This window comes from Papaver somniferum, chromosome 7 (genome assembly GCF_003573695.1).
Source record: "Papaver somniferum cultivar HN1 chromosome 7, ASM357369v1, whole genome shotgun sequence".
NCBI classification, from domain to species: domain Eukaryota; kingdom Viridiplantae; phylum Streptophyta; class Magnoliopsida; order Ranunculales; family Papaveraceae; genus Papaver; species Papaver somniferum.
In genome coordinates, this window is record NC_039364.1 from 162,980,204 (window position 1) to 163,052,292 (window position 72,089).

The window sequence follows — 72,089 nt, forward strand, 5'->3', positions numbered from 1 at the left end:
ATATGATGAGAATGATCCTGAACCAGATGATAGTAGCATTGTACCAAATATGTCATTCAAAGATGTATTTCAAGCGATGTTCACCAGGAAAAAATTACTTGCTACAACATGAGCAAAATATTCCAGAAACTATGCAAGCATTACATAAAATTAAGGATGCGGTGCATTTTGGTTTGAATGGAAGAAAAAAATATCAACCGTAGATGAAGAATTAACTTCACATTTTAGTTTATTTCTACATATATTTTTATGTAAAATTTACTAATTATGTATATTGTTTTATTCTCATATATATATTTTTTATATGAAATTTAGTGATTATTCGTTTATATTTGTATAGGGCCTTTAAGGATTCAATTTTTTTTATTCGTTAATGCATTAAGCGAGGTTATTCATTTATCGCCTTGGTCCTAGTCGGGACCGGAAAAAGTTATTCATTTGGCGAGGTTATTCATTTATTCAACATTCGTTTATCGAGGTTCAACTGTATAGTGGGTTTGGCGGTGTTGGGTCCGGCAATAGGGCCAGCCCAACTGGCTAAGTTCGGGTAGAGGTCTGGGTCCGGCTTTCACGTTTCAAAAGAAAAAAATGTTTGTGTTTAAATTAGTTGTATCATGGGGTTTGGCGGGGTTGGGTCTTGTAGTGGGGCAGTCCAACTGGCTGGATTTGGTTAGGGGTCTGGGTCCGGCTTTAGCCTAGCAAACAAAAAAGAAAATGAAAAACATTTGTAGTAATTTACGTTAAGTTTTCCCTATTTCCCGTCTCTTATTTCCCAACCCACTTAATTCCTATCTTAAGTGCCACTTATGTAAAAGATTTTTGTTAGAGGGAGAGCAAAATGTAATATGAGGAGTGCAAAAAATCGTAGTTAATTCGCTAACTAGGTTCAACCCTACGTTTTTTTCTAACTCGGTCAAAATTATCCTTACTAACCGCACACGTTTTCTCACACATGTCCAAAAAAAATAAATTAAAACACCCTTTGCTGTCTTCTTCTTCCATAACGAGTGATGAACCCTAAAAAAAAATCTCGTTTGTACTTCGTACTAACCAAATAGAGTAACAGACACGAAGAGGGGAAAATGAAATTATGTTATTCTATGTTAAATTAATTTACAAAAGTTTGGTTACAGACTGACCATGCACCATGCTTTGCAGATTAAGTTTCATATTCCAATTTTAAATAATAAAGGATTCCTTTATAATATGTTATTCTAAAATCAAAGCTCATAGATGTTGTCACTTTCCAATTAAACATTTCCAAAGTATAACGATCTTGAGCCAGTTCCCACGCACATATGTCCACGAACTTAACAATACATGAAAGAAGTATAATCAGGGAAGAACTAAAACGTCCTTTTGCTCAGATAATGTCCGTATTAAGCTTGCTCCAAATTAAGCGTAACTTAGAGCAAGGGCTATGAGATAGACTTTATCCCATAGCCCTATCAAAATGAAAGAGAGCCTAGATGAAGGAGTGGAAAATCAACCATGGGATAGAGAGGCAGGAGTCTATTGGGCAAACAATTGCCCGTTTGAAATCCGTTTGAAAAAAAAAAAAAAAGTGAGAATATACATACGGCTATAGGGTACATGCCTATCTGGGGTACATGCCTATCTGGCAATATCTTATTGGTCAATTAGGGTACATGCCTATCTGGCAATATCTTATTGGTCAATTAAAACGAATGTAAAGAAAGTAAAACAAATTTGGCTGTTTTTTAGCCGTTAAAATTTCACATGAGAATACGACCGATGAAAATCCGTTAGAAGGAAAAAACAATTTGGACGGCAAACTGTTTGTCGTATTTCCAATGGTTATTTCAAACGGCAAATTATTAGCCGTGTAGGGAAGACTTTCATACACTCTTTCAATTGAAAGAGAAGGTGATGGAATTTGGGGTGAAAGGGGTAGAATTTGATCAACTGTTTCATTTTGAAGGAGACTCTCAACCCCCATAGCCCTTGCTCTTATAAACCTTCGAAAAGTTCTTCAAGCGTCATAAAAAACCAACTACAATCGATTAAGTTGGGAATTTTTTTCTCAGAAGAAGACGACGATAAGCAAAAGAAATTTTCTTTAACATGTGCCGATGATTTGTGTGATTAAATAGGATATTTTAGACCAAGTTAGAAAAATTTATTGAGTTGACCCTAGTTACTGAATCGACTACGATTATTGCGCTCGTCGGATCCCATTTTGCTCTTCCTTTAACAAAAATCATGTAAAATTTCATACTTCCTAAATACTATCTCTTGACTTTTTATTTACACCCAATCATAAAACCACCCTATAATAAACCTAGGTTTAATCACGTTTCCAGATCCACCGTTACTGAACACTACCTATTCTGCTCTATCATCACCGATGAATACGGAGTGGAGAAAGTTTGGGATATTATGTACGTTAGATATTACTCCCTCCGTTTCTAAATAATAGGTTTGTTTGTGTGTAAATTTGTACACAAACCTGCCTATTTTTTAGAAACAGAGGGAGTAATAATGGTGGACAAGCCGGAATAGGCCATCATTTAACTTGAAATGAACTGGAGGATAAGTTGATTTAATGTTTATACAGTGTACTAGTTGGATCATCCACTAGTCTTTTGGTTAGGTAGGGAAAACCAGAATTGGAAATGAAATTGATTTTAGAAATTGTGGAGAGGATAGGAAATAGGAAAAGTAGGGATGGGAATTTGGAAAAACTTTTACGTTATTCCATGTGAAATTGTCAGGAATGAATTTACAATAATCAGAGGAGACGGAAAATCTCTAGTTAAGGGGCCACACTGAGCTTTGGTGCTTGTCTGCATGGAGAATTTACTACAACTTGATGTAATCTTGATCCAAATTAACTAAGATAATATACAGAGGTTGATGGATATACAGAGCAACTTTTACACATACGAAAACAAGGAAAAGCAAAAGCTACACAATAGACACCCTATCCAAAAAAGAAAAAAAAACTGACAATTTCAGCAAACATGCACCAGATAGTTTTTGGCTGGACCCTGAAATCGTCTAAGATCAGCAAGGTTTGAGTTCTATTCCGATACTCAGAAGAGTTCTAGCTGATTCCAGAACCATATCACCTCCAATTTCTGATGCGCGTGTTAAGATTCCTTTCCCTCCCTCCACCATGTCCACTGACCAAGTTTTTTGGTTCGCCGTCCCATCCGACTTACTTAATTCTGTTTGTGTGCAGCAAGAGTGATACTAGGAGGACCATGACGCTTCTTTGGAACCGGCATGTCATGGTCATGTTTCCCTTCATACGTAATTATTATGGTAGATGCATCTTCTGAGGCTCTTTCAACGTGCTTACGCACAGGGCTTCTGCAGATGTGCATTTGTAATAACTCCTGGAATTTTAGAATGGTGAATATTAAGACGGCTGAAAATATATCTTGATCAGATTAGCTCAAGTTCCATATCACTTCGGAATTTTTAGATATTCAAGATGTGTTAACAACTCAAAACTGTGACTGGAGGAATTAGAGGGTTTCTTCAAGGTTGATACATGAATAACTAACAGATATGCTTTCCTAGCGCCAGGGCCATAATTTTGACCGAATGACCAGTTTGTTTCCAAAATGTTATACTGCTTGTTGTGCCTTTATGGTAATATCAGCCTATTAACCTTATTGAGCCTCAACTTTAAGTGTGGAACTAAAAACAGAACAATAAACAAAGGTTTCACCTTGGGTTAGGACTTCCCTTCACCATCTTCTGACCATACTTGCGTCACCTGTAGCCATCACTTGAGATCCCTAGATCCCCAGCTGCTTGGACGACAACTTTAGGTTCCTTAACTGTTTTAATTGGAGTTATGGAAAATACCACATTCCTTTCCCTTTTCCTGATTATGAACCGTAACAATATTTTTTTCTTAAAAACAATATTCTTTGCTTAAGAAAACAAAGACTGACAGTAAGAGCAAAAGCTATATCATGATAAGTCAAATAAGAAAATAAAAACTTCGAGAAAACAAACCGGTGTTAAACAGTTCATTATACCTTTGCTTTTCAATTGTTTCATGACCTAGCGCCTCCTTAGCCTTAAACTTTACATTTTCGTTCAAATTATGCAATTGCTGCTTTGGCATAACATTTCTAGTTTCTTTCTTTAACTTAAATGAATCTGACTTCACAGGTTTTTGCACTGATCGATCTAGGGTAGCAGTGGCTCCGCCTGACTCGGCAGAGGATATAAGCTTCCTTCCCTTAAACGATCTAACCTTTCGAGGTGGATCATGGTTGTGCCGACCTTTATAAATAATTTCAACCAAGCGACTAGAATGATCGCAACGCTCAACCTTCTTTTTTGCATGACAGCTTATATAAGTGCATCTGTAATAGCTTCTATTACTCTCAGAACTCTTCACCTGCTTTTGACCATACTTACGCCAGTTGTATCCATCAGGAGTTGGTGCCTTAAAGACAACCTGAGTAGCTTTCATGTCAGGGCCCAAGGTTTTCTGCTCGCCCATTTCAGGCTTAGAGAGAGAATTAACTTCTGGAACTAGTTCTGGCGATTTTTGTGGCGATACAGATGGCATGGCTTGTACGACGGAAGCAGGAATTAAGTCTACGAAGGAAATAGGACAGTCACCAAGTGATTGCTGTGATGGGACCGGACGTGATACAGATAGAATGGACTGTGAAACAGAATCTGCAGTCAAATCCACTGAAGATATTGGACACTCATCATGAGCTGCTACAGTTTCCACAACATCTTGATGGGACATCAAATACTGGATCTGAGAAAGTAAATCAGAGATCCGGAGGCATCAAGATATTACAGAATTGAAATTCCAGAAAATCTAAAACCTGTTTTCCCTTTATCAACTTCAGACATTAGTAGAGTACTAGTAAATAGCCATGCTAGTGCATGTAAGATAGCAAACACAAGGGATGTTTAAACACAAAAGCCATAAGAAAACAAGTGAAAAAAAATAATTCTAACAAATATAAAACAAAATGAAAAAACAATCACAAAATTTAATTAGGAGACACCGGAGGTTACACAGATTGAAGGACCTAATGTAATGGCAACTGCAAGATGAAACTTAGCTTATATAAAGACAACTCTCTTTATTGATGTTTAGAAAATCTCTCAAAACTAAACACAAGTTCTGATCTTGCTCATATGATCAACCACAACTTTGGTGAGCATATATATATAGAACTATGAATTTCTTTTCCTAGTCTTATTACCTTATTACATGTCTTTCCTTTTCTTAGAACTAGATGACTTCTAATTCCCTTAGGATTACATCAATTTCCTAATCTTGTCCTAACCAGCTTGTTAGTGACTTCTATGTTGAAGTTTAACCATCTCCCCGTTAAGCTTCAACCTTACCCGCGACATATCTTGTACTCCAATCAGTTGTCCCATTTCTTCAAACTTGATCCGAGCTAATGCCTTTGTCAATATATCTGCCTTCTGCTCAGTTCCAGGTATGTGTTCTACGTTAATGACCTCCTTCTCGATGCATTCTCGTATGAAATGATACCTTTTGTGAATGTGTTTCGTCTTCCCATGAAACACTGTATTTTTAGTGAGTGCAATTGCAGATTTATTATCAATCTTGATGAGAACTTTTTCAGGTTCTCTTCCTTTGATTTCACCCAACAGTTCTTGAAGCCATATTGATTGTTTAGCTGCTTTTGTTGCAGCCATAAACTCAGCTTCACAGGATGAGAGGGCTACAGTGTCTTGCTTCTGTGAACACCATGTAATAGGTGCTTCTCCTAGATAAAATGTATGACCAGTTGTACTTTTTCCATCATCTTGGTAAATATTATGACTGCTGTCACTATACCCAACAATTCCTTTTGATCCTCCTCGACCATACTTCAATCCACAGCTGATTGTTCCTCTTAGATATCTCAATATCTGCTTTATTACATCACCATGAGACTTGCGTGGACTCTGCATATAACGGCTTGCTACTCCCACAGAGAAAGTCAAGTCTGGTCTTGTGTGTAACAAGTATCTAAGGCATCCAACATTTCTTCTATAACTCGTTGAATCAATCTCTGCTTCTTCTTGTGCCTTTGAAACTTTAAGTCCAAACTCCATTGGTATCTTAGTTGGATTACAAGTTTCAAGTCCTGCTTCTTTCAGAATTCTCCTTGCATAAGCTTCTTGTTTAATCTGAATCCCATCTACTCCTTGATGGACTTCTATGCCAAGGTAATAAGTGAGTTTTCCGAGGTCTGACATCTCAAACTTTGATGACATTTATCTCTTGAACTCATTGATCACCTTAAGGGAGTTGCCAGTCAAAAATAAATCATCTACATAGACTGCAATCACAAGAAGCGTTCCCTTTTCTTCTCTTCTGTATACTGATGTTTCTTTAGAGCACTTAACAAATCTGATTTCTCTTAAGATTTGATCTAACTTTGTATTCCAGGCTCGAGGAGCTTGTCTTAGACCATATAGAGCTTTTGATAACTTATAAACCTTATGCTCTTGTCCTTTTACTTCAAAACCTTCTGGTTGTTCAACATACACATCTTCTCCCAATTCACCATGTAAGAATGCTGTCTTAACGTCTAAGTGGTGAATTTCCCATGAGTTTGATGTTGCTTCTGCTATTAAGAGACGAATTGTCTCTAGTCTAGCAACTGGTGCGAGAACTTCATCAAAGTCTATGCCTGATTCTTGAACGTATCCCTTGGCTACAAGTCTTGCCTTATATTTGTTGACAGTACCATCAGCATTCCGTTTTATTTTGAAGATCCACTTAAGACCAATCACTTTTACCCCACCTGGCTTATTAACTAGAAACCAAGTCTTGTTTCTGTTGATTGAAATAATTTCTTCTCTACATGCTTGTGTCCATTTCGTCGAGACCTTTGCTTCCTGAAAATTCCTTGGTTCATCATTAACAGAAAGTAGCATAATCTCACATTCTTCTGCAGCTTGAAGAACATAATCCTCCAGGTACTGTGGCTTTTTTATCTGTCTTGTTGATTTTCGCAGTGGAATGGGTTGAGTTATTTCATCGATCTCTTCTTCTTCTTCTTCTTCTTATTCTTCTTCTACTTCTTCGTTATTCTCAGTGTTTTCATTATTCTCTTCTTCTTCTTGATTAACATCATTGTTTCCATTGGTATTGATGATTATGGGTCCTTCGCCTTCATCAATTACTTGACCCCATCTCATGTGAAACATTCTTGGATCCCTATTTGGTCCATCATTAGTTTCTTTCCAGTTCCAGTTTTCTTTTTCATCGAATACCACATCTCGACTCACTATCACTCTTTTCGTTATTGGATTGAATAATCTGTAAGCTTTGGATACAGGATCAATTCCTAGATTCACAAGAGTTTGAGATCGATCATCCAGTTTCTTAAGAGTTGCAGAATCAACTTTTGCGTATGCTTTGCAACCAAACACTCTTAAATGATCTATGTTTGGTTCTCTCTTTCGCAAACTTTCACATGGAGTCATGTCTTTCAGAGATTTCGTAGGTATCATATTTATTAGGTATGTGGAGTGTCGTACAGCTTCTCCCCATAGATAATTAGGTACTTGCATAGCCTTTAAAGAACTTCTTGTCATCTCCATTCGAGTCCTGTTTCTCCTCTCCACCACTCTGTTTTGTTGTGGTGTATATGGTGCTGTGAGTTGCCTTTTGATTCCATTTGACTCACAGAACTTGTTGAACTCTAAGGAAGTGAACTCTCCTCCTCTATCAGTTCTAAGCATTTGGACCTCCTCTTTTAACTCTTTTTCTATCAGATTTCTGAAAGCTTTGAATCTGTCAAATGCTTCACTCTTTTCTTTCATAAGAATAGACCACATATATCTTGAGAAGTCATCTATAATAACAAATATGTATTTTTTATTTGCAAGGGTTTGTTGTGTAATAGGACCACATAAATCAGCATGAAGAAGCTCCAATGGCTTTGAGGCTCTGAATGTTGTTGCTTTTGGGAAACCTTGACGAGTTTGTTTCCCAGCTAAACATGATTCACAGATTTTTGCGTCATCATTTATCTGTGGTAGTCCTCGAACCATATTGTTCTGAGACATTGCCTTTAAAGTTCTAAAGCTTATGTGTCCTAACCTTGCCTGCCACTTCCATGTCTGATCTTCCAGTCTCATATTCAGACACAATGACCTTCCAATCATGAGACTTATCTTGTAGAGTCTATTATGTGAGCGTGGGACTCTAACTAAAAGTGTTCCACTTGGGTCATGAACTGTTAGATAATCTTGTCGCATTCTAACATCACATCCAACTTCTGTAGCTTGTCCTAAACTTAGAATGTTGCTTTGTAAGTTTGGGATGAAGTAGATGTTTGTGACAAGCTTCTGTTCTCCGGTCTTTCTCTGAAATAGAATTGATCCTTTCCCTTCAATTTATACAGAGGATCCGTCACCAAACTTCACTTGTCCTTTGATTTTCTCATTGAGTTCAGAAAAGTAGTGTCTCTTACCAGTCATGTGATTGCTGGCTCCATTATCTAAATACCAGATTCATTCTTCTCCATCCTTTGATTCGTAGTTCTTTGGTATTAGTTTCCCTTCGTTTAAGAATACAACTTCGTGCATGAAAAGAGATGTATCTGCTTCCCTTGTTTCATTCTTGTTTGTTTCTTCCATCTTTTGTATTCTTTCAGGGCATACAGATGAGAAGTGTCCTGGTTTATCACATCTGTAACAAATAATGTTTGATCTATCCTTCTTTTCTTTCCCTTGGTTTTGATCATTCTGACTTGTTATTCTATCTTCTGAGTTAAACCTTCCTCCCCTTCCTCGGCCTCTGTTTCCTCTACCACCTCTTCCACGTCCTCTTCCTCTTGTCGCAGAGTTTTGTTGGTAAGAGTTTGTGTACAAGAGTTTTCCTTGAGTTTCTCCATTGTTTTCTTGATCAAGGATTCTTTCTTCATATGCTTTCAATCTTCCAATTATATCTTCATAGCTAGTCTTCTTTAAATCTAAGACTTGTTCGAGAGAAGCTATGATATGAATATACTTGGATCTTGGTAAACTATTGAGAAACTTCTTTACCAGTTTATCTTCATCAATGGATTGTCCAAGTGACGCAGCTTTTGAGGCTATCTCTGATAGCTTTCCTGCAAAGCTATCAATAGTATCAGTGTCTTTCATCTTCACTCTTTCAAATTCAGACATTAAGGTTTGCAGACGGGCTTCTTTAACTCGATCAGCTCTGAGATTAGTGCCTTTATTGCATCCCAAATTTTCTTTGAAGTTTCCTGTTCACCAACTTGTAGAACAAGACATTCTGGTATTGCTTGAAAGAGTAATCCAATGGCAACATTGTTTTTGTCTGGGTCCAATGTACCAGGATCAATTGTTTCCCAAACTTTGTAGATTTTCATCAGTACCTTCATTCTCATGGCCCATACTGTGTAGTTTGTGGCGTTGAGGATTGGAACTTGTTTGATGGTGGCGTGAACTGTTTTGCACCCACAATGGTGGTTTCGTTTTCCATGGCTCAGAAACAAGCTCTGATACCAATAATGGCAACTGCAAGATGAAACTTAGCTTATATAAAGAAAACTCTCTTTATTGATGTTTAGAAAATCTCTCAAAACTAAACACAAGCTCTGATCTTTCTCATATGATCAACCACAACTTTGGTGAGCATATATATATAGAACTATGAATTCCTTTTCCTAGTCCTATTACCTTATTACATGTCTTTCCTTTTCTTAGAACTAGATGACTTCTAATTCCCTTAGGATTACATCAATTTCCTAATCTTGTCCTAACCAGCTTGTTAGTGACTTCTATGTTGAAGTTTAACCAACATAATGTTGGTGTTTCCAGCCCATGGCAGTTTTTCCCCAATTAAAGTCCAAGCGGATCCTAATTCCATGTTTTGGTTTTTTTCATTTAGTTCATTATCATTAAGATGCAGGAATGTTAGTCTTCCATATTTCCAGTTAACATTAGTATAATCACATTCTGTAATCAGTTCTGAAATTTAAAAGAAGTTTTTTTTCATTTTTGACACGAAAATTAGTATAATCACATTAAAAGAAGTTTCTATAGTTAGTTTTGTATCCTTTCAAGCCATAGCTATATTTTAAATTGATTCGTTGAGAGAATTCTAAAAGTATTTTTCTAAGTGGCTTCTTGTTACTTTACACCAACCTCCAAAACTAATAAACTTAACAATATGAAACAAAGAAGACAAACCTTATCAAGTGAGTCTGGCACAGTAGTAGTAGTAGTAGGAACTGTTAGTTTTCCACCAACAGATAAAATCTCCATTGAATCAAGTGATGTACAAATCACAACAGAGTTAAGTAACTGAGAGAAAGAGGGAATTTCAGAATCGACTAGGGTTTCTTCTAACTGAGAATTTTGATCATTAAATACAGATGAAAAATCTAGTGACAGATTTGAAGAGCAAGAAAAAGGGTTTTGAATATTACAAAAATGATTTTCCACTCCCACTCTTCCTCTCCTACTACTTTAAATTGTTCTAGTGTTTTTTCTTCTTCTTCCTTGCTAGAACCTTCTCGCTGCGTCTGATTTTCCGCCATGAAAGCTATTTACTAGGAAGGGAAGAAAACATTTTTTTTGAGGACCCGGAACAGAAGTCAGGTGGATGAAAACCGGTTTGTTATCTCTCTGTCTGTTTATCTACCTGAGTCTGAGGAGGAGGAGAAGAAGAAAAATCTTGCGGCTATTTGGACTCAAATTTGACTTTACTAGCTGTTGCGCCCGTGCGTTGCACGGGCTTAGACTGGTTGTCCCAAGTTTTAGATTATTTCTTTTTCCGATACAATAGTTTGCCATCATATTTTTTCATTGAAATATTTGCCTGATAATTAAAGAGAAATTACTGATATGAGTTGCTAGTTCTTTCTGAGACGGTAGTTCCTAGAGGGACAATACGTGTTGGCGTATGAATGGTGTTTGGTCTACGGTGTTGGTTGGCCTCCGTTTCACGCGACGACAACTAGATAGACTACCTCTTCATCTTTCTTCTCTCGGTTATCCGGGAGAAAGAATAGTTTGGTTCCCTGTGCTTAGCGGTCGAAAAGTTATCGACTATTGTCCCTTGCAACAGTGAACATGTGAAACCATCCTAGCCTATGTGAAAGGAGGGACTCTCTCCAGTGACTATGCAAGGAAGCAGGATCGCGAAAGGGGGGACTCCTCCCTGTAGCCCTGCTTGCTCTGGACAAGGATAAAGTGGGCATGCTATTTTAATGGTCGCGAATGCGTAAACCCTACTAAAATGGTGTGACCACTCTTGTTCCACCCGCGACACGGAAGGTGCCAAGAACTTACTACTGTCTCCGACAGGTTGCCCAGGCAGGTGAGACGGTCTAGAAACTTAACCATATCTTGGAGGTAAGATATTTACGAGAGATTATCTCTGTCCAACCCGGTACATGCTACTGGAAAATGGACTTTGGATATTGGATATTAAATTAAAGAGAAATTACGTCATAATGTGTTTAGGAGTACATATCAAAAATCAGACTTATATTGAGGAATATCTTATATCGATACTAATGCTCTGTGCTTTGTTCCAAAATTATATTAAGGAATATCTTATAGAATAATTTAGGCCAGGCACCTGAATTGCAGGTAAGAAAAGTGATCAAATGTGGCATGTGGCTTAAACAATTTGCATCACTCACTGGTTAACATTAATTAGATTCAAATTCCACGTGCACCCAATAACTTAGAACATGACTACACTTTATGCTTTTATTAAGTTGGATATACAGATAAATAGAGAATTTCCAACTTGCAATTGAACAACACAGATGAATAACAATTATAATTTTGATGATACATATTGAGAATACAAACATTCTTATCTTGGTAGTTTAGAGAAAAATGGTTTCATCAATCTGCAGCCTTGTACAAATGGAGATAGCTTTAGTGCACTGGAAAAGGCTTGGTAGCCTGTAAAAGTATTTTTTAACTGTGAAACGCTTATTATTTAGTACCTTATAGACATTGCAGGGAGATCATATGACTGAATCGTTTGACCATTCAAATTGGTATTGTCGAATGCTATCGTCACGAATACATTTGGCCTTAATGACACTGTCACGAATCAGCAAGACCCCATCCATCCCACATCTGAAGCAACATTTCCTGAACATTAAATTTGTTTAACTTCATTAGTTCAATGTATCCCTGAAAAAGCATAGGTCACGGCATGTAAACTAGACAGTAAGAAATTCATGGCTACAAACACCTTCTTATGCAATGATCTCATAACATTGCATGTCACTGCTAATCTTTTTATTCAGTAGAAAGGTTGTAGGCCTGTCAGTATTTGTCCGATATCCAGAATCCGTTTCCGATTATTCGAGATCCTATAGGATTTTATCCGTTTTATCGGATATAGGATATAGGATATAATATGTTATCAGATATTTCTTCCTTAACATATCGGAATCGGATTAGACTATATCCGTTTGTTTAGATATCCGATATGTTAATGACGTAATTGTAATTTTCCCATACCCTTATTTGCCTCCACTAGTCGAGGACTCGAGAAGTCATTTCGTTTTTTTCATTTTTTCTTCTCTTCTCAGTTCTCACCGCCTCTCGGCCAACAATCTTTATCTTCTCTATTTTTCGTTTTAGCAGCAGGAGTTAGTCATCTTCGATTCTTATGCTACGTCAATTTGTTAAACTTGGCGTGAAATATTGAGGGTGTGATGGATTAAGCTATACCCTAAATTACGCTGGTACCAATCTTTCTCTTCTCTCTGTGTAGATAGTTATGTTGTATTGCGGTTCTGTTTGTTTGTTGATAAAATTTGATGATGTAGAGTGTTGAATTTGTATGAGTTTCTATGAAATTAGAATTTATTAGCGTTTTGAAATCATAAATTGCAAATTAGGGTTTCTATTGTTGTTTCAAAATTTGGGTTTTCTTCTCAATCATAGGATAAACTTGTTGAGTTTACTTGTACAACGACAGATTATTTGTTTCATGGGTTATATTTGTTTGATTTTGGGTATAATCGGCTAATTATTAGGATAATATGATCATAATATAAGCTCATTTGCTTTTGTACTTGTTTGATGGTGAAAACGGTTTCTGCTGATTTTGGTAATTTCGGATGTGTGGGTGAGAAACGAATTTAAACCCTAAACAATGTACTGCAAGGGAGTACTTTAGATTCGAGAGATCAATCTGTACAAATCCAGTCTAAACCAAGAAATGGCCGTTCCAGACTTGCTTCGGTCACAAAGTGAAGGAGAACGATTGGTTTTGGGGAGGCAAGCGAAGAAAGTGTTGAGACCAGAATAGTTGATTCTGGAAGAGTAGTTATTTTCTACGACTTGTATTAGAAAGTGGGAATCTAACAGATGGAAATCTAGCAAATGTTTTCTGAGTGTTGTATGCTCCTGACCTGAACTTGTCGTGCGGTGTAAATAGGTAATGCCTATTTATACAAGTCGAAGTGAAACGTACTCTGGTCTCATTAAGAAATGGAAAACGGGTGAGTAAATGGGAGGAGGTGGTAACCGGTAACGCCTGGAATTGATGTTCCATAAAATAAAGCGTTTCACCATTACTCCCTGTATTTACTAACCGCCTCATCCTTATGATACTTTCTTATAACGGGCGTAGTGTACGCCGCACGCTGTAAACCGCCAAATCAATACCCAATGAGCATCCCCCAGTTTGTGACATGCGTTGATGTCTCGAGTATTTTCATGGAAAACATGTAGCATGTTGTTGTCGTCTGGAAAGTCGAGCTTGGGAGATTTGTCGGCTCGGTAACCTTCGACCCTTCGTTTGATAGCCAGTGGCATGAAAGCATGCTCGGTATGGCTTTAATATGGCCTGGTTTAGGCGCGGCCAAAAGTTAGGGTTTTGGCTTTGTTTAGGCGCGACCAAACTAAGGCCAAAAGTTTCCATGCGTTAGCTGGTAACCTTGGACGACCAAGATCTGCATCTTAGAAAAGGTGGTCGTTGATCGTTGCAGGCCTTCGTTTTGGCATCCGCATAGGAAAGGCTGGTATGGCGTGGTGCAGCAATGTGGTTGGCATGACATTGGCACATGTGGCATGGCATGCCTTGGCACGATTTGGCGTGGCCAAAACTAGGGTTTGGGTCCAAAGGTTACCGTGCGTTGTTTGGCAACCTTGGACGGCTAGGATTTGCATCTAGGATTGAAGCGTGGTCGTTGATCGTCGCGCGCCTTCATTTTGGTAGCCGCATAGGGAAGGTTGGCATGGTATGGCGCGACAAGGTGGTTGGCATGCCATTGTCACATGTGGCATGGCATGCCTTGGAGCGGTTTGGCGTGGCCAAAACTAGGGTTTTGGGCCAAAGGTTACCATGCATTGTCTGGCGACCTTGGACGGCTAGGATTTGCATCTAGGATTGAAGGGTGGTCGTTGATCGTCGCACGCCTTCGTCTTGGTAGCCGCATAGGGAAGGCCGGCATGGTATGGCGCGGCAAGGTGGTTGGCATGCCATTGGCACATGTGGCATGTCATGCCTTGGCGCGGTTTGGCGTGGCCAAAACTAGGGTTTTGGGCTAAAGGTTACTATGCGTTGTCTGGCGACCTTGGATGGCTAGGATTTGCATCTAGGATTGAAGGGTGGTCGTTGATCGTCGCACGCCTTCGTTTTGGTAGCCGCATAGGGAAGGCCAGCATAGTATGGCGCGACAAGGTGGTTGGCATGCCATTGGCACATGTGGCATGGCATTCCTTGGCGCAGTTTGCGTGGCCAAAACTAGGGTTTTGGGCCAAAGGTTACCATGCGTTGTCTGGCGACCTCGGACGACTAGGATTTGCATCTAGGATTGAAGGGTGGTCGTTGATCGTCGCACGCCTTCATTTTGGTAGCCGCATAGGGAAGGCCGGCATGGTAGGGCCAAGGCAAATGGCGTGGACATCTTGGCATACTGGGGCCAAGGGTTTGGACGGCTTGGCATGGTGGTCCCAAGGCATAATGGTGCGAACGGATTGGCATAGTGGGGCCAAGGCAGAATGGTGCGGACGGCGTGGCATAGTGGGGCCAAGGCAGAATGGTGCGGATGGCTTGGCACAGTGGGGCCAAGGGTTTGGACGGCTTGGCATGGTGGGGCCAAGGGTTTGGATGGCTTGGCATGGTAGGGCCAATGGTTTTGACGGCTTGGCATGGTAGGGCCAATGGTTTGGCATGCCATTGGCGCATGGTGCGGCCAGCATGGCTAGGGCCAAGGGTTTGGCATGCCATTGGCGCATGGTGCGGCCAGCATGGCTAGAGCCAAGGGTTTGGCATGCCATTGGCGCATGGTGCGGCCAGCATGGCTGGCATGCCTTGGCGCGGTAAACGTGGCTGGCATGGTTTTCCATTGGCACAGTGGTGCGGCTGGCATGGTTGGCATGCCTTGGCGCGAAGATGTGGCTGGCATGGTTTGCCATTGGCACAGTGGTGCGGCTGGCATGGTTGGCATGCCTTAGCGCGAAGATGTGGATGGCATGGTTTTCCATTGGTACAGTGGTGCGGCTGGCATGGTTGGCATGCCTTGGCGTGGTAGCATGAGAATTGGGGTTTGACATGGATGATGTTAGTCAATATTAAGGGTTTTGTCGTGGAACATGACCCATGTAAAAAAAGGTACCCCGGTAATTCTTACGTAGGCATGCTGATTGATTCAATAAATGTGCTAATGGTCATAGTGACGTCATGTTGGATGTACAGTTTTACGATTTTAACCCTAAGCTAAAAACCACCATCAACATTAAGTCCCCTGCTTAGCTCGGAACAGGAGCATTGTTGCGAGGTAAGCGTAAGATGGTGACAGGCTAGGACAAAAAATCGAAACAACAAGTTGTGATAAGATGGTCAGGAAAGTCCGACTAACCTTTTTCGAAAGGTAAAGAGAGTTTGTACTTCCCGTGTTGGCGGCCTTGCATAAATTGTACTGGTGGTGCAGACCGTGGAGTGGTGAGATGAAAATTGCCCGCTTAGTCTGGCCATGCATCACCTTGGTTGGGTTAGGGAAAATCGTGATGCTGGCTTGGCGAGTTTGTTGGTGTTGGTGCGGCAAGTCATGGCGCGGCACGATGGCGTAAGGCATGACACGGTTTGGTGAGGAAAAGCATGCGCGGACGATGGTGCAAGGCATGACACGGTTTGGTGAGGAAAAGCATGTGCGGTTTGGCGTGCGGGTCCAAGGCAATGGCGTGGGCGCTCTTGGCATGGTGATTTGTCTTCGCGGGCCCGGTTGCCTCTTTTCCTTACTTGACTCAAATAGGAAGTCCTTTCCTTATTCAAACTCCCAAGTATCACGCCTATAAAAGGAGGGTCGGGCTCTCCTTTTATTTCACACCTATATTTTTTTTATTCTGGCCGCGTGGTAACAGTAAAGCGGACGAGCGAATTCCAGGTATGTCTCCGGGCTTCATCAGTTAAGTTGTAAATCTCTGCAAGCACAGACAACTAAAAAGAGGCGAAAATGACACATCAATATAAGAGCAGAGGCAATAAAAGAATACATACCGATCAACTAATTATTCCTCTCACGGAGTTCAATGATATTATTAGAATAAGTAGAGACATCAGCTTTGAGTTTAAGGTTCTCAGCATCAAGAGAACGAAGCCTTCTCTGAAGATCTGAAGTGACGGCATGAGACATACGGGCACTCTGCGTCAACATGAAATGGGAGTTAAAATAAACACAAAGCATAAAAGTATCATAATAGTGGGCGCGACAGTATAGAAATTACCGAAGATCCAAGCGCGAACTGAAAGCTTGGTCTTAACGCAGAGGCAACTCCTCTTAAAGACTCATGACCCAAAGAAGGAGCATCACAAATCTTAGACACCTCCTCACATATATGAGTCAATGCTTCGCCATTGATGGCTAATAAAGAGTCGGAAAAGATACTCGACAACTGCCCCATAGAAGATGTGGACTCAGAATTATCAGTAGGAAGCCGAGCATCATTATCAGAATGAGAGTCTAAAGGAACTGGAGAAGATGTCTTCCGCTTCTTAGAGGGATTCCGAGAAGTGGACTTAGAGACAGTCTTCTTACTCGTGAATCCTCAGTGTCTTCAGCCTCCACCTAGGCGCATAATGAGAGATAAGAAACAGAGGCAACAATATTGTTAAAATTCAAATAAGAGTATTTCTTACTTCATTATTACGCGAATCTGACGCCTGAGACGAATTTTTGTTAGCCTTCATTTTCTGCTTCGCAATCTGAAACCAAAAGAGATAATGAGGGAAACGAAAAATAAAAGAAAGGAAATAAACAGAAGGATGAAGTTAAAAGCAGCATACCACATCTTTTTCCTCGGTCCATACAAATTCCCAAGGTTTGTAAGCAGCAAACTTCTCAGGAAGAGGAAGAACTGGCCCATCATCACCCTTACCCGAAATATAAGGGACCTCTAGGATAACATGATACTCCACCCAACGAGTATCCTTTGAACGACGCGCAGAGTCATTATCCGGATTGTGAAAATCAACGTCCCGTATGATCCTCTTGTTCTCTGCGATACCATCCGCTCTCATCAAACGGATTCCCCAGCGGTATTGATCATTTTTTACGATGACGACAGCGTAGTGAGCAAAGAAGTTCTCCATTGTATATTCTTCCTTGTTGAAAGGTTTCATCCACTTGGGATAGGAAGATTCTAATCCATCCGCACGACGAGAGTACTCAACCATTATTCTAATACAATCGCCGCTCAATTGGAATACACCAGGCGAAAACCTCGCATCAGACAGAAGCTCATAAAAGACAGGAATTTGAGGGTCATAAAGGGGAATGGGAAGACTAGCAGAAAGTTGGCCGAGCGAAATAATGATTTTATGATCACCCCATTAATCAAGCGAAAACCATTCAGGTCTGAGCACAAAAGTGGGTTTCAAATCCAGGAGGAACTGATAATGTGAAACCCCTATGCTCAAATTCGTCTTTCAATCTATCGAATTCCTTAACATTTTTCCAGCCGGGTTTAAGATCCATTATTAGAATGGGAATAGAAGATGAGAATTTAATCAATATGATCAAATCAATCAAGAAGATGATGATCAATCAAAAAGATGTAAGGAAAAAACAGAGTTCAAAAGTAAGAAAAAACGAGAAGAAAATAAAAGGAACAATGGAAAGAGAATGTGAAGTAGAAAGTGAGGAAGAACGATCAAAGAATAGACAGAAGTAGATGAACATCAGCAGAAGATGAAGGTTGCAGAGAAAGAGAAAATATGAAGACAGAAGGTAAAAGGAGAGAAAAGAAAACATGTCACAGTAAATAAAGGATTTTATCCCAACTCCCGATATATTTCTTTCCATCAGTGCATTAATTAAGAACGGATGGATATGAAGAGGCGGTTATCAGGGACGTGTCAGATAGCAAGTGGCAGAGTTAACATGTGTAAGTTGTCATGTCGAGATTCCGGAAAAAGTGTCAACCAAAAGGAATACGAAAAGATGAACTGGTGCGGCGAAATAACAAACTAAGGTTTCTCATACCGCGCTTTCTCTCGAAAGAACGATATGAGAAGAGCAAAAAAATGGATACAAAATACCGCACACTCATTTGGTATGCGAAATAATCCCGTTAGTAGCAAGCGAATACGAACGCGTACAATATGTCCAAGATGACGAACCAGATGATGTCACCAAATCACGACAGAAGTGTGAAGAACCACGCGGCAGTAAAGAATTCGTGCGGCAATATTAAAGTACAAGCGATAGTGACGCGCTCCAGATCCGAAAATAGGGGCTTTATTAGTTGTCCTCCACTATGTAAACTCCTATAAAAGGAGTCAAAAGACTTTGTAGAAGAGAGATCTTTTTGGTGAGCGGAGATAAGATATTTAGGAGAGAGAAAGTTATTTGTTTTCCAAGTTATGGTTTTCTCATAACATCTTTGTATTTGTTCTAAGTTTTAATAAAATATCTTGAGTATTTCATCATGGTTTCTTAGATTACTTCATAGATTATCATTAGGGTGTAGTTGTGGGATTTCCTGCAACTACATTTCCAACTAACGACATTTCCAACTAACGACAACTTGCCCCAATGCTCTGGTTTATGGAGAAATGTCACTAACTTGGTCCCTGAAGTGCAACAACATATCACTTTCAAGCTGAGAAATGGTAGAAGAATTAGATTTTGATTCGATAAATGGCTTGACAGGGGCTGTTTGAAGGATCTTTTCTCTACAATTTTCAAAGTGGTAAAAGAAAAACAAATGGTGGTGGATGATGCAGTAAAAGAGGGTAGGTGGTTCTGTGATTTTAGGAAGAAGAATCTGAACGCAAACGAGCGATTGGAGTGAGACTTGTTAAAGAGAAATTTGGGCATCGTACCAGAACTCGAAGATGAGGACGACGAAGTAGAGGTTTTATAAGTTTTCAGCACTAAAAAGTGCTATCAAATACGGTCAGGTGAAGACCCTGCGTGTAGCTTTGCGAGATTTTTAGGAAGAAGAATCTGAACGCAAACGAGCGATTGGAGTGAGACTTGTTAAAGAGAAATTTGGGCATCGTACCAGAACTCGAAGATGAGGACGACGAAGTAGAGGTTTTATAAGTTTTCAGCACTAAAAAGTGCTATCAAATACGGTCAGGTGAAGACCCTGCGTGTAGCTTTGCGAGATTTTTACGTCAAAAAGAAGTTCCTAATAAGATTCATGTTATGCTCTGGGCTACGTTCCACAACTCGCTGCCTACAAGATCAATGTTGAACCAAAGAGGTATTAATCTTGAGAATATCAAATGTCCCATATGCAATACAGAGGTGGAGACTGCTGACCATTTACTACTTTATTGTTCTTACTCCTTTAATTTGTGGGATTATGTCATCAAGGCGTTCCATAATTCATGGCCTTTACCGGAAACAATTCTGCAGTTCTTTCAAGCCTGGGATAATAACGTTTTAGCAGGCAGATGTAAGAGGGTATTGGACATCTTAAGTTATGTAGTGGTCTGGAATGCTTGGTTGGAACGGAACAATAGAGTTTTTGGTAGCAGGCCAAAGAGTTCTGACGAGCTTAAAATTTTAGTTAAGGAAAGCATAGTGCTAGCTATGGAGTACGAAACAGATACTTTTAGGTTCTTAACCTCTAATCAAATTCTCCATAACTGGGAGATGATTTTGCATCGGGGTGCACAGGAACCGAGCCGGACCGACGGACCGAACCGGAACCGATGGAACCGTACCTGATTTTGGACCGAACCGAGGTACAAGGTACAAGTACCGGTACCAAAAATAGGAACCGAGCTCTGGGGGTACAGGTACACGGTCCAACACATGAACCGTCCCGGATTAATAGGGGGTATATAAGCTCACTGTGAGAAGGAGAAGAAATTCTTAGGGTTTCAGTTCCCTTAATTTTTTCTCGCCTCTTCTCAGTACTTCTCTCTGAGAAGGAGAAGAAATTCTCCCCTTCTTCTGATCTTCATCTTCTCTGTTAACCTTCAATCAAACGATTAAAAGTTCAAACCGTAATACTTCGTCTTTCTCTTCGTTTTTAATTCCGGTGTGAAGAAAATTAGAAGAACAATTCCGGTGGTAAGTAATTTTTAATTTTTTGATTTTAATTTTTTGATTTTAATTTTCTGTGAATCTGTGATTGAGATTAACGGATTTTTGTTTTCTCTAGCGAGTAGCGGCTTAAAGGATTTTCTTCATCTCCCACCAAACCTTCATAGCGAGTAGCGGCTTAAAGGATTCACTGCAATCACCGTAAGATCTTTTTCTTCTTCATATGGATGTTGTTTCTTTTACACTTCTGAAACTAAATCTAGGCTTTTAGTGTTCTGTCACATTTTTGGATGATTTTTTTTGCTTTTATATCTTTGATTCATGAGCAGTAGTTTAGCCGTGAAGATGGAAATGCTATTCTAAAGCTAGGATTACCTAAAAATTTCTGTAATAGACTAATAGTTGTTTTTTAGTTTTGTGAATGCTGATAAAATGTTAACATGGGTGTTGAATTTGACTCTGAGTATTTAGTTTACCATTCTTTTGATTGAGTTAGTTTAAAGGCTATTGATGAATGTTTTTGAACAGTTATTATGAATCATACTTGAAATAGAAAGCTAAATTGTTCACTTCCAGAGGTATTTGTATGGATTTTCACAAGTAATTAGATAACCAGTTCACAGAACCTTGTGTAGCCCACTCTTACCTCTGTAAGTATTCTTGCCTTTTGTTTCCGTGTCTCTATTTTGGGTTTGTTGAATTCCTGTCTAATTGTGTTTCATTAGCTTTTAATTTTAATTCTGGGAAATCGAAGTAGAACAGGCATTTTATCATACAATTTCAATGCATCTTTTTATAATTTTGAGCTTAACCACCAAATTTAGTGTTCCTATACAAGTTTTTAATTGACTGTATAAGATTGGGTCAGTCATTGTTAAGAGTGGCAATTTATAAGCAATGAGTTGCCAGATTTTGCTGATCATAAGCTACATTACCCCACTCTACAGGCCAAAGATTGAGACCAATTGAGAGCAATTGCCTGACAAGTAAAATCAAGGTACATTATCAAAGGCAGGAGCCGCAGGACTGCATCAATTGCACAAGGTAGAAAAATCCTGAACTTTACAATTTCATAACAATAGAACATTTTTATCTTCTTCTATAGAATGGGAATCATTGTCTAAAGAATTTTATGGAACGCATTGTACATAGCCTCTTTCTGATTACTGAACTTTATGTTCTTTCTTAACTGCATGTCACACAAGTACTAGAAGCACATGTTAAACAGATTTCACAAATTACTAAACTTTAAATGTTCACATGTACTAGTTCACAGTAAATGATTGAAGCACTATAAATGATTGTCCACTGTTTACTAGATTACATGTTTTCTTCTTCTTATTCATGTACTAGTCCACTTTAAGGATTGAAGATAGTTAAATTTCATGTACTAGTTCACTGTTCACATGTATTATGTCTTATTCACTGAGCTCACATACAGGAAGTGCCAACTTTGTCAGTGATGGAAATATGGCGTCATTTCACTCGGAGAAATGTTGAAGAACCCTCTTGCAATTACTGTGGAAGGACTTATAGGGCTAACATGTCCAGAAATGGAACTTCTGCCTTGTGGAATGCTTAGAAGTTGCAATAATGCTTAGAAGTTGTAACTTATGCAGTTATGCTTATGCTTAATGAAATTATGCTTAGAAGTTAGAACTTATGCAGTTATGCACTTATGCTTATGCAGTTATGCTTAGAACAATGTTTTTAATATTTATGAACTTTTATATGTATGAAGTATGATACAATGTCTTTATTTCCTTTGAGGTCTTCATTTTATGCAGTTATGCTTTATGCATTTATGCTTCAGTTGAGTTCTTATTTCATTTCTTGTTTCATTTCATTTCATTTCTTGCAATTACTGTGGAAGGACTTATAGGGCTAACATGTCCAGAAATGGAACTTCTGCCTTGTGGAATGCTTAGAAGTTGTAACTTATGCAGTTATGCTTATGCTTAATGAAATTATGCTTAGAACTTATGCACTTATGCACTTATGCTTATGCACTTATGCTTAGAACAATGTTTTTAATATTCATGAACTTTTATATGTATGATACAATGTCTTTATTTCCTTTAAGGTCTTCATTTTGTGCAGTTATGCTTTATGAATTTATGCTTCAGTTGAGTTCTTATTTCATTTCTTGTTTCATTTCATTTCATTTCTTGTTTCATTTCAGTCATAAGCTGGCATGGATGCATCAAGTCAAGCTCATGAAACAGCTACTCCTACACCTACAACTGCTACACCTACCACTGCCACAGATACAGTTGTTGGATCCTCAATGCAACCAACAAATGAAGCAGCACAGCCAGAGACAGCAGCAGTATATGTAGAAGCTACTTCTACTCAAACGGGTGGTAGTAAGATAACTTCTAACGTTTGGAATTATTTCAAGAGGTTAAATGTTCAAGATGCTGCATGCAATTACTGCAAGAAGGTGATAAAGGATCATACTGGAAAGAATGGTACAAGTGGAATGTGGAAGCACTTCAACAGATGCAAGCAGAATCCTAACAAGCCAAAGCCAAAAGGACAACAAACTCTGACATTAAATCCTGCAGCACTGGGTGAGGATGAAGGTCAGTTAGTCTGTACTAATTTCAGTCAGGATAAATGTAAAATGGCAGTTGTTGAATTTATTATAATTGATGAGATGTCATTTAGAGCAGTTGAGGGTGAAGGTTTTAGGAGAATGATGCATGTCTTAGAGCCTAGATTTGTTGTGCCAAGTAGAATGACTATTTATAGATGTTTATTAGACATGTATGTATTAGAGAAAGAAAAGTTGAAAAATTACTTCAAGTCAACCAAGCAGAGGGTTAGTTTGACAACAGACACATGGACTTCACCAAACAATTTCAACTACATCTGTGTAACAGTTCACTTTATTGATCAGCAGTGGAAGTATCAAAAGAGAATTATTATGTTTTGTGAGGTTAGTGGTCACAAAGGAATTGACATTGGTGAGATGTTAGAGAAGTGTTTGTCAGATTGGGAGCTTAAAGATGTGTTTACTTTCACTTTGGATAATGTGAGTGCCAACAAGGTAGCAATGGATTATTTGAAGACTAGTATTGTTTCAAAGACAGGGGCAGAAGAGAGAGCTAAGTACTTGCATGTAAGTATATGTATATGAATATGAGTCATATGACTTATTTATTTATTTTACTTTCTACTTATTTATTAAAATATCTAATACTTGTTTGAATTCACCTTTTCAGGTAAGGTGTGCAGCTCATGTACTTGCACTTGTGGTAAAAGATGCTGTGAGGATCTACAACAAATCAATTGCAAGAATCAGGTCAGTTGTCAAGTATATAAAAGGTTCTCCATCTAGGTTGGCTAAGCTTAAGCGTTGTGCAAAATTAGTTGGAATAGAGTCTAAGGTAACATTGATATTAGATATTAAGACTAGGTGGAACAGCACATTCTTGATGCTACAGGCTGCAGAAATGTTTGAAAAAGCATTTATTAGGTTAGAAAGGTATGACAAGGAATATCGGCAGTTGTTTTATTACCCAAAACAGAGTGAGAAAGATCTACCTGATGCTAATGATTTTGATATTGATGTTAATGTTGGTGAAGAATAAGAAGAATTTAGTGAAGAAGAACAAGAAGAAGTTGAGGTGACAGGGAAGAAGAAGGCACAAAAGAAGAAGAAGAAGGTAGTAGTGAGGAAACCTGCTCCATGTGAAGAGGACTGGATCTTTGCCAGAGGCCTTGTCAAATGTTTGAAAGTATTCTTTGATGCCACTGTTGCATTTTCAGCCTCGACTAAGGTAACAACAAACACTTTCTTATGGCAATTAGTTATCATATATGAGCAACTAGTTGAGTTTAGAGATAATGTAGATGAAGATCCTTTTATTGCTACTATGGCTGGAAAAATGTTTAAGAAGTATAACAAATATTGGGGTGATTATGCAAAGATGAACCCTACAATCGTTTTTGCCATGTTGTTAGATCCTAGAGAGAAAGAAAAAGGACTACAATTTGCTCTTGATCTCTTGTATGGGAAGAGTTCTTCTAAGGTTGAATCTGTTATGAAGCTTGTTAAGTTGGATTTTAAGATTCTATTTGAAGAATATAAGGATGTTTATTCAGTTCATGAGGAGTCAAGTAGTTCTATCCAGGGACAAGCCAAAGCAGTGGTAAGTAAACCAGTGACAGGGCCAAGTCGTATGAAAGAGTTGATGTCAAGGAGTAAGAGGTTCAAGAAAGGCCCAAATGATGATGAGGGAAAAACAGAGTTGGATAAATATTACATTGACGAGTATGAACAAGGTGAAGGAGAAGATGATGAGGAGGAGTTTGACTTATTGGGTTGGTGGAAGACCAACAGTACAAAGTATAAGATACTTGGACATATGGCTAAGGACATATTAGCCATTCATGTGTCTTCTGTTGCCTCTGAGTCTGCTTTTAGCACAGGAAAGCGAGTCTTAAGTCCTTGTAGAAGCTCTTTATCTACAAGGACAGTTGAGGCATTGCTTTGCACACAAAGCTGGCTAAGGAAGCCAATACAACTTGATCTTCTATCTGATTACATACCAGATGATGATGTTGAAATTGAAGAAGGTAACATATTACATTATTACTTGTGTTTGGCAGTAATAGATATAGTCTAATGGTTACTAACTGCTATTATTATTTTTTTGCAGCGTTACTTGGTCCTATCAACAATGATGACACCACAAGTGTTGCTGACATGGATTAGAAGATCAATATTCAAGGCTACTGCAGCACTGCTAGACTGCTAGTTGTTCTTTTATCAGATTTTCTCATTTTCAAGACTTAGTGTGTGTCTGTGACTACTGCTACTTCTTTTTTAAGATTTTCAAGACATTGTTTGTTTGGTTTGCTATTAATATTGCTACTTATTAGTTGTTGCTTTGAGATATTGAAAAATAGGTAAAAAAACAGGTAAAAAAGTAAAAAACAGGGCAGTAGGTTTCTGTTTTTTTTTTCCCCTTGAAATGGAACCGGTACCGACCGGAACCGGCCGGTCCAGAATGGAACCGGAACCGAGGTACTCGGTACCGGGACCGGTCCATTTTTTTGGAACCGAAGGGTGTAAGGTACAGGTATTCGGTCTCGTCAAGAACTGAGCCGAACCGTACCGTGTGCACCCTTAATTTTGCACCTGTAGAATCAGTCTATGTACTTTGGGCTTCGTCCCATCTTTTCCTCTTAATATAAACTTTCTTATTTCGAAAAAAAAAAAAAAATCTTGTTTTGTAGATCTTTACGAGTCCATTCCAAAAATGTAAATCTAATTAAAATCTAACATATATTTTAGAAGTTATGACTTATTTCCTGGTTAATTTTAAATTAGAGAGGGAAGAAATAAATTAGAGAAAAAAATTTATAAAAGAAAAAATAAAGGTAAAAGTTAGGCCATATTTGTAGGATGGCCATTTGTCGCACCGAAACCCATTTCCGTGTGTACTCCCCTGTTTCGGTAGGGTTTTACCCGTATAAATGGAGATGGGATCGGGTATGGGTAATAAAGAACGCGCGATTGGGGGATATTGAAACTAATTGATGATATAAATTACTTCCTCCAACCCATAGTATCTGCTAAGGGGTGATTTTGGAGGGCAAAAATACTAAAATACCCTTCCCTCAAAATAAAAATCTAAAAACAAAATCATATCCCCCATTTCTATCTTCACTTCTTATTAATCTCTTTTAGGCTTAGGGCTTTGAAACTTAAATATTCCCTACTCCCTTTCAAATTCTAAATTTTCTCCACTCCCTTTCAAATTCTCTTCTCCTTCTCTGTCGGCTCCTCACTTTGAAAACGATTTTTTTTTTACATTTGGAAGTAATGAAGACCATGCCGGTAGTAATGAAGACCATACCGGAAGTGATAAAAGACCATGCCGGAAATGATGAAGACCATGCCGGAAGTGATGAAGACATGCCGAAAGTGATGAAGACAATGCCGGTATAGATGAAGACCATGCCGGTAGTGATGAAGACCATGCCGGAAGTGATGATGACCATGCCGATAGTGATGAAGACCATGTCGGATTTTTTTTCTTACATCGCCGGAAGTGATGAAGACCATGCCGCTAGTGATGAAGACCATGTCAAAAATTTTAATTTTTACACAAAATTGGTTAAAAAGACCAAAATCAACAATTCCTGGGTGAAAAAGACATCTACATTTTGGTACTGTTTAAATGGACAAAAATGTAAAAATATCCAGGATGTAAACAGTTTCATCCTACCCATTTTCAAATACTTTTTCTTATTTTTAATTTACATCAGGATGCATCCAGTTTCATCCTCGTTATTTTTTAAGTTTAAGTCAGGATGAATCCAGTTTCATCCTTGCTATTTTTTTGGTGTCCATTTCACTCATACTAATTTTTACTCGTCCATTAGAACCATGTTTTAAAAATATTTGAGCAAATGACCCATTTTCCGTAATTTTTACATCGCCGGAAGTGATGAAGACCATGCCGGAAATGATGAAGATCATGCCGGAAAACGGTGCCGACATGCTTGGTAACTAACATTCAAAGCCGTAACTAAATGCCGAGACTGTCTCGCACTCTGCTAGGGGGCGCTGTCCCTAGACCCCCGCGGTCAGGTCGAACACAGCCGGGAGGGGCTACGCCCCCGGACCCCCTGGATTGTTTTGTACCGGCGTAGTCTTTTGGTTGAATACCATGCCGGATATCGAGTGGCCGGCATGGACGTAGTATGAATACCATGCCGGTATGGATGCTTCCGGCATTGTATTCATAACACTTCTATGCCGGCACCGAGCTTTTTCAGCTGCAAAAATGGTGGATTCAAACAAAAAAAAATCAAATTTTCAACCTCTTAGCAACAATTCTCTCTTCACAATCATCTTCCATTTTCACCAAAAAAAGTTCTCTCTCAAATATTTTTCCCTCCTTCTACTCTCACCCCACTCACCCAAATTCAAATACACACTAATCTTTTAACAAATACTTAAGATTTTTTCTAATTATAATTAAACACTAATCCTGATTAGTGAGGGGTAGATTAGGAATTAGGTAAAATACTTAGATAAGGGGTGACCCTGATTTGTTATTTGGATCTAGTTTTTGTCCTTTTCCTCTATCCCCCGATTAGTTTTGATATCCCCCAATCGCGCGTTCGTAATATACCTAAGCTACGGGGATGGGATGGGATTCAAGATCTCCGCCCCATACTCGCCCCGTAGCTGTCATATTATAAGAGGTTTCGACTTTTATGCATGAATTTGTATTGATTTTTTATACTTCTACCACTTAGTCGAGCTTTCATTCATTTATTATATTCTTGATTGTTCTTGTATATTCATCACTTTCGCTTCTTTGTTGTGATCATACACATTCTCTAAAACTTAAATAGAGAAAATGATGTAGATAATAAAATGGTTAACGTGGAAAAAATGATACAGATAATGAAATGGTTAACGTGGACAAAGATACAATGAAAAAGGAAAAAGTAGAAAAACTAATAAGTCATTTAAAGATTCTTCTGTTCACTTTTAAAATGAATTTCTAAATTTAAAATTTTAGAATGCATTATTCTTACGTTATTGTTTTGTTTGAATCATATTTAAGTTTTGATTATAAACAAATTTACGTATTAACTCAGTGTTACGGCGGGTAACTCATGGAAAACCGTCTCATATAAATTCCCCATACCCGTCCCGCCACAGTTCATATGAATAACGGGACAAATACGGGTATTTTTCTTACAAACGAGGCAGTGACTGGGATTGGCATACCCGCCCGATGGCCATCACTGCATATTTGATTGGATTTGTTAACGTTCATTTGACCCTATTCAAAGTTCTACATTTTTTTTTTTGAACCAATTCAAAGTTCTACAGGTCCCTTTACAACCACAATTTAGTGCTTTATGGGTTTAGAAGTTGATTACGGCACTAGAGAATCTCAACGATTAACAGGCAGTAGCTCAATTACGACATGGTACATAACGAAGGATTGTTGCTTTTATCAGTGTACTGTACAAATAAATTTGTCGAATTAGTAATATTTTCACTCGTTATCTTCGAATTAGAAAACGTCAAAAAAGAAAAACTCTATTATTATCGTTGATGAAGACATACCAATTAATTAGACAAATTCAGCTTGCAAACGAGGTTTTATCTGCTTTAAAGATGTAATTATTAAAAGAAAAAAGAAACCTACTAAAAAAAGGCGGTTTCTAGATCAAGCTGGGATTAATTATTAATGATGGGAACCAACCAGTCAATGATATGGTATGGAGAATCATTTGTTAATCATCATAATATTAACAAGTAAATCAACGACTTCAAATAATCCAAGTTGAATGATGATCTCTTAACTGTCAATCATAAATTCAAAAACAGTACTTTAAAGATATTAGCCGACCATTCTCTGACTCGGTTGACAGAATTCGAACCCAATAACTCTGAAAAGTGTTGTTAAAATGCCATGTGCATAAAAAGCCTCGCTTGATTTGGGTATATATTAATTGGGGTATGCCCAATTTTAAGTGGACTCTTTTTAAAAGATTTTAGGGGAAGTCCTAATGGGTAAGTTATAAAAATATCCTTATCCTTTATAATCCTATTACCCTAAATTAGTTTTATTATTTTCATTTCATCTTCCTTCTTTTCTTCTTCTTCTCCTCCATAACCATACCGGTTCTCTTCTTCTTCTCCATCAAAACTCGAAACTCGTCGATTAATTCATCGAAATCGTCGATTCGAAAACTCCGATTAATCTTTAACAATGAATCCGCCAAGACGTAAAGCTACTCGTATGAAATACGCTAATCGAAAACCCAATGAGTATAACCCTGGAATTGCAAGTTTGGTTCAAAAGAAAGTGAAAAAAACGGCTGAAGAAGAAGAATTCGTAGCCGCTGAAACACGAGAAATGGTGCGGGATTCCGATTGTTGACGATTTTCAACAGACGAGATCAGATCATGGAATAATGGTTAATTTAATAGTTGAAAAAAATAAGTAAAGTATACTAGCGCCTGTAGAAGAGATTAAGAAGGTAAGGGCCTACTTAAACTCACTCCAGTACTTCAATTTCATGTTTGCATGTTAAATTAGGTCAAAAATATCAAATTTGTGAATCTGCAGTTATATCGTTGGCAGGGTATTATGTTATCGATCATGTCAACATTTCATATTTAGGGTTGGCCGGCAAGTTATTAGGTTGAAGATCTTGCCGGCTGTTTAATATCTGTAACTGCTACTTGCAGGGTCGGCAAGGTATTCAACCTAGGACCCTGCCGGCGTCAGTTTCTTTTTAGCCGGGTTGGTTATATATTTTTACCTTGCCGGCTATATTTCGTTTTTTTTGTGTCTCCTGATGCCTTGAATTTTAAAAGTCGGAATGGTATTTGGATAAAACTGTGTCGGCTGTGTGTTAGCCGGCAATGTGTGGGTAATGGACCTTGCCGACTGGTTTTGTGGAAAATCCTTGTATCCTTTGTGTTTGCATAGGTTTGTTATTAGCCGGAAGGTTATGTGAATATTATGCCGACCTCTGTTTAGTGTAGGTTTTGTGGATACATCTCTATGTAAACCCTCGCGAGACTATAACTCGTCCACTAGGGTCGCCTAGGGGTTCAAAGGCTTGATGCACATGCTAAGTGCATTCGTTTTCCATCGACAATGAGTTGTATTTTATGTTTCAATCAATGTAGCTGTGACGCCCCAACCTAATCACCTGCTTAGCTATAAACATTACAACCTAATTGAAGCATCAAATCTAGATTAATGATCTTAAGAATCTCAATTACATAAGCTAATCCCAAAGGCAAACCCATACACTGATATTATATAAATGAAGATCTCTCGAGTGATATGAACATAATAATGTGTTGTTTTACAGATTAACAAAAATATACATATACAAAAGCTACGCAACATCTCTAATACGATAAAAGCTTTAAGCTACGAAACGGTTATCTTCGAGCGCACCTTTTTTTCTGATTACTGAAAACTGAAGTGGGAACGAGTGAGCACATCATCCCAAAGGGGTGCCCAATAGAAACAAATAACTTTCAAGCAATCACTAATATGCTTCACAGTGCTAAGAAGAAGTAATTTAAAACATTTCATCGTGCATAACATGTGTAAGAGTAATTTCCCCAAATACCTCGATATACTATTTCCTCATCTGGGTCATTAACGACATAAATTAGGTTATAAAATAAAAAGTAATACTATTTCGCTTTACTCGCTAGATAGATATTATATGCACTTCCCGTGCTATGTATTGCCTCATCTGGGCTATAAGACTTAGCAAAGAGCTGTGGGGAAACCACAATCACTCCTCGCGGGGATTTCACTCAAACACACATCAAATTAATCACTCAGCAAACAACAAGCATCATAATATATATCATTCATGAAAGAATGTTATTCTAGTTCCATTTCCTCGGATATTGCGTCCATAATGGCAATATCCGTGAAAGACCACCACCGGATGAATCCGCAAAAGTGAAGCAAGAACAACTAAAATATGTCACTCAGACCTTGCCAAACTCATTGGAGAAAACGAAAGCAGAATAACTCCAGACTCTAATAATAGCCCATCCACATGGAGTGCCCATACAAACCATGATTCAAGAATCTACCATCATAAGTCCCGAAGGTTTTGCAATCAAGCATAATATGCAAACGATTGGATTCTCACAGGAAATTATAAAAGGTAATATTCCCCTATATAACGATATTATCTCATCTGGGCCATATAAGCATAAAAATAGATATAACATTTGGAGAATCCACACAGTGCATATTACACAACATACCCAATCATTTACGCACAAATATGCTCATAAGAAGTAATGGCACATCATACTTGCATATAAAAAGGAACTTAATGATTACAAGAAGGTTACAGAGTTCCCACCTAGTTTGATGACAAGCCTCGCGTACCTTGCATTTCGTAATCCGTTAGTTCATCCGTCCACTTGATCGTTGTTAATAAAGACCAACTGTTAATCACACAATCACTCCAAGAGTTTAGCCAAAGGCTCATACAAGGTTCACAACATAATTTCATACAGTTCTCTAGTTATAGACTAAGTGAACTATCTAATGGTTCTAGGCCCATTTATGGTTTTACATCTCTTTCATTCTCTACCTTTAATACATCTAAGAGGTTACTAACTCAATTAGGTTGATTTTTTAGTCCATTAGATAAGTCTTAAGAAGATCTACAACTATGTAGAAGGAACCAAAGGCTAATTCGGACAATAAGGTTCAAAATATCAAGCTAAGAAAACATGGCACCAAGCCCAAGCCCATTACCCGCGGGCTTGATCCGGACCAGCCCGTTACACAAGGCCCAGTCTATTAGGTCAACTAACAGTCAATAATGGTCAAACTGACTGTCACAGGTCAACTGACGGTCACAGGTTAACTGAAAGTCAACGTCTAAGTCCAGGTCAAGGTTTAGTCTGGTCTTGGTTTACTGTGTCAACTCAGGGTTAAACCGATTCAACTCAGTCAGATGCTGTGAGTCAGACAATAACAAAACGGAATCAGACTGAATAAGTTCAGTCAGATATGCTAAAGATTCACACACAACTGAGACTCTAACCCCAGCTCAAATTCCATTTATTCATTCTAACAGAACTTATAATTTAATACAACTAAAATCTAACACATTTGCAATCATACAATCTGTTCTAATCTCAGTTTCCTCACCAACACTACCATTCCTAATCCAGCAGTATCACCACCACTATCAGTACTGCAATACAAACTATCTTGACTTCAATCATTAGCAATTCGTGTCACCATCACACTCGGACTACAATGATAATTCAAACACATAACCACATATCCATTTCAATTCAGTTCTTCATTGAGTAACACTGGCAGCTTCATCTAGAACACTTCAACTCAGCTATACCAACACAGCATCAGATTCCACAGTCGCCAAATCAAAATAGTAAGCCACCATTGTACATTGATGACTCGCACCTGCAATATCTGTTACCCCATCCATTTTACAAGACCTGCAACTCAACCTCCAACTCAACCTTCATCCACTTAAACCAAAACACAACCTTGATTTCGGTTCTGGTTGTAATACTATCTCTTCTTACTAAATGACCCTCTGCACATACAAACTTCCAGACCCATCATTCTAGAACAATATCCTTTCAACACTCAACACAAAAGCAACATCATTGCCACTCTAAATCTCTTCTCATTTCAACACCAAAGAACATTCATCAACACCTGTAATTTAACTTACAACAGCATCTACTCCTTCTCCCGAGCTCACTTAACATCAACACCATCTCCAACTATCAGATCCTAAACTTTCCCCTAAGTTTATTTTTCCATTTAACGCCCTCGGAATTATCTCTCAGAATCGCCAGAGAGAATAGAGAAGAACAGAAGAGAAAGAGATGAGAGAAGAAGAAAAAGAATAATAAAGAAGAGTTTATCTTCTCGACTCGGTCAAGATAAGACCAAAGGAAAATTTATGGGACATCCAACTCATTGGATAAGGGCAGCCCCAGTCGGTCTAATGGCAAAACAACTATTTTTCCCTTCCCACTATTGTGATGATTTCTTCTTCGGCCGACATCCAAATAAGACGCTCGAGTAGTCCATCTCGCATAACTTTTCGAGACCTATCTAACTATATTAGTTTTGAGATCTATCTAGTAGTTCTGGTTTGGTCTCTAGTTTATTGTTAGTTTAATTTTTATTAATTAAAATTTTATATTAATTGATTAAGTCATTAACGACCAAAACATCTCTTGACTAGTCTAATATCGTTGACGAGCTTGAGGATCCTTACAGTAGTAACTTAAATTGCATGAATAAAGTGAATTACATCTTCCCGTATTATGTTTTCAGTTTGGTATAAGTACACGTCGGCAAGGTTATAAATCCTTAGCATGCCGACTACAGGTCAGCCGACAGTGTTATAAATTATGTGCACCGGCTATACGATAGCCGGCATTGTAGGAAATATTTATATGCCGACCGTAAGATTGCTGGCCCAAGATAGTCGGCGTATTCTTCATTCAAAGACCATTCCGGCCTAAAAAAGACCGGCATTTTCTTCACCCAAGGACCATATCGGCTGTATTTGGTCGGCATGTTATTCAAACGTCGACCATGCCGGCGAAACATAGCCGACACCTTATTCAAACGTCGACCTTACCGACCATTCACATTTTCAAAACGAAATTTTTTGTTCGAAATCGAATTCATAAGACGGATTACAGGTTTAATCTACTCAGGGCCGGCTCTGACAGTTTTCTGCCCCAAAGCACACCCAAAAATTGATGCCCTCTTCCTAAAAACAATGCTATACCCTCATTTCCATCTCTATTTTCACCACCAACACTTTCATTCTCCTTATCTTCCCTGCGAACAAAATAATTTTTACTGCCTTCACTTATATCACTCTCGTCATTATTACCGTCATTCCTATTTCCATTCATATCATTACCATTAGATAATTCATTTCAGAACATTTGGCGACATGAATTTGATTGAATAGGGGATTTAGAGGATTTTCCCCTAAAAATACAAATTAGGAGTATTAATGAATATCAATAATTCCAAAGACTAGATATGGTATAAATCAGAGATTATCATAAAACTAATTTCACTTACTGTAATTAGAGATGAGCCTTGTTGTCTGCTATTGAATTGCGAAAGAAAGGAGGAAGAGAGTGTACTGTCTCGAGAGAAAAAAAGAGGCGAAAGAAAATGAGAAGTGAGTGAGAACTTTTCTGAATTTTTATGAAACTAATTACATATTTGCTATTAAACCACTATAACAACTCTAGTTTATATTAGACCCTTCTTTTATTTCCTAGTACTTGTATTCAATCACGATTTAGACCTTTCCTTGTTTTCTTTCACGCAAGGCATCTCTTAAGCTATTACTTGTTGGTTGCCGCCCTAGCCATGATGCCCCAAAGTCAAACTTTATTGACTTTGTTTCATGGCCGGCCCTGAATTTATTGAATTCATAATTTCAAAATTTTAATCTAAACTCAATTAATTAATCTAATTAGAATTTTTAGTGTTAGTTAAACAAGGGCATATTAACCATTTAGAAAATACAAGGTTAAGGGGTGGGTTCTTTAACTTCATAATATCTTGGGTTTCATCTCATTAGGTATATCCCAATTAATCTGGGTATACCTCAATTAAGCCTTGATAAAAAAAGGGTTCATGCCCTTTGGCCTTTAGGAGATTTTGTACCAGAAAATCCTCCATCCATGCAGCAGCAGTACTCTTGTCGAGATCAAAATGTGATTGGAATGGTAGTCTCGTTATTTAATACAAACGCGTGAGTTGACGCTTCTCTGGCTGTGATCAAAATGAAAGAAAACGAATAACAGAGAAGGAAAATGACAAATCGCGAAAACCAAAGAAAAACGCGGCAGAATAAAACGTTCTAATCATTTGTGAATTACCATAGTAGCCTTCTATATATATTTATAATCAATGACTTTAGAGATACCATTTTTCTTGGCATGTTTCCAAATTCCTTCCGAAAATGTGTTGGGTTCATCGGTGTGAGTGATTTGTGCTAGATAGATTTTGAATTATTGAATTCTTAATCCCATAAAAGAAGTTGTGATTTGTGAATGCGATATGCGACAAGGGTTTAATCAATAAATACATTTGTAGACTTGTAGAAATTTAAAAAGAGTCATGAAAATTAATAACTTTACGAGAGTTATACAGAATTGAGCAAAATTTTGCGAAGTTATGCAGAGTTGTTTAATGTCTTGTAGACATTTGTACAAAGTTGTAAAAAAAGATTTTATATGAAAATATGCATGATAGACATAAATACAAAATTTATTGTAGCTTATTTATTATAGTAACTTCAACTAAATTAAAATAAATTATTATTATTTTATATATAACTTATTTCTTTTGTTCAATAGAATACATTGAAAGTGTAATAATAAATTATAATAATTATTATTGTACATTTGTACATAATAATTAAAATTAAAAAAATGTTTAATCATATTGGAGTTTTATAGATTGTGTATTCACGAAATAAAATAAAAGAGAGTAAAAAACATCTTTATAAAAAAATTGGAAGTCTTCCAAAATCTTACATATTTTGCAAGAATTCTATCAAGGAAAATATATACACAAAAGTCACTCAAAGTCTTGAAAATAGGTAAGTATGCAAAGTCTTTGAATTTTCAAGTTTACAACGAGTAGCACAAACTTTAGAAGACCTTTTGACAATCTACAACGAGTAACATAAACTTTGAAAGAGATTTTAAAAGTATACAACCAATAACACAATACTTTGTAAATCCATTAAACTCTTTGGAAATCAATAAAAGTATATATTGAGTAAACCCCTGATAGATTCGAATCCAATAACATAAATTTTAAGTTAACCTAACTAGGTTTAGGTCAAGGGGTTGTTGTTCTATGAATCGAAAGAACCCCACTTAATGTATTTAGGCGTAGGTCTTTGTAAATTTTTTGTGATTTTCTACTTGGCTAGCAAAATCCTCTTTTGGTTCACCTTTTTGTTCAGTTGTATTTTTTGGGTTGAGATATCCCTCTTAAATGCCACGTTCAATGAATTTTCTTATTGACAGATCAAAAAGATAGATTCCCACAACACCTTGTTTAACAACGAATGAATTCTGAATAATTGTGAACTTTATAAACTAACTAGATGACCGCGTACGGTGGAGGGACGACCAAAGAGGAAATATATTTTTGAAACTTTTATATGCGTTGATGAGTGAAACGGGTTTAGTGTTTCTTCTTCGCCCAATTGATCCGCGCATGACCCGTTTTACAAGGTTAATTTTTGAATAAAAACTTCGATTGTCCATCAAATTTCTGGAAATATCTTTCAACTCAAACTAATCTTAAGCATCAGTTGTTGATCAGAAGATATTTGAATAAAAACAACTTAAATTTGATTCGAATTGAAATATTTAAATTCGTTCATGGGTGAAATTTGGATCCTGAAATTCTTCGTTTGTGGATCAAAAACCTTAAAGATTTTAAAATCTCTGATAGATGCAGTTCTTGGTAGGTATGGAACTAAAAAAGTTCAGAGAAAAATGTTGAAGGAAAAAAAATTTGCAGGAAAAACGGGTTTTTGCACGCTCATTTATGACTGACAGAGTGCGGATTTCTCATCACATAGAAAGCTTCCCTTTCGGTCGGACAATTAAGGATGGTGTCTAAATACAACCTTATTATACAAGCCACGAATACGAAAAAAAATATGTTTAATAACCATAATGGCGTGGGTAATAAAACCCATAGTTAGACTAGGGGATGTTCTTATCTCCTCATTGTTCTTCACTATTTTTTGATTTTTTTTCTTTTAAAACATCTAATCACATATGTTTCCATAAACCAACCTAAACCCTAATTTGCAAAAGAAAAATTGATAATCTTAGTAGTAGGCAACTATATCTTATTCTAAGAAAATCCTAGTTTATCTTTGTTTCTGGTGCATGTATAATAATTTTAGTAAATCCGATTAATGTTTATTTATAATATATATGAATAATTTTTTTCTTTGCTTCTATGGGAATCATATCGTATAATTTTACTCGTCGATGATTGTATGAGAGATCAGATGGAATAATTAATAGCTTCATCAAATATGTATGTGTAAGGAGCATCCCATTATAATTAGTGAATCAATATGAGATTAATCGTTGCTCCATTAGTACAAGAACATCAAACACGGTGAATGATTTTTCAAAAGAATAGGATAATGACAACGATGGTTGGTTTTGTTCAGTTACATCATGCAGGTTTACAATTTTTCTATTTTCAAAAATAGGGCTGCATTTAACTTAGTAAAGGTTATATTCAGTCATACTTCCTTAATTAATTTATGCATATGCCTAATAACATTTTAGTCTTACATTTGTAGCTAACTTAACCCGGTAAGTTTGAGGCCTACTTCAATTATTTGAGGCATATCTAATAAGTTAAACAGGGTCATTTTAAAGTATTTTTTTAAAAAAAAATTATGCACCATTTTTTTGTTAATGGCTAATTTATCCCTGATCAAGAAATGTTAATCAAATAATAGTTAGATAATCGTGCTAAATGTGAAATAAACTATTGTTGATTGATCATCAAAATATGAAAATTTTAAACTTTTTTTATTTAAAAATTTTGGAAATTTTTTGGGTTCAAGAATAATCGGCTGATAAGGCATTTACACAATGGCTAATTGTCTCAATTTTCTTGATCCATGAAGAACGTCAATTCGTAATTGGCATATGTTCTTCATTTTTACGGTCGATTGATTACAATTGGCGGATGCAGTTTTCCACAAGTGTCGATTGACGAACAAACTCAAAAACGATAGTTTTTGCATAAGGGTACGTCTATAATCAGTGGATAAGGTTCCCCATATGTGCCGATGTAAAAAACTCAAATTTAAGAGTTTTTATACAAATTGTTTTTGCCAGAATCGGCAAATGTAAATGCGTTTATCAGCTGACTGTAAACCTGGTATTTTTTTCGATTTTTTTGCTTATAACTTTTTTGTCTGATATCGGAATGACCTCATTCTTTTTTGATTAAACTCGTTTTTTCATTCTCTACAAGATAAAGATAAGAATTCCTGGATTTATACAAGTTTTACTTGGTCTTAGATCCATCTTTGCATTGTTTATTTCCTTGTATTCAATGTCAGTAGAAGTTTCTCAACTCTTCTATTATAAATAAGGTCGGAGATAGAGGTCCATCAAGGCATGTCGTCAAAAAAACGTCAAAATAACTTCTGAAAACCACTCTTCACTTTGCATTTTATTGGATCCCATTATTCGAAAAAGATGTGTGGGTAGAAAACCAGGTCGCCACGTGGACGAATCTCAATGAACACAAGAACCATGTGTGTGAAGATTATACTAAATACGAAGGGTTACTATTCCCTGAATCGAAATATCCACTCTTCTTGCGAGGCGGGGACAAGTCGAAAGTTATAGCGAGATCAAGGGCCGAGTTTGAAATGGGTAGACAAGCATCTAATGTGAAGTCAGGACGGTCAGATGGTCAGGACTACGGTTTGACTGGATAAGTGGCAAAAGGGTATTCATTGAAGAATACTGGGACAACGATAGCCTTAGCGAAGACTATTAGACAATCTTCGTTAAAGGAAGTTTCGTCAGCAAAGGAGAACCATATCGCAAGTAACATTCTTCGAATAGGACTTGCAAAAGAAAATCTAGGAGACCAGCGAGCAAGATAAGCTGGTATCCACTGAGAAGTTTATCTATAAAGGGTAGTGTAGTTGATGTAATGAGGGTTGCGCTTTTTTGGATTCATAGCAGAGCAAAAGTGTAAAAAAAGAAGATCACTGTATTTCAGAGAGCATTTGTAATCATCTTCTAATCCTAGTGAAATTATCCTCGTGGACCTAAGTTTTAACACTAAATCATGTAAAGTTTCTTGTATTATTATGAGAAGAGGTATTGAGGTTTCTGGAGATTGTTTGTTCTGCAACAGCAATAAGACAAGCTCTCATTTACTTCTGCACTGTTCTTTTGCTATATAAGTTTGGGAGAAATTTGTTAGTAAGCTTAAATGGTTTTTCTGCATGCTTGAAGACATTATTCCTTCTTTACAAGCTTGGCATCTTACTCAGCATGATAAAGATAGCACTGCGGTGTGGAATCTTGTACCTGTTAACATTATTTGGTCAATTTGGAAGGAGAAAAATGCAAGGGTCTTTAGTAATAAAAGAGGTAATGCTACAGATGTGATGAACAAGGCCATTTACTGGGCACTTTCCATTAAGAACTGTAGTTCAGTAAGGTCCTCTGATGTAATGACAGATTGGTGTACCATTTTCTTTTCTTCAGCTTAAACTGGTAGCCTGTTATCAGTTTTTGCATTGCTTTTCTTTTCTTCTTTGTCTAGGGTTGTATAGCTTTTATACTCTTTATTTTTTTTATCAATAAATCTTTTCTTTACCGATCAAAAACAAAAAAACTTTGATTTTTTTTATTTTGTTTGTTGAAGCAACATTAACTTTGATACTTGCAAGTCCATCAACAATACCTGTGATAACTCAGTTAGATCTACTTTCATGTACTATGGGATTTCTCACAGCTATAAAAGGTTCATTAGTAGTCTCCATTCAGGCATACAATTTTTGTTGATCTTTTTATTCCATGAAGGGACTAGGGTAACCCAAAAATGCTCCTTAAATAAGTTTAAGCATTACTAGTTGTGCCCCATGCTTTATTTCATCTTTAGAAATCAAAAAGTGGGATTATATAAACACAAGGCCATTTCGGTAATTGAGAAGAACAGCTAATGGTTTGGCGTATTCAGCGGCCAAACTGAGCTATCCGAAGGAACAACACTCCTATTAAAAGGAGCAAAACGAAATTTACCAAAAACAACTAAAACAAATTACGAAGTTTGAAACAAAATACCAAAACTTTTCCATTTCTTTTCTTCTTCTTCCGATTTTCTAGCTTAAATCTACACCCCCGTTCTCGGAATTCCGTTCCCCAACCCAGAACAAAACCCATTTCTTAGTTTTGTAATACATGCTCACTTCCTGATCTTTGAAAGAGAAGATCAAGAAATGAGTCAAAATGTTTAAGAATTTCAAATTGATGGGGAATTGCTTAACTCCCTGCAAAACTATTGCTGACCATAAACCAGGTAATGATTGATTCCCCTTTTTTTGTTTGATTATCTATATGGGTTTTTGTTATGATTCGTAATGATGATTTCATATTTCTGGGTGTTAATGGGTTTTAAGGAGAAAGCCAATATTCATGTCTATCTGATTGGTAGGTAGAATGTAAGAAGCTGACCAATATCGATTGAATTCAGCTTGTTGGTATCAATATCCAATGTCTTTATCATTCTACTAAAGAGGCATATGCATTTTCTATTTTTATTTTTGTGTTTTTGATTGCCCAACACTTTGTGTATAGAAGAGAATGATCCTACGTTAATTTTTGTCAGGGTCTACATATGTGTATTCCATAAGTTGATTAACATCGTCCTAGTTTCGTTTAAGAATGTGATGTTTTGAAGATAATTCTTATAATTGAAAAGCTTTCCACTCTATGAAATAAGTATATCTTTGTGTATCCCTTTGGTAGATGAATGATATAGACAATGGCTGTTGGTAACTATGGACATTCTTAATTAACGCATTATATGTTTGTAAGTGCAGATTATTAAGTTAGTTACTTTTGTTTTCGTGTTTTTTGTTGTGTGCATTGTGTTTGGGTCCTGCCATGTTTCAAGGACATTGATTTTGCTAATAAAGAAGACTTGTTTGCTGTCTTTTATTTATGTAATGCAGTTCAACATAAACAAATTGGATTACCATCTCCAACCAAACCAGATAGTGCCGTAGCGCCAGTTCAGCTGCCGAAACCTGATGTAAATACCACTCCAGTACTACAGACCCCGAAAAATGTTAAAGATCTTCGTCAGAACCCAGGGTATCGTGATGTCTACATATTTTCATATCTTGAGATGAAAATAGCGACCAAGAACTTCAGGCCAGATCAAATTCTTGGTGAGGGCGGGTTCGGGATTGTATATAGAGGACTAATAGACGAAACTGTCAGGCAGGGTATCAAGAGTACTCAAGTTGCAATCAAACAGCTTAACCCAGAGGGGTTCCAAGGAGATAGAGAGTGGCTGGTATTTGTCTTTCCTTGCCTCTTTTCTTCCTCCTGATTAATTCTACCAGTCAAGTTTCCCTTTTTTACGCAGTTACTTTTGTTAATAGTTAACTGTGAAACAATATTCTAGGGTAAGTCGGAGGATAATTAAGGTGACATTTGATTTGATTTTAAATAATAAATTTTCTGCAGAAAGAGTGGTTTTTACAAAATCCTATCCAAGAATTTAGTACTAGAATTAATAGCATTGCATGACTGTTGAAAAAAGACAGCACAATGTAGGGACAGATGCACTCAATTGAATCTTCTCTTGAATTTATGTAGAATCATTTTCCATAAAGAGATATGACTAAAATTTAACGGGACATAGTTCATTAGTGCACCATCTGTTTCATTTTCGATTAACACTTTTGGGTTATATTGCAGGCAGAGGTGAACTACTTAGGCCAACTCAGCCATCCTAATCTCGTGAAACTCATTGGATTCTGCTGCGAAGATGAACACCGGTTGTTGGTCTACGAATTCATGGCATGTGGGAGTTTGGAAAAGCACCTCTTTCGAAGTTAGTACCTAGATTATTTTCTACTAAAAATATGAAACTTCAGAACACTGATGTGTTACTAACTTTAATTCTCTTCCTACTTGCAGAAGTATGCCTTACAATGCCTTGGTCGATCAGAATGAAGATTGCTTTAGATGCTGCCAAAGGGCTAGCTTTTCTTCATGGAGCAGAAAGACCAGTCATTTATCGAGACTTCAAGACATCAAACATTTTGCTAGATGAGGTCAGCATAATTTACAAACACTGTTCTGAAAGAAAATCCTAGTAACTCAATTTGTGCTAATCATTCTCTCTTTGAAACCTAATGTACGCGGTTCAAATTATGCAGGATTATAATGCTAAACTATCAGATTTTGGTCTAGCGAAGGATGGACCTATGGGAGACCAAACACATGTTTCAACACGTGTAATGGGAACTTATGGATATGCAGCTCCGGAGTATGTAATGACTGGTAAGTGAGCTTAGTTTGTCTCCCTGTGTAGTATTGGGACCAAAATCACTATTTTGTACTCCATAGTACTATGTATGATTGTTATAATGCTGACCTATGTTTGACTTGGAAAAAAGAATCCAGAAGACCCGCCTTTTGATTAATAAAAATTTCAACAGTCAAACTTGTCCGCTGTCCTGATCGGTCAAATCCCAACCAATCACATGGAGGGTTCTTCTGGAATCATTTTACTCATGGGTGGAAAATATTGGACTAGTTATACATAGTTGCTGCCTTAGGTCATAGTTGTGATTTATGTGCTAAGTCATGGTTTTTTCCCGCGAACAGGTCATCTAACAGCTAGAAGTGATGTTTATGGTTATGGAGTTGTACTCCTTGAGCTGCTGATTGGGAGAAGAGCTATGGACAAGAACAGGCCAAGCAGAGAACATAACTTGGTTGAATGGGCACGGCCACTATTGATCCATAGCAAAAAATTGGCGAGGATTTTAGATCCAAGAATGGAAGGACAATATTCTCCTAGAGTTGCTCAAAAGGTGGCAAATTTGGCCTACCAATGTCTCAGTCAAAATCCCAAAGGGAGACCAATGATGAGTCAAGTGGTGGAGTTGCTAGAGACTTTTCAATCGCCACCAGAAAATACAGAAAATCTGTTTGCTCAGAGAGGAGGTGGTCCTGTAACCTTATATGAGGTTCCTAAGAGCCCTGATGTTAATATAAAAGAAGTTAATAGGAAAATCCCAAGGAGCGAAGAGAGGGAACATAGAAAGAAAAGTAGCCAAAGAAGGAATGAAGACCGAGAAGCTGGGATACACCGGAGTGGCCAAAGAAGGGGTGAAGACCGAGAAGCAGGGACGCGACGAAGAGAGGGACCGAAACCAAGAAAGAACAGGAGCAAGAGTGAGCCTCCTCAGATTGAGGCTGATCTCTATAGTCCTACTAGTCCTTCTCCAATGAGAGATTTTGAGCCATGAACGAAGAATTCAACCCTCAAAATGAGATGGATAAAATCGTCTATGGTTGAAGTTGGCGAACCACCACTAGTTCTTAGGTGAACTTATCAATCTTTGAGAATGGCCTTGGGGTCAAAATCTGGTCCTACCACATTGAGTTTCTACCTAAGAGTTTGTTCTAAATTGCCATTGCCAATATGCTGCTGCTGAAACTATCGACTATGGAGTTTCTGCTATGAAAGTTTTTGCATCTTGGGGTGCCCATTTTGTGAAATTTTATGGTAGCTTAGTGTATATGTATTTAACATGCAATTGCGACTCTATAACCACTGGTTCAGGCCAAAAGATGACAATGCTCTCGATTAATGTTACAATTCAAATTGCACAGATAGCCAGTTTTTCCACATAGCAATTCAGAATGTCAGTCTTCCATACAAGTTATTGGAATTCCTTCAGTTCAAGAGTTTTTATAAAACTTCTACAAACACTAGGACTGGAGAAAGAAAACTACCTCTAATTCATAAAAACAAGTGGAATTGGGGACTAATACTAATACCAACAAAGTACACTTCACATGATTCTTTAAACGTAAAATCTCTATTTGAAAACGCTTGATGTTAATGATATATGTAATTCACAAACTGGGTCTCCTGTTATTGAGAGAATTTCCCTACAAAACAAGAAAATGTGTTCAGTTTTAAAGAAGCTGAACCAAAAACGTTAGCAATTTTGACATGACAAAAGGAGTTGAGTTTAAAAGTTAAGAGTAGCTCACCCCAAGCATGGCGCAACTTCAATGCAAGCTGTGTGACAGATCTCCTGTCAGCTGGGTTTGGAAAATCCATGCTTGCTGCTTCTTGTACAGCAGACAAGAATTCTCTCCTGGCTTTGGCTGGTAGATCAAGGTAATCTGGCCCATAGGTATTGCTCAAGTCCACCATCTAACAACACAGCAAGCAATAGCATAAAGATATAGCTTCTCATTGTCGTTGTGCAGAAGAAAAAAAATATGAATATGTTATTTTTCTAATCATGTAGTGAAAGTCAGGGAGAAGATTGACATACTTGAGGACCTAGTGGTTCATTTCAATTAAAGATTACAGATTTATGGTGAATAAACTAATCTTCCATCCTTCGTGGTCTGCATGTGTAAATAACATGAAACAAGTACTTAAGTTAGGAGTGTGTGATAGCTTACCTGCTGCAACCAAGGAATTATGGAGCCCAAAAATCTCTGATCCAGGAAGTGAGATGCCAATGTGCTAAGAACCTCACAGGCCGTATCTTGTGACAACATTTCCAAAACGGGACCAGTTCGATCCAAAAGTTCCATCAGAGTGAGGTCATCACCGGAGCGGAGAACCTCGACAAATGCAGAATCTAAGTCACCTTTGCAAATATAATCCTTTACACGTTTCCATAAGTAATTATTATAACCTAGACTATTTTCTCTGCCATTGAAGTTACGGGGCGAAGCAGTAATAGTTTCCTCAACTTTTCGTGCACGAAAACTTGAATTTTTAGGTTCAGTTATAATATTCGGTTTCACACACTTTCCTGTCACGTTTAGCCTGTGATCTCTCCGCATGTCAACACCTTGTTTCTCTGAAGTGCTTGATCTACATTCAGAAACTGAAGTGCCCTCCCAAACGTCCCTACTCTTTGCAGCCAATCGTGAAGATCGTCTCGGCTGTATATCCATAGATGTCCTAGGGGTGCAGGTAGAAACTCTTGGGGAAGAAGAGACACTATGGCTGTTTCTCAAAACTTTGGAGCCTGCCATATTAGAGTGGCTCTTGTGAACGAAGTCTTGTGCAATTCTGTCGACTGAATTTTCTAAACCAAGCACTTTTGAGTGCAACATAGATAAGCTCTCCATTGTACTCCCCATGAACAGCTGAACAATTTTAAGAAAAAAAAAACACCAAAGGAATTAAAGCTACATAAATGCCTCTGAACTGTTTATAAGGTAGCATATTTTGAAATGATTTACAGCATTCTTATAAGGTACATATCCAATTTGATTTGGGGTATATACATCAGACCGATTCTTAAGTGACACAGATCCAAAAGATGTCAGCAGCTAAACATAGGTTACTTGCAGTAACAGAGTATGACAATATTAACGAGTATGTGCTAGACCTAGAGCAGTTAAACAACTCAAAAAACCAGAGTGAAGCTAAAGAAACCTATGATATTTTAATGAAAAGTAGATAGCAATTATTTAACATGCAATTGCGACTCTATAACCACTAGCACATGCCAAAATATACTAATGCTCTGGATTAATGTTGACTGTTGAGTTAAAATCAATTGCACAGATAGTAAAAAGTAGATAGGCAATTATTAATGTTATGTCAAGAATAATAACAAGATAATAATAAAATACCTGCAACATATCCATTAGACTTGACTGTTTGTTTTCAATCTCAGAAAGTTGTTTCTGCATTATGGCCATCTCATTTGCTGTTTGAGAGCAACACCCACGCACAACTTGTGAGCTCACTTCTGTAATTGTGGAATCCAAACTCTGGCGATTCAGTGACCTTTCTGGACATACTGGATGTTGGAACACAACTTCTTTAGCAGTAGGCTGTTTGTTCCTCTCCACTGACTTCACAACAGTACTTTTCTCAAGAAAGTCATGACTCACCAGCTTAATCTCAAACTTACCATCGACTAGATTTGACATTGAACACTCAGATATATCATCTGTTGGAGAATAATCATATGTGTTATCTTGCAGAACTCTAGTATCTTCAGTTCTTCTTTCAAATGCTTTAGTAAGACAACTACCCTCAGATTCTTCCTCCTGTCTGTCCATTAAATTAATTGGACAGGTCTTCGGAACAGCAATTTCAATCTCCCAATCTTCTGCTTTGGATTTTTGAGGACTTGGTACATTATTTGCGCCCATTCTCCTAGCAGTTAGAGGAACCCTTTTGCTGACTGTTCCTTTCCCTATATTCTTGGAAGCAACATCTTTCCACCCACCGTCACTTGCACTGGTAAGGTCACTGTACTCACCTCGAAGATTCTCTATTGTGAAAATATAAATTATAAGTTACAGCCTTTCCAAAATATCAATAGATCACCATCCAAAATGATTCACACAGCTGTATGTTAATATACAGCAAACAAACCTTTAGTAGAAGATCCGGTTTCGGATAGATCAGCAGCATCAGATCCTGGAAGGCTTTTCCAGCAATGCAGTGCTTGGGATACTGAATCTCTAACAGGTTTCACCTACAAGAAGTGAGAACCAGCAAATGAGAACTAATGCAAGATCTCTATGGGGAATCTGAATGTCCTTCGAATAAGTAAAGTGAGACACACTAACCTTGTCAAAGCGACAGGACTCAAGGGCACAGATGCAAGATGCCTTGAAAGACATCAATGAAGAACCGCCACTTACAACTATACCTGCCAGTGCTACAGAGGCAGCTTTCCTTGTCGCCCAGTCACTGCTTTTAAGAGCTTCCTGAATGCTGGACATGGCAGCAGATAAGGTGTTCTGGGATGAAGCACCCCCTGCCTGAAAATTTGCAAGGGAAACATGCACAACTTAGCCACAATACCAGCAACAATAGAGGAAACATTAAAACAAGAAAATATAAGGGACAGTAAAAATTAATTTCTTAGCTTCGCAGTTACCTGAATTATACTTCTAACCAAATCGACAACAGCCGGCTTCGCCATAAAGTGAGGATTCTTTAGGAACTTGGTGATTCGAGTCAACATACGTGCCAAAATTGAGATTGGAGGATCAATAGCATTGTCTATGACACTAGCTAGACATAATGCTGAACCACACTGCACCACCTTATTCTGTTCACCCAAAGCTTCAAAAAGTGGCTTAACTAGCAAAACAAAAGATCCATCACTCTCTTCCTCGTAGTTACTCAATTTTGAAGCCAAAACCCCCACAGCTTCCACACAAGCATCCCTAACCACAGAATCGGGATCTTTTAGCCGCTTTACAATGCTAGACATCATTTTTGCTACGTGTGGACCAAGAAGCCCATCGTGGAATCTTGCCAACGTACCCATAATTCTAACACATTCTTTCCGAACTGCACTCTTCTGACCGGAGTCAGTATCAATAACACAAGAAATAAACGGTGCAACACCTTCTGGCGTTAAACTCTCAGCAGTTTTTTCCAGCTCTTCAACTCCTAACTGGTAGGTATCTCGATCTGCAAGCTTATTTAATGTATGAATTACTCGAGACTTGAGCTCAAATGTTGCTTGCTGAGGGCTAGGCCTGGTGTTTCCTTTCGCTTTTAATTGTGTCTGTGTCCTCATTTTGGGTACTTAGAGGGAAAAGCTAGTTTCCTATAACTTAATTAAAACAAGAACTGAAGACACGATCCAATTCAAAACCAATCGTGAACATCATATCCAGATATTTGCTTCCAGACGAATACAAATTCGATATCGAAGTCACCTTCCAAAGATCATAAAACAGTCTCTTAGATCGCCGAACGCTTGTAAATGAACTGATGGCTCTCCATTAATATTATTCATTAATCTACAAACAAAAATCAGAAAAACAAATCAATGTTATTTGCAAAACTTTATGCGAAATTTTAAACTCAGACACCAATCTGTAATGAACCAGACACAATCATACATGCTTACAAAAAATTTCAAGAGACATAATCAAAACAAAATTCCAGAATGAATCTACAATTCTGACCACCACCACCACCACAGCCACAACATCCCCTACCTAATAAGCTAACTACATTACCCAACCAGTACATTCCAGAAAACATTGATGTCAAGGAAATGTCAAGATGAATTCACAATTCTGACACCACCACCTCCAAATAAGCTATATACATTCCCCAGTAAGATTTTTCATCTCAAATAAATCTCATAATGAAATCACAATCCTGACCACCACCACGACCACCATTCTTGATAGTCAGTCACTACATAAAACAGATAAACATTGAGGGAAGTAAAATGATTACTTACATTAACTACTCTTCTTATCTTCAAGAGAAATCCCTGCACAAAAACCCATCAAAATTCAAATCAAACCCCATCTCACAACTAAAAGAAAAACTAAATCTCTCTACTCATAAAAACTTTGAAACAGCTACGAATTTAAACAAATTAATACAGTTTGAGCAAAAAAACTACCAAAATCACTACAATTTTAAACCCTAACAACTGACCTAAAGAGCTAAAAACCACACACAAAAAAAGTCTAAGAAATTATGAAAAATTTCAACAACTAAATGAACAAGTAGAGTAACACATAAAAGAAGGAGAATCAGAAAATCAGAAGAAAAAAAAATTATAAAAAAATTTAAGATTAAAAGCTCTCTTTAATGGCTAGTTAGATTTAAGTACAGTACGGAAAATGAAGAGTTATAAAAAAAAAAAAATGAAAACCCCGAATCTCACTTACCAGGTAGAATAACCCTAGAAAAAATTAAAGAAAACACCATATATATAGTAAAGATCCAAATCTTCAATTCCGGAAAGAGAGTTTCCTACCCCGGAAATTCAAGCTCCTTCTCGTTAATCAAAACCTCACTCTCTCTCCTCTTGTCTTCATTTTTCGCGCTTTGTTTTCGAATTCCGGAAAGAGAAGGTTTAGTGGGTCTTTTTGGTTTTTGGGTTTTTGTGTAATGGTTTGGATAGGTGACATGTGGATACCGTACAGATGTTTGAACGGTTTGGATTGGCTTGTCAGGGGTTTTTAAATCGGTTTTGATCGAGATTCGAGAGTATTTTTTGTTAGTATTATAATAGGGGTGTGATTATGTTGAAGTGGACCCCTATATACCGGGATATTCTTCCACATTCAAAAGTTCAAACTCAAAAAAGTTGCCATGGTCCAAACTTCTACAGAACGACTATGTAACGGCAAGAGTGAAATTTCACCCCGGAAAGAAACATTATGATGACAATTCTAAGTTTTGCCAGGTTTGACTCCACAGGGAAATTCAACAATCCGGCATGATCCATTAGAGAGACGACAATCTAATAAGACAAAAAGGATCATCACATGATAATTCATATCACCCCTTATCAAAAAAAAATATGAAAATGACCAATTAACCCTTATTATTAATAATCAAGATTAGTGATGATAATCAAGATTAGTGTTGGTAATTAATTTTCACTCATAATAACTCTAAAATCAGATTTTTAGAGTTGAAAAAAAAAGTTGTGAGGAGAAGAAAAAAGACATTTTTGTGAAACCCTAGATTTTGATTCATTCAACCAAAATGAGTGATTCCAGTGACAAATTTGAGATGGGTGAATCTCTAAATTAGTTCCCATTAGCTTTTTGTCGCTCAAAATTATCTAAAGTACGTAAAAAAATTGAAACTTTTAAAATTTCAGAAGAACTTACGGTTGGAATTTAGCTCGTAACCAACTGTAACTCTCAGTTACGGTTCCAAAAGTATCGAATACCAACCGTAACTGGTTCAATTTGGGGAAAACCCAATCGCAATACCAGTTACGGTTGGTAGAATGACAACATATAGCAATCGTAACAAATTACGGTTGGTAACTAATGAATCGGTAACAGTGATGCAATTACAAACCGTACGTAAAAAGAAAATGAAACATCCAGGACAACTTACGGTTCGTAACTTAAGTAACGAGACCAACCGTAAGTAATTTACGGTGGAAAAAAAATTCGTAACTGAATATTTTATCTCAAAATCAAGAACTTACGGTTGGTATTTGAGTTAAATGAACCGTAACATCAACCAAATCTATAGTTACGGTTCCAATTGGAGTTATTACCAACCGTAACTCACATGCAACACAGAAATTTCAATTTCAATTTTGATCCAAAACCCTAATTTTTGATACAAAACTAACTTAAATCAAACACAATAAACAAAACCCTAACTGGGTCTTTTGGAAATATAGTTTTCAATCAACGATTATCAATTTTTCAAATCGCTGATTAATCGAGGACGATGAAATTTCAATTCTAATGGAGGAGAATAGAAGAGAAGATGAAAAAAACAAAAAAACTGTTTTGATTTTTCTGATTCCATTAGATTAAAAATAAGAGTAGAGTAATCTGGTCAATTTACATCCCCTATAGGATATCCTCTAACCAATAAGAGGGACATTATTATTATCTTGCCGCCACTCCAATGGAACATGCCGCCCCTTTAACAGGATTGAAATTCAACGAATAGCTAGAATTGAGGGATGCTGCACCAACCGAGCTTTTCCCCGAAAAAGATCCGACTGGAAAATGAATGGACGAGATGAAAGTTTCTGTGTGGCAGAGTGGGTCCCACTTTTTATTTCAGTCGGGAGAAAACTCCGTAGATTTTCTCGGTCATTATAGCATTTCCGTGAATTGAAAGTTCGTACATTGTGGTTGAACATTGGCCAGGCAACTAATATTCCACCATCTGGCTAACGTCCTAACTCCTAACGCTTAGAGGCCATAGTGATACGCGTAGTCGAGCATGTGCTGCTCAACAGACAACAGCTAAATCCAATGGCTACATTTTTTTTATTTTTCTATAAATAAGAAACAAAACATCTAAACCACAAGAAAAGTGGAGCAGAAGATACAAAAGATAAATATAAGAGAAGGGATGAAAATAAAGTCACAACCAACACCTAGTTACATGGAGTTAGATGCTTCCGCACTAAAGCTTTAGACCCATAACAGGTTGAAGCAATAGCTCTGCCGGAAACGGTATTAAGGGCAAGGAATAAAGGATATCGGAGTGTGCATCTAGAGGGCGTATGTTTGAATACTATTAGTACTTTGAATGGTACATTAGATGCAATAAAGTGGACCACAATTTTTTTTTTCTTTTTTGGACAATCAATATATTTTAATTCATTCAAATCAAAACAGTGATTACATGTTCGCTTTCAAAAATAACAAAAACATCAAAATACAAGATAATCAAGACCCTAATAAAAATAAGGACATCAATTACAAGTAGATCGCGAAGAGAAAGAGCAATAAACTGCAAAGATATCCAATTTCTTCTTATGTATAAGGGAGAGATGATGGTATATCCGGAAATGATTTTCGACCATTTAATCAGATTGTAGTCTTCTTCGATAAGAGATGTTCATAAGACAAAGGAGTAATTTTCCCATAAATTTGTCGATCCACGCAAACACGGATGCTGATTGAAAGCGATATAGTGATAAACCGTCAATGTTTTTAAATCGAGATAAGCAAGCCCCGAACCAGCCCAACAACGAACCAGCCATTAAAATTTGAAGAACTCGCCCCACAACGACGAAGAAAAATTCCCCCAACATGACGAAGAAATATGTCAAACAACACCAAAAACGATGTAAAAACATCTTATTCATTACCTACTACCAAAAACTTTGAAAGAGAAAAGAATTCTTGCTCAGATCTGGTCCAAAAGGACCAAATCTGAGTAAGGCAGCTCAAAGTTTTTTTTTTCTTTTGATAAAAGGAGGAGAAAGAAAGAAAAGAGAGAAAAGTGATTAGATTTTCCATTGTACCACAAAAAACTTGATTACTGATTGTGGCAGTGTTTTAAATACTTTTGATAATTACAAATGCACATAAGTGCTTAGAAATGCTAACCATGTTGCACATAAGATTGCAAAACATGGCAGAGAAATTGTCTCTGAAGAAGAATGGACTAATTCCTTTCCTGCTTGGATATTACAATGTATCCAAAGGGATGAATTTGTATAAATCTTTTTTTTAATCAATGAAATACAAATCTTTGGAATTAAAAAAAAAATAACTATTTACGTATATGAACGCGCAATTGGAAAATATTAAAAGTAATTGGAGATATAAATTATTATTCCCATCTTTAGTTTTCCACTAAGGGAAAGATTGTTACGGCAATAGCGAAATTTCTACATGACGACTTTGTTACGACAATGGCGGAATTTCACCCGAGAAAGAAATATTATGATGACAATTCTAATGTTTGCCCTTTTGAGTTTGACTTTACTATAAACTTAGGGTATGTATATCGCGACAAAATATTAGTCATGCAACTGATATTTAAGGGCGCGGCTAATGTTCTGTCGCTGAGATTCCACAGTTTGTGTCGTGTGACGGAATATTTGTCGATGGACTACTGGATCCGATGATTATATTCAAGGTTTACCTTGAATTTCCTATAAAATCCTTATTTAACCCATCATATCAAATTTATATTAAAAATACTTAATCTCATGAAGATGGTTTAACATGTAGTTTGTAGTCCTAGGTATATTTCAGAAAAAAAGATTTATCTATTTGCAGAAACAATGTATCACATTCTAGCAACGCAACCGACGAGTGTGAATTTCTTGGGGAGCGTTCCTGCAAGGTTTTGCACTTACATCGGAAACTCGAGTCGTCGTGATGCATCTAAGACCAACATCAAAATTCTTGTGCCCAAACATACCACACTACCGGGGCTTTCCCCAACGCAAAAGCTCATGCCCACGGCGCTGGCTACACCCCAATGCTAGACTAAGATAACATGGCGCTGACACTTATCGGCGCCCAACTTACTACGGTGCTAGTACTTTTTAGCGCCAACCTTACCAATGTGTTGGGGTTCTCCCTGGCGCTAAATAATAGCAACATGGTGATGGCCCTTGCTAGTGCAAACCCTACCAAGCCCAACACTAAATGCCAACCCAATCACGGCACAAGGGCTTGCCCCAGCGCCAGCATACTTTGTCATCATTTTTCCTTGGGCTTGGGCTTTCCTTAGCGCCAAGGCCAATTGATTAAAGCGAGGAGGCTTTCCCGACCCCTACGGGACAACAACAAAGGGCGATCCAAACCAACCTGATTTTCCTTGCCAAATCAAATTCCCAGAGGCAGGGATTTGTGATGGCACCATCAAATTATCCCTTGGTAAGTAGATTTAAGCAAGAAACACTTGGTACTGAAAGCCCTTTCTGTTTTAAAGATTCAATGCAGTCACCTCCTTCAACCATAACGGCTGATAAACAACGATACTATCGACAAGACCGTTCACCATAAAACTCATATCCTCATGACAAGTTAACAACCACATCTCATCTGGTCTACCTCCACATCTGCAGCATTAATTTATCCCTCATGGGAGGATAGATGCTAGGATAACTCATCACAACGTCCAGGGACATGAAGTGTTAAACCCTAACAACTGACCTAAATAGCTAAAAACCACACACATTTCAACAAACCAAAATCTATGAAATTATCTAAAATAAAAAGCAACAAGAGTAAACCTAAAAAGGAAAAGAATCAAAAGAAAAACTGAAAAAAAAAATTATAAAACAATTAAAAATTAATAGCTCTCTTTAATGTCTATAGTTAGATTTAGTACAATATGGAAAATGAAAGCTATAAAAAAAATAAAAAAAAAAAAAGTGAAAACCCTGAAATATTGATTACCAGGTAAATAACCCTAGAAAAAAATTAAAGAAAACATCATATATTGTAAAGATCTGAATCTTCAATTCCGTGAAGAGAGTTTCCTACCCTCTAAATTCAAGCTCCTTCTCATTAATCAAAACCTCACCCACACTCTCTCTTCTTCTCTTCATTTTTCGGCTTTATTTCCGAATTCCGGAAAGAGAAGGTTTTGTGGGGTCTTTTTGGTTTTTTGGGGTTTGTGTTATGTTTTGGATATGAGACATTTGAATGGTTGGGATTGGTTTGTCGGGCATTTTCTGAATTTTTTTTTATCAAGGTTTTTTTTGTTAGTTTATATTAGAGGTCGATATTGAAAAGATTATGGTGTACTTGATACCCCTTTATATCGGGATATTTACGTTTTGAATTCGGGTTGAACTTTGTGAATTTCCATCTTGTCATCACCAAATTATCATTTTCTATCATATTTTGACTTTTAAAATCTTTCACATACCAATCTAACTCATATATCACCAACATGCATATTATTTGTTTATTGTATTGCATATATCATATGTATAGTTCATTCAGATCATTAATCATAATACATAAGGTGAGATGTTGCGCTGTGTCGTTTACCCATTAGTGAGTTTTTTATATATGTTTCCTTTCTTATTGTTTTTTCATTTATTTTCTTTTTAATCTTATTTTATTTTTACTGATCATACTATGATTTTTTATTTTATTTTTCAGTTTTAGTTCGTCGAGATGACCATCATCATCAAAAAGAAAGGCGGAGGGGACTAAGTACAACAACTTACAAAGGCTTGTTAGATGCAACCTTGATAAAAATTTGTCGCACGATATAAATTTTGTTATAGAGAACTTGGATGAAGATGTTTACACTTTTAAAAGTTATTTTATTACCCACTTTTGTTCACTAAGAAGAAATTCTGAATTTAAAGATAACGTAAAACCTCTTTTAATTTCGACCAAAAGAAATCCACTTTTTTTTTTTAATCTTTTGCAGCTAAAATGACTAGGGTACACCATAATCTTTTCAACATATATGACAGACACCTTGCGTGATCTAAAATACACAAAGACTGTCAAGAAGATAGCAACTACAAGATGTTCATAACAAAAAGTAAAAGAACTAGTAAACCTGTCTACTCCTAAAAACAACCACAAATTTAAACAAAACTAACACAGTTTGAGCAAAAAAAACTACCAAAATCACTACAATTAATCGTAAATCATAATCATTGTTGAATGATCATAGAAGGTTTATCTGCGATCCACATATCATGAGTAAGTCGAATGACGAAGCAGAGATTAAAATATTGGTTGACTGACGAACCAACTGAGTATTAGTTGATGAACTAATAAAGTACTGATAGCTGAATCAGTATGAAATTCTCGAGTGTTGATGGTTGAATCAACATGAGAAATATTGCTTTGCCGAGCAATTCATAGTTCAGTCAATAAAAATATTAATTAAATATTGTTAGTTGGGCCGAATATTAATTAAGTAATCAAAATATGGATTGAGGATCAATATATAAATATATTGGTGTTTGAACCTGTTCAGAATTATGCTCAACATAGCATTAGGTTCAAAGCCCTAATATTGTAAGATGAATGATTCACCAATCATTAAGCCAATAGAGGAGAGAGGGACCAGCCACATGTGGTGATGAAATGGCACCCAAATGTTTGGTTGAGCATTCACCAAAGTCAATTGCAGATCAATAGGTGTATATATGATTAATCTGTGTTTAATCATAATTAAAATAGCGCTCACTGAGCATTAGGTAGTAAAACATAATTATGGTAGGAGGATGACCGACCAAGAGGTGTAGGAACCGACCCTTGGTGGTAATGGGACCATCTGATGGTATGTGGATCATCTTCGTAGCTTTTGGAGAGAGTTTGAACCAAATATGAACTCCAGACCATTAATTCGGTCATTAATCAATGATGGAGGTGGGACCGGCTTTTGGAAGCCAAGGGACCGACCATGGCCGTCCATGGTGACATGCCTGTGTCGCCATGTTGACCGAAGACCATTCCTGAGAATTTTGGTATTTTCTAAAGGTCCGTCGAGCACTATTTCATATTTTTATGAAGAATTTGAGTTTGACTGAAACTCTTAAATTGCTTGAAAGACCAGTATTTGAAAATATTAAAATAATATTTTTTACGGTAGAAAGTCATAATGGTTGCAGGATCACTTACTTTGCAAACCATATGGTCCATGGAGCAATAGTTGACAGAATATGGAAATCAATAGTTTTTTAATCAAAAGAGTAAGTCCTTGAAAGAGGAAACCCTGAAAATAATAGAATAATAATAAAATAAAAGGAAAGAGGAGTGGGGACCGGCCAAAACCGGCGGCATGGCCGACCGTTTGGGCCCACTCCATGGTTTTTATTATTTTATTATTTTTCTCTCTTCCTTTTCCTAGTTTGATTGAACTTTCATATCTTTGTTTCCATATTTTTGGATGCTCCTTTGAGCATTATTACTAAATAAACCCGTGCCTTTTACTCGGGGCTTACTCATGTTGGGGTATGTGTGTGGTGTGGGGGGGGGGGATGCTTTATGCCCGAAAGGTGAATATCCGTTACTAATCCATGGAATTCAGTTGAGAAGCCATGAATTGAAGTAAGTAGATATTATCGTTTAATTAGTGTATATTATTCTTGAAATTCAACCGCTGAATTCAACATGAGGTTCAATTAATTAGTCGTTATATACTAGCAGATAATCTATCTAGGAGCATTTAATTGATCCAGACATGAGTCAAAAGTCATCATATTAGTTCTGAATATTACTCTGGGGAAGTTCAGACACCAAAGATGAATTCCAAATTCAGAGTCTTTCATTTTAACTGATAAAATATACGGAATACTGAAAGTTCTACTTTAGAAACCTTAATATTGTCGTCATATATTATTACATTTGATTAAGGTTACAGAACTGCAATTCATTTTTCTTGCGGAACGTGAAGACATGAATTTCTTATGCTTCTGATATTGATCAGTTATACATAACTTCCGATGTGATTTTATAAATCTAACATTTGTCAATAATCCACCATCAAAACCCTTGTATCCATCCCAAAATAATTAGTCATAGCATCAACGTTATCATAAGAGTACCCACATCTTGATTTTCCTTGGTCTATTTTTGCGCCTGCTTAAGTGAAAAGGAGAGAGTAACTAGTACACCACCAAATTTTTCGTTTGGGAACATATATGGACAATCCTTGTACAATTTATATATTCGTTACAAAACTGTATTTAGGAATGTTTTAACAAGGTAAACCTAGCATATACCAGAACTGTTCACCAACCGAATTCCAGCAAGAACAAGTCTTGTAATTTATATTTCAAGATACAAATTCAATAAGAAAGAGACTTGTAGGTTCTTTACAATTGAGTCAATACTATCTTGGTTTAGATACATACGACCTGTGATATTTCAATTATAAAGATAAAATAATACAATGCGGAAAAGAAATAACACATACAACAAAGATAGTTAACGAGGAAAACTACAATCTTGTAGAAAAAACTCGGGACCTCGTCCAGATTGAACACACGCGTACTGATTTAAACTATTATACCAATTGCCTACTACCAGATTTCAGACTAGATTTAATATCTGCTTCAGTTGTATTCGTGCACCTGTAGAACTCCTAGCAGAATGTTGTTTCTCTTTAGGAATTGCTCTTATAAATCTTCTAGCGGATTACCAATTCTCTTTAGAAGATACTCTTGAAAAACTTTCTAGCAGAACATTAATTAGTTTTTTAGATGATGCTCCTAAACAATTAGGGTTTACCGTTCCGTAACCTAATTGATTCTTCCTCACAAGATCATTTATAAATAATCTAGATATATCCTGATCTGTCGAATCTAGAGTTAATGAAAAATACCTAGAAACAGGTTCCATAACTATCAAAGAAGATAGCTTCCATGTCGAAAACGTCGGGGGTACCCAGATGCACCGCCAACTTTTCTTTGGAAATCTGTAGGGACAAACTCAACACAATACCGAGAGTAAAAACTCAATCAAGGAAAGTGCCTGGAGTTATATATCTCTCTATTGTTGTTAGAACATTTACAGAATTAAATCGGTGAACCTAACCACAAAGAGAGTTCTTGGATGGTACCAAAGACCAATGTCCAAGGATCAATCAAGTCTTATCCAACTAACAAGGTTGGACCTAGCTACTACGATTGATCAACGCACAACCTGTGATATTTCAATTATAAAGATAAACATTATAATACGTAAAAAGAAATAACACAGACACCATAAATTTTGTTAACGAGGAAATCACAAATGCAGAAAAACCCTGGGACCTAGTCCCGGTTGAACACCAAACTGTATTAAGCTGCTACAGACACTATCCTACGACCAATTAACTTCGGTCTGGAATGTAGTTGAGCCCGAACTCAGTCTCCCACTGATTCAGGTACAGTCGCGCTCCTTACGCCTCTTGAACTCCAGCAGGACTCCGCACAATTGATTCTCTTAGACGGTCTCACACCAACTAAGAGTTGCTTCAACTCAATTGAGGATTTTAAACCAAATCTGTCTCCCACATATTAAACCTATTATTGATTTCCTGATTTACGATCTAAACGGATGATCAGATCAAACGATAGATCTAGGTGATGGAAATCGATATCAACTTAGAAAAAAGTCTGGCTATCCTCAAAATCCGGACTTATGCAACCCGATTATTATTCACCTCACAAGTATAAAACTCGTGGAACCAACAAAATATGAGACGAAGAGACTTTGTTGATTACTATCTATCTTGATTGATGGAGGCTCTATAAACAATCAAGATCAGGATAATCAAGTTATCAAGATAAAAGAAAACTAGACCTGGCTTCATGAATCCCAACTAAGTCTTTGTAATCGCTAAACCCTAAAAGGTTTTCTGGAGAGGAAGACTCTAGATACAACTAGGATACACCAAAAAGTAGGGTCAGGATTCAAAGATCCCAGTTTCCAAGAGTTTTCCTTATGTAAACTTCAAAGCCTAGGTTGCTTTAGGTTTAAGCTAAGATAGCTTTCGAACCAAACAATCAATAGTCATCGTTAGATGAAAGCTTTGAATCTTATTTACATATACAAGATATACACTATGGTTAGGTAAACCGTAACCGAACCGTGTATAAAGACTATGTTCAACATGTTTAGTCGAAACTAGCCGATTTGAACTTAAAAGCTTAACACTCATTTTTATGCACGGAAGGGTATTTTTGTCCGTTTTATATTTTCAAAAAATTATGGACTAAAGATCCATAATTAATTTACTTCCAAAACCATGATTAATTTTTAAAGATCCCATAAAAAATCCTTGAAAACAGATAATGAGTTGTCTCACGGATTTATGATCTTTTTTAACGTTTATAATCAAGATTACAACACATATATTTTGGACCAGAGTTCTCGGGTTCCATTCTCGGAATGTCCCTATCAGTTTTTCCAAGACAGACGGGAGTCTGGTCTGGCTCAATATCCATCAGAACCGATCTTTTTATAGGTCCAAACAAAGATTAAAGAGTTGGAAAAGTTAACAGAAATTAATACAGTAGTAAACGACTACCTACCGAACTCTTCAGCTAAAGAAAGAACCCTATTGTTGGGGTTGTAGGAGAGAGATATTTTGGGGGCTTAAAATACTAAGTGGAACCCAAATGTTATAGGGGGAGATCAGGTTTATTCAAAAGTTCAAAAATACCCTCACTAATTTTAACTACCTAATCTAATAAAAAAAACTGAAAAAAACGGAAAAATCATTAAAAGAAAAAAACTATTGACCCCCATTCGTATTCTTCCCCTTCTTTCTTCTTATCATATTCTTTCTTCTTCTTTTCTTTTTTCTTGTTTTCTTCTTCCATTCTTCGTTGTTCAACGATTAATCGTCGATTCCAAAAAAAAATCTTCGTCGATTAAACTCATTCTTTAAAACCATGAAACCTAAATAAAATTTAGGTCAAGCTTCGTCGAATCAACCTCCTTCTGAAGCATAGAAACCAACTTCATCAAATGTAGATGAAACTGAAGATTAAGAAGAAGTGAATGAAGGAGATGCACCCGCCGCCGCGAGTCCTGATATGACAACAATAAGGTATATATGAATTTCAAAATCCACTCTTTATCTAAGCGTTTTGTTGATTATTCTGTTGGTTTTGAAAATTTTAGGTCTGAAAAAACAGTTTATGAAACTGCTTACGGCTGGGAGTTCTTGTATTCCTAACCGTAAATAGGTCTTACGGTTGGGATTGTTTATTTTCCCAGCCGTTTATATGTTACACGGTTGGGATATCTAAGAACTCCCAGCCGTTTGTAGGATTTACGGTTGGGATATCTTAGAACTCCCAACCGTAATATAGTTGATGCGTACGAGATGGAGAAATCCTATCCGCAACAAGTTGTATACGACTAGGTTATTCCTAGCCGTATATTCTCATGTGTTCAAATTTTTTCCAACGGTAATATTTACGTCTCGGTCTTTCTGTCTGTAACTTTGTTTCCTGACCGTGATATTTAGTTTCCGAGTCGTTTATAGGTTACGGCTTGGAATTTCCTAGCCGTATATAGTCTTGTGCTGAATATCAAACCAGTTGTATTTACACGTATAGGTTTTCCTATCCGTTATTTGGATTTCGGCTGGGTCGCTTATTTAGTTTCCCAGCCGTTTACGCATTACGACTTGGAGTTTCCTAACCGTTTTTATTACGGCTAGATTGATTACTAATTTTCCCATCCATTATTTTTGCTGCGTCTTGGTCTATCCAATTTTCCTAGTCGTTTTGGTTGTCACGGTTTGGTTGTGTTAATATTTCCCAGCCGTTTTTGCTTATCTTATTGTTTTTGGCCTTGTTTGTTTTTGAACAGAGGAAATGAAAAGAAGAAGAAAAGATCACAAGAAGTAACACCTCGTAGTGACCCGACTCCGCAACCTCGTCACACAAAACCATTGGGTGAAAACGCAAGGAATGCAAGTGAAGTTGTGACTGTTGGAGAAAATGAAGGTGGAGGAGATGGAGTTGGAGTTACTGGAGGAACTGAAGTTGATGTTGCTGGAGGAACTGAAGTTGGAGTTGCTGGAGGAAATGAAGTTGGCACTTCTAGTGGTGCTGCTATTGATAAAGGTAAATCCGTAGTTGAGGAGGACATGGGGGAAAAGAAGGATGGAAAGAAGAAGTATAAACCTAAGACAACGGAACGAGAAGTAATTGATGCTATGGAGCCTTTACCTCCCAAGAGGAATGAGAGACCTTGGGGTGAGGCAAAAGATCGTTCCGTCTTGATTGGCTACACGTCTTCATGAGTTGCTAGGGTTTGTGGAACAAAGGTAATAAATTAAATTACATATATGTTATTTTCATTTTATTATGGATTATTAATTATAACAACCAATTGTCTTTTTGTAGTTCCCGGATGAAGCGGTCCCAAAACTAAAGCACCAACAAGGAAAGTTTTGGTCGTTGGACAATGAGCATCCAGATGTGGTAGCTTTGGTAAAAGCTTCAGGGTTATGGTCTGGAATCGAGGCTTTGCAGAAGACATATGATGTTGTGACAGTTTGTGGTTTTAGAGAAAGATTTTGGCCCGGAACTAGGACCTTTCACCTCCCATTCGGCCAGATGACTATCACTCCGGATGACGTAAAGCAAATCACTGGTCTAACTTTGGAAAGAAAGGATGTGTTTGAGGGTTTCAACAATTTTATGCATTTTGATGAGCTTTGTGCCTTGGCGAAGAACTGTCTTGGGTGGGGCAAAGATAAAGCGGAAGAAGAGTTTGAGATAGGGTATGGAACACCGCCTAGAGCTAAGCGGAAGGTGCAAAAGGTGGAACAAGTGCTGAGGTGGTCGAGGTGAAAAAGGTGGAACAACTGGAACAAGTGCAAAAGTTAGTCGTGCTGGAACAAGTGCTCGAGGTGGACGTGGTGGAGGTAAAAAGACTCCAATTCAAGGTGGCAGCGGTCGAGGTAAAAAATCTAGAGTTATAGAACAAGTTGTGGAACCTGCGCCAGAGGACGATTTGGATGAGTTTTTGCAAAGCACGTCGGATGAGGGATCAAGTGAAAGTGAATGACTATTTACTCTCTTTTTATTATATTACTTCATGGATCTTTTATTATCTAAGACTTTGTCTATTTACTTTTTTTTTTTGGTTATGGATTTGGATGGATGAATTTTTAAAACGTTGCATTTATGAATGAATGTTAGTCTTTCCATTTGTCTAATCTAAGAAAACTGAGGAATAAATCAAGATTTACTAATTTTTTTGTGCACTTTCGGCTAGGTCGATCCTTCACATAACCTAGCCGAAAGTGCATATAATTCTTGTCAAATAAACCTGCACAGAATTTCGGTTGGAAAGTCTCAGCCGTTAATATAAAACGGTTAGGAAAATGAACCGTAACTCCGTTACGGTCAGGAAGTTCCTAGCCGTATATTGCACTGGAGACTCAAAAATTAACTGAGTCCTTATTACAGCTACATTTCCGGGTCGCCTATCTTTCCGCGGTTGGGACTCCTAACCGTAATGCTGACATAAATTTGCAACTCTGGTTTACGGCTTGGTTGACATTTGAAGTTCCTGACCGTAAACTGATTTACGTCTTGGAATTTCCTAGCCATTTGGCATTCTGCTAACCCTAAAAAATGGCTCCTTTTTGCGGCTATATATCCAGGCCGTAATTCTGACAAAAATTAACAACTATTATTTACGGCCTGAAATACCTAGCCGTAAAATTGACACATCACAAACCCTGGAGGCTTATACAGAATTACGGCTGGGTCTACCATGCGATTTCCTAGCCGTAAATGCATATAATTTTGAATACCACATCATATCGGCTAGTTTTTTGAATTTTGAAAAATAGTTCCGTTTGAAGACTGATCTATAGAAGGTTCTAGTTGTTCAACCACTTATTTAAACTTGAAATAACTGTACTACCTCTATATAACCACCCATTCCAAATCAAAATCACACCTTATACATCAATAATCTCCACCAAAACTCCTACAAACTCAATACAATGTACTCAAAGGATAAACCCAACTTCACTTTGGAAGAAGACTTATATCTTTGCAAAAATTTTGTACTATGCTATCCAAAGAAGGGAGAAGAACGAAAGAAACGTGGTTTACCAAGTCAATCGTATTGGAGTAATATTTTTGAGAATTTTTGTAGTGAAACAGGTAACACTAACAACCGCGATGGGGTTGAATTGTATCTTCGATTTTCAGACATACGAAAAAAAGTGGAAAAATATATGGCTTTACGTCGTATGTGAAACCAACTTCGACTTAGAGGTGAGACTAATAGAGAAGTCGCAGCTCAAGCTAAGAAAGAATGGAGAAAATGGAAAGATTATGATTTCAACTTGGAAGCTCAATTCGCCATCATCAAAGACTTCTTAATACATCGAAATGGATGTTATTAAAACCAACTTTGTAATGGGGATATATCAAGCATTTAATGAGTTTTATTTTGGTCTAGTTAATGAATATATTAGTAATTTTCAACCGTATTAAGAATTCATGTTGAATCAAAAAATTTCTCAACTTTCAAATCGAACTACGGATGGGAAATTTATGTAAACGCAGCCGTAATGCAGACTCAGGTTACACTGGGAAGAATAACGGCTAGAAGTTCATAAATTCCCATCCGTTTTTATTGTTCAGGCTGGGAGTTCCTAATATCCCAACCGTTGTGTATCATTTCGTCCGGGTCGACAAATTTACCCAGCCGTAACAACATAAAATTCCAGATTTTTTTTTCCAGATTTTTGACGGATTTGAATTGATAAAATTGATGTTGGGAGTTGATTATAAGGTTATCTTGACTTTTGTGATGAAGGGTTTCATCATTTTTCAAAAAAAAATCACCAAAATCACCATTTTTTCTTCTTCAAAACTCAAAAAAATAAAGTTTTGATTTGCAAAAGATTAATGTTTTGATTAGTCTAATCAATTCACTAAGACTGATTAGTTAGATTAATCAATTTAATTAGCACTAATCAAATTAAGGGGTAACATCTTACATGATTTGTGTGAGACAGTCATTTGATGTAGACTCAGAATGTTTCGTATTGATCTATTGATCACTTGAAAATTGCTTTGAAGCTAATAGTTTGTCTAAGAAAGCTATTCCCGTCTTCCAATAATGTTTCAATGATTAATATGGAGTTTAGAACGACTAACCATTGATTGGATATATCACAGTATGCATACTTGTATGCTAACTGTTGCAAGTTATTCCAAGTCCGGGAATTCAACTGAGTTTGGTCACGTACGACAGTATGCGTACACATTCGCATACTGGCGAACCCAGACCAAGCCCGGAACTCTAAGTATGCGTACCCGTTTGCATACTTGAGTGGGTTAAGTTCTAAATTTGATTTGTTCATGAACAAATACATTTATATATTAAGAAATGCAATCTTTTGCAAACCGTCGCTATAATGTTCATTAACTGATTACAGTGAATCAAAATCGATTTTGCTTCAATTGTGTCTTGTATACTTCTATGAGAATATAAACAATTAAACAACTCCATAACTAGTTTCATTTGAGTCATTTGAACTAGTTGTGATTAAGATGAACAAGGTTGATATGAAAGTGTTCATATGGCTATCTTCGGTTAATTATTGTCGAGCCAACTATGTACAGACGTTTGGGTACGGTTACTCATACCTAAATGAAGTCACATTTCATTTGTGTATAACAAGTTAAGTTCAATCTAACGGTTGAAAGATATTAGCTTGACTCTAATCAGATTTTCATCTAACGGTGAATATTGAATGCTTTGTTACCAAGGTAGCATTGATTGCAAACCCTAATTTGAAGACTATATAAGGGAGAACTCTAGTAACTGGGAAACCTAATCCCCACACCTCCTGTATGATACTAGTTGCGACTAGAGTCGATTCTCCTTTAACCTAGGTTTTTCCTAAAACCATTATAGGTTAATGACTTAAAGACTTCATTGGGATTCTGAATCCAGACCCAACTATTTTCTCTGTAGTTGCGTGTTCTGATCTTACTTTGTTCTATCGTGTTGAGTACTATGTTCTCTAAGATTTGCTCCAGATTTAATCTCTGATAGGTAAGATAAAAAGTAGTCACAAACATCTTCATCTCATCGTTTGTGATTCCACAATATCTTGTTTCGCTTCCATACGATTAAAATTATTGTGAGGTGATTGATATTACTAGGCTTTTCTTCGGGAATATAAGACCGGTGTATCAATTGGTTCCTGTTCACCTTGATTTATCAAAAGACGTAACAAAAACTCGTAGGTATTTCCGTGGGAGACAGATTTATCTATTCAATAGACTTTTCTGTGTGAGACAGATTTTTCTATCAAGTCTTCGACTTTGGGTCGTACCAACTCTTAGTTGTGGGTGAGATCAGCTATGGGAATCAAGTGTGTAGAATCCGGCGTGGTGCAAAAGGTGTAAGGAACGCGACTGTACCATAATCAGTGTGAGATTGGTTAGGGCTCAACTACATTCCAGTATGAAGTTAACTTGTAGTAGGCTAGAGTCTGTAGCGGCTTAATACAGTGTGGTGTTCAAATCTAGACTAGGTCCCGGGGTTTTTCTACATTTGCGGTTTCCTCGTTAACAAAATTTCTGGTGTCTGTGTTATTTGTTTTCTGCATTATATTTTTATATAATTGAAACATCACAGGTTGTGCATAGTTCAATCAATTGGTGAATCCAACCTTTGCTTGTTGATTATTGCCTAAACGAAATATTGGGTTTGGTTGTTAGACCCTCGGTTATTCAATTGGTATCAGAGCGGGAAAACACGTTTAAGACCTCATAAGTCTGTGTTTGTTGCAATCTGACTCTATGGACAATTGTGCTATCTCTGACAAACGCATCACCAGAAATAAAAGTTATGTTTCTATGAAATCTATGAAAGAGAAAGACTTGTCGATCTCACATATAGATGAACATGCATACGGTTCACACGAAACAGAAAAGTATTGATATGTGTTACCCTGATTATCTTACTGACGAGTCTGACTCTGAAGCAGAAAGGGAAGCAGCCCAAGAAAGTGCAGCGATTCTAAAACTTGTTAGAATCCAGGCAGTTGAAATCAATTGGATAAAACATAGGGTCAGTACAATGGTTGGTATGGTAAATGATCGTGATTCCAAGTTAAAGGTTCTTCGTGAGGAAAATGATGTTGTTTGTTCTTCCCGAACCTTATTCGAGGCTAAACTCAAAGAAGATGCCCTTGAAATATAACGACTATTGAGTAATCTCTCTATTCAAGATAAAGGTCGTTCTGTGGAGTCCGTCATACCAATCTCTTCTGACTCTGTTGTGATATTAGAAAACATGGCTAGTTATAATCATGTTTCTATAATGAAAACAGCTTCAAAAGCTAAACTGCAAACCCTTCATATCGCTAAAGAAGTGCTTGGTTCTTCCACTGATCATGGATTTACCACGTCTCATGGAAGGGAGAAATATTCTAACGATGTATCTAATGCTACACACTCTAATCACTCCGGTGATCAGAAAGTATGTCTTTTTTGTGATTCAAAAGGACATGTTCAACGAAAGAGCAAACTGAAGAATGAGAATTACTTTGGTCGACTTCAGCACACCTTAGATTTAATACTCAAACGTGTAACTGACATTCAGATGTCTAAACTTTTTGGTTTTAGTACTCTCCATGTGAATTCTTTCAGGAAAGTCAGTTCAATTGCTCGTCGAACGTTCGAACCAATTGTAGCAATAATACAAATCGTTTAAGGAGATTTCAGAAAGGTTCTTCTCAATCTTTTGTGAAGAATGATGTTCAAGATGTGAAAAAGGTACCAGTAGGTGGAAGCAACAGTGGAGATATGAAGGATAACCTTAATCTGATAATTGAAGGATACAAGGATCTTATCAACAGGCTGTCAAAATCCTCCATACAAACTTCTTCTGGTAAAGATTCAAACTTAGTCTCATACTTTGATGATTGTAAGTTTTATGATACTTTCTCACATCACAAAGGGTTTCTCCAAAAAATAGAAGGAAAAAGAGGATCAACCATGGACTATTTATTTGATGATCGTGAAGCTCATACTTGTGTTAATTAATCACAAGGGTTGAACTCTTACTCAAAAAAATCCTGTTGAGTAAGATTTATAATCAGATATACTTATTGGAAAAATGCTTTCTGCTTAGTTGAGCTATTTTCTTGTCGTCCATAGCTAAACTACTGTCTACACATAAGATTTGCCTAAGTATTGTTTGTGTCTCGAGAATCTTTTTTGTATTTTATTTCTTGGAAAGGTTTTTGTTGCAACTAAGTTGCCTGCTACTCTTGTGCTCTAAATTTCTCTCTCTGTGGAAATATAAAATTTATTGAGCTAAAAATTGTGAAAGAAAATCTTCACATAACAAAATTTTGTTGTATTCGTTTTACCTTGTAAAAGGGTACATTACGGTTTTAGTTTTGTTTCTCTTTTGGGTTCGAGTTGTATCAGTATGGTTACTTGTCATGAACTTTCTTAAGAAACCCTAAAATTTACCGTCCCTAAGAAACCATTTAAATACCAAACCTATTGAGTCACGTACGTGTACTCTAGGTTATTTTCTTTTTGTCAAGAATTTCTTCACCTTCTCGCGTTTGTGATTTTGCAAGCGGTTTTCTTGATAAAGGTATCCGTTTCGAGTCTAAAGGGGGGAAGAAAAGAACCCTAGTAGAAGTTGATGGTCAAAATCTTGATACCTCATGCTACTATGCCTATTCTCATCAAGATGTTGAGAATGATGAGATGGTTTCGGCCGAAGTGGTTCATGATTTTCTTAAATGCTTGGAGGAAGCAAAGTTGCAGCTCGTTGATACTATGAAGGGTCTCGATGTGTTAAGAACTGAGTTGAAAAAGGTTAACTCTGACCTTGTTCTCATGAAAACGCATGTTAAAGATCTTTTAAATAAGGATATCTTCTATGAAGAAGCAGTGGATGCTGTCAATCACAAGCTCAAAGGTCTCAAGACTCGTGAGGGTTTCGTAAAAGCTCTTTGATTTCATTTCATGATCGGTTTTGATTGTTTAGGAGATTTTTTTTTTTGGTTTTTTTTTTATTTTGTCTAGGAAACTTGTATGAGAATTTATTCTTGTGTTTTAAGAAGGATAACTAGGGTTTGGAATAGCTTATTTTGTGATTACACATTACTATTGCCAACGATTTTCATGTTGCAATGCTTTTAGATTTATTTATTTAAATTCTAAAGTTTATTTGGAAGATGATTATGCAGTATTAATCTTTATTTTTTATCAGAAATTTACTTCTCTCAGTGTTTGCTTCCCAAAAGATATCTTTTTTGTTTTTTAAAAAATATTTTAAAATTTAGTTCTCAAACATTTTTTTTGCCAATAATATGATATGGATCATACAAAGCTATTGGTTGGTAACCTAGCAACGAGATGGGCACCAACCCCTCTCTGAATAGCGATGCCTAATCTATGGAAAATAAAACTACCAAAACCAATACTAGCGTCATTATTAACAAGATAGTTCTTCAGACGCTTAAAAAAACATAAAGTACCTTCACCAAGTTCCCCCAAGGTAGAGAAATCCAGGACCCCTAGACCATACCCAAGTGAAGTGCAGTTGTCTAAGTATTTAGCACGCTTTCTTGAAACCGCCTTAGAAATAGCTTTTCCTGGGACAAAAGAGCGTATACCATCGCCAGTAAAGGGTGAGACACCAGTGACATCCATACAAACATGTTGACCAATTTTCCAGTTGAGAATAAGAATATCGGCAGACCTCAAGTCTTTATCCTCATATGAGAGAATACCAAAAGAAACTTCCTTGCGCACATGTACACTAGCTTTGTAACAAATATCAGCAACAATATCACGGACAAGATCATGTCGAAACTTACTTCCAACATCTTTAGCACAATGAAGTGCATGGTCTCCAAAGATGTGCATAGATTTGTTACAACTTGTGCATAAGTCATTCTCAACAAACAATGGAATACCAAGGCGATAGAAAAGCACGACAAGGAACTGTCTAGGCCCAATACAATGATTAAGCACACTGATTGGTACAACTAATAAATAACCTGAGCGTGCTTGACACGGTTACACTGCCACAATATAGAATCTCTTGCAGACATAGAGAATTGGTCAGGGATTTGCTTCTTAACTGCATCAAAATAAGTGACTGTCAGGGAGTGCATGGAAGGGGGGGCAGTATCATCGACACAGTAAGAAGGAGGTAATCCACATACCTGGATAAAGTTCTGAAGAGCCAACTGATAAGCAGAGCCTTTGTTTGTTGAGAATAAACTGCCTAGAATTGTCTTCTGTACTGAAGCTGTCTGATTCTGAGAGGCAAGGAAACAGTAGGTGCAGGTGTCCTCCATGGTGTAGATGCCAAGGCCACCATCTTTGATAGGAAAGGTAGCCAATCTCTGTTGTAAAGGACCAAACCCTGCTCCGTCGCCAGTAATTAAGAGTCTCAAATACTTAAGTAGATGGTCGCCAAAAAGATCAGTGGCTGATTGCAAGGTGCTCGATTGGTAGTACGCATTGCAAAATATAAAAGAGACACACCAGTGCAATTGCGAAGTAATAGCTTCTCACTTTGAGGGTCCTTGAGTTTTTTGATTGCATCCATCAGTTGAACAGTCTTATTCACCCTGGTCAACATCATATCGCTAATAAAGTTCAAATCCAAACTCACAGGTCTGCCCAAAAGCTTAACGCCATTAGAGGGCCTACCAATGTCAGGGGGAAAACACCATCAAATGTACTTCTGGGATCAATAGAAGGCCAAAAGACTTCCGTTTTCCTAACGTTAAGATGTCACCCCCTACTTGGTCCTTCAACTTCTATTATACTCAAGGCCTTGGCTACCTCTAATGTATCACCAATAATGGTACCATCATCCAGGTACCAAGCGTGTAAATCAAGTGTGCAACGAGAAGCAATAGTCTCCACTAGAGGATGAAGAGTCAATGCAAACAACAAGGGACCAAGGGGGTCCCCATGCCGAACCCCGAGTGCAGAAGACAAGATATATTGGTCATAATAGAGTTTAGTGGGTCGCAAATAACAGAACTCTACCCAGCGAGAAATACCTGGACAATGAAGACGAACCTCTTTGATGAGCCGAAATCTGCTAACCATGTTGAAAGTATTGGAAAAGTCAATAAGCAGCATTGACATTTTATCCGAGTGGCCTTTCATCTCCAGTAAGCAATTTACAGCATGTAAAATACTCTCCCCCCGACAGGCACACCAACTCCAATTTGTTAGTCGCCTAAATAAGAAGTCATATCTTTTCCGACGAAAAAAGCAGCTACCTTGGAAATCAGTCTTCGCCAAACCGTACCAACCACAATTGGCCTAATACCATCCCCTGGTTTAAGTAAGTTTAGGGAACATAATCTATATACCCCAGTATAAGGCCCTTTTGAAAATACCCTTTCAAACTTAAAATATGCCCCTAAACCGTTGGAAGCCCAAAACCGAATTATTAGTTTACTAAAATGTCCCTAAATAAATAACGTAAACAACAGCGATGCGTTACTTTTCATTTCAGCTTTTCGGTTCTCTCTCACTCACCCTCTTTCTCCCTCCTTATTTCTCCAAAACCTTCTAACCAGAGAGAACAAAAATCAAAATGATTGAAGAAATCAAACTAAAACTAGTTGTTGATAGGATTACAGAGATACAGATCAATCGAAATAGAAAATATCAGAAAACAAAACAAAAACAGAAATCCAGGGTTTGTAATCGATGTTTGGAAATTGATAACCTGTAATCTTCAAATTAAGGTACAAATCAAAGGTAAACATCCATTAACTGGTTCAAACAGTTTATATTTCAATTCATTTTGATTTTGTTAGGGTTTATTAATAAATTTGCGTCAAAAATTTTCTGATTTTGATTCAAATTAATCTTCCTTTTTTTTTTGAAGCATTCAAAATTGATCTTCCTTAACTTCTATTGATGTGGTGTTTATTTGTATTTAACTGCTAATTTTTTTTAATTTTGATTTGTCGATTTGTTTTTTTTTCCTTTCAAATCTTCTTATCTGCTACAGATCTATTCATCGATTTTTTTTTTTGATTTTTTTTGTTTCAAAATCTTCTTTAACTTCTTCAATTTATAATGATGTTATTTCATTTACTGATAACTTGTGAAATTTCGTTGCATGTAATGAATTCATATACACTGATGCTTGGAAACTGATGACATTGATGCTAAAAATCAACACAAGCAGCTTTAAAGGTAACTCTCAACATCTCTGGTATTGAGTTATTTCAAGTTGTGATTTGGACTACTGTTGGTGTTGATAGTATTGATGCATGGAAATTTAGTCCGCTTATGTAGGGAATTTATGGAAAACCTATGGAAATCTAATGTATTGTTTGAACGGCTGCTTTTGATTGTTTGTTGTGAACGTCAATTTAGTTAGAATCTGAAATGTATGTAATGTATGTTATTATACCATGCCTATCGTTGGTGGTTGAAGTCTTCGATGTGTTAAACAATTTTTATTTGAAACCAGTACTGAAATGTTATTATTAGGCAATTTTTAGAATACTTGTTCATATATTATAAATTGCTCATAGATTTATCATTTATGCTTGATCTCATATTTGGAGCACAACTTGTGTTATGACTACAGATTTGGGAACAACTTGTGCTAGTTGGCTATGTTTATGCAGACAACTTGGCTAGTTAGCTCAATTTGTTTTATTTTTAATGAAAAGCTCAATTTGTTTTAGCTACTTATTTTTGTACAATTTTTACTGGAGACAACTTTTGGTAGTTGCTCCCATATAGTTGGCTCCATTTAATTTACTTCTTATAGTGTTGCATCTTATGGGTGGAAATCTTAAACTACAACCTTCTAATTGTTTAAATAATAATTTGCATATGAATGTTTCTGGTTAAAGAATATTTACAATGGCTCTCTATAATTGATGATAAACACAAGCATTATACTGGTAGAAAATTTGAAAACCTCCTTTATGCAATGTGATGTATGCATTATGCTTATGCAATGTGATTAATTGATCAATCCAGAGAAGTATGCTTTTTATAATGTATGTATGTATGTAATTGATCAATCCAGAACATTTTGCTTTTTAATACCGTGACTCATTCAACCTAAAATCGTATCTGAATAATTTACATGTCTTTAGAGATTATTATTTGCTTTATTTTCTTTTCTTATTTTCTTTTTAGCATTACTACAGTTGATTTGTCGCGTTTTAAATGTCATTTTTGTATCTATGGACTGTGTGATTTATATGTTCATATCAATGTACCCTAATGCTTGCTGTCAAATGACATTGAACCAAAAGTGAAAGCAACTTCATGAATTTGGCTCCAGAAGTGGAGACAACTGTCACCAGTTGGATCCAAATTTGGAGAAAACTGTCATAAGTTGACTTCAAAAACGAAAGCAACTTGATGAAGTTGGCTCCAAAAGTTGAAGTAACTATCACTATTGCCTTCATAAATGGAAGCAACTTGATGAAATTGTTTCCAGAAGTGAAGACAAACACTAGTAGTATTACTGGGTGCACAACTTTTTTTGTTGGT

At 37.0% G+C, this 72,089-nt stretch overlaps 2 protein-coding genes, 2 long non-coding RNA genes and 1 pseudogene across 5 annotated transcripts in view; 3 read left to right on the top strand and 2 right to left on the bottom strand.

Moving 5' to 3' along the window:
- Positions 1 to 3,027: 3,027 nt before the first annotated feature.
- LOC113295475 lies at positions 3,028 to 10,535 on the bottom strand (annotated as a pseudogene).
- A 9,915-nt stretch (positions 10,536 to 20,450) lies between these two features.
- LOC113293453 lies at positions 20,451 to 22,085 on the top strand. The gene is made up of 4 exons (XR_003332314.1): positions 20,451 to 20,507; positions 20,599 to 20,681; positions 21,428 to 21,524; positions 21,922 to 22,085. It is a non-coding gene; the product is annotated as an uncharacterized LOC113293453 (long non-coding RNA).
- A 17,801-nt stretch (positions 22,086 to 39,886) lies between these two features.
- LOC113298945 (probable serine/threonine-protein kinase PBL17) lies at positions 39,887 to 43,429 on the top strand. Its single transcript, XM_026547843.1, has 6 exons — positions 39,887 to 40,153; positions 40,809 to 41,155; positions 41,563 to 41,698; positions 41,785 to 41,921; positions 42,027 to 42,150; positions 42,478 to 43,429. Exons 1-6 carry the CDS (start codon positions 40,084 to 40,086, stop codon positions 43,122 to 43,124), a joined length of 1,461 nt encoding a protein of 486 aa, XP_026403628.1. The 5' UTR covers positions 39,887 to 40,083; the 3' UTR covers positions 43,125 to 43,429.
- Positions 43,430 to 43,465: 36 nt separating this feature from the next.
- Positions 43,466 to 48,687, bottom strand: LOC113298943 (TORTIFOLIA1-like protein 2). Of its 2 annotated transcripts, none has more exons than XM_026547841.1 (9): positions 48,526 to 48,687; positions 48,087 to 48,119; positions 46,758 to 47,634; positions 46,444 to 46,638; positions 46,247 to 46,349; positions 45,493 to 46,142; positions 44,302 to 45,000; positions 43,879 to 44,044; positions 43,466 to 43,773 (listed from the first exon to the last, which is right to left on the bottom strand). In XM_026547841.1, exons 3-9 carry the CDS (start codon positions 47,406 to 47,408, stop codon positions 43,757 to 43,759), a joined length of 2,481 nt encoding a protein of 826 aa, XP_026403626.1. In that variant the 5' UTR covers positions 47,409 to 47,634; positions 48,087 to 48,119; positions 48,526 to 48,687; the 3' UTR covers positions 43,466 to 43,756. The 2 variants fall into 2 exon arrangements, with proteins under 2 accessions (XP_026403626.1, XP_026403627.1); XM_026547842.1 differs by having other exon boundaries at positions 48,615 to 48,683.
- A 21,381-nt stretch (positions 48,688 to 70,068) lies between these two features.
- LOC113298946 overlaps positions 70,069 to 72,089 on the top strand; it is a 2,384-nt gene continuing 363 nt past the window's right edge. The window contains exons 1-2 of the long non-coding RNA XR_003334498.1: positions 70,069 to 70,322; positions 70,759 to 70,766. This is a non-coding gene — a long non-coding RNA (uncharacterized LOC113298946). The remainder of the gene's footprint in view (positions 70,323 to 70,758; positions 70,767 to 72,089) is intronic.

Bases quoted from the DNA above. Each gene is read 5' to 3' on its own strand.
- LOC113298943 (XM_026547841.1), bottom strand. From the start codon at position 47,408: ATGAGGACACAGACACAATTAAAAGCGAAAGGAAACACCAGGCCTAGC. The intron at 46,350-46,443 runs GTTAGTGTGTCT...CACTTCTTGTAG, and splicing joins AGTCCTGTCGCTTTGACAAG to GTGAAACCTGTTAGAGATTC. The intron at 46,143-46,246 runs GTTTGTTTGCTG...TTTTCACAATAG, and splicing joins AACCGGATCTTCTACTAAAG to AGAATCTTCGAGGTGAGTAC.
- LOC113298945 (XM_026547843.1), top strand. From the start codon at position 40,084: ATGTTTAAGAATTTCAAATTGATGGGGAATTGCTTAACTCCCTGCAAA. The intron at 41,156-41,562 runs GTATTTGTCTTT...GTTATATTGCAG, and splicing joins AAGGAGATAGAGAGTGGCTG to GCAGAGGTGAACTACTTAGG. The intron at 41,699-41,784 runs GTTAGTACCTAG...TCCTACTTGCAG, and splicing joins GGAAAAGCACCTCTTTCGAA to AAGTATGCCTTACAATGCCT.